Source organism: Mustela nigripes, chromosome 6 (genome assembly GCF_022355385.1).
Source record: "Mustela nigripes isolate SB6536 chromosome 6, MUSNIG.SB6536, whole genome shotgun sequence".
NCBI classification, from domain to species: domain Eukaryota; kingdom Metazoa; phylum Chordata; class Mammalia; order Carnivora; family Mustelidae; genus Mustela; species Mustela nigripes.
This window is the reverse complement of record NC_081562.1, coordinates 57,737,813-57,798,760: the sequence shown is the minus strand read 5'-3', so window position 1 is coordinate 57,798,760 and position 60,948 is coordinate 57,737,813. Positions and strand designations below refer to the sequence as shown.

The 60,948-nt window shown below is 38.6% G+C and overlaps 2 protein-coding genes and 2 non-coding genes across 4 annotated transcripts in view; 3 read left to right on the top strand and 1 right to left on the bottom strand.

Moving 5' to 3' along the window:
• Nucleotides 1-2,617: 2,617 nt before the first annotated feature.
• On the bottom strand, nucleotides 2,618-2,782 carry LOC132021054 (U1 spliceosomal RNA). Its single transcript, XR_009405232.1, has one exon. It is a non-coding gene; the product is annotated as a U1 spliceosomal RNA (small nuclear RNA).
• Nucleotides 2,783-10,503: 7,721 nt separating this feature from the next.
• MGP (matrix Gla protein) lies at nucleotides 10,504-13,857 on the top strand. The gene is made up of 4 exons (XM_059404767.1): nucleotides 10,504-10,652; nucleotides 12,080-12,112; nucleotides 12,956-13,031; nucleotides 13,481-13,857. The coding sequence occupies exons 1-4, from the start codon at nucleotides 10,592-10,594 to the stop codon at nucleotides 13,620-13,622; spliced, it is 312 nt and encodes a 103-aa protein (XP_059260750.1). The 5' UTR covers nucleotides 10,504-10,591; the 3' UTR covers nucleotides 13,623-13,857.
• A 34,291-nt stretch (nucleotides 13,858-48,148) lies between these two features.
• On the top strand, nucleotides 48,149-48,251 carry LOC132021017 (U6 spliceosomal RNA). The gene has a single exon (XR_009405201.1). It is a non-coding gene; the product is annotated as a U6 spliceosomal RNA (small nuclear RNA).
• Nucleotides 48,252-58,387: 10,136 nt separating this feature from the next.
• ART4 (ADP-ribosyltransferase 4 (inactive) (Dombrock blood group)) overlaps nucleotides 58,388-60,948 on the top strand; it is a gene marked incomplete at its 5' end in the record, with an annotated part of 12,662 nt that continues 10,101 nt past the window's right edge. The window contains one exon of the mRNA XM_059404483.1: nucleotides 58,388-58,627. Coding sequence (XP_059260466.1) covers nucleotides 58,388-58,627 — 240 coding nt within the window. The remainder of the gene's footprint in view (nucleotides 58,628-60,948) is intronic.

Sequence of the window (60,948 nt, the reverse complement as noted above, 5' to 3'; positions counted from 1 at the left end):
GGGCTCTCTCCTTGGCATGGAGCCTGCTTCCCCCGCCTCTCTGCCTACTTGTGATCTCTCTGTCAAATAAATAAAAATAAAATCTTTTTTTTTTGAAAAAAAAAAAAAGGAAGATGTGTAGTAATAAAGAGATAAAAGTTGCCTGTAGTAAAAAAGAAATAAAGAAGATACGTAGTAATAAAGAAATAAGGGAGTGTTTAAGGAAAGAAAAAGAGCCCGTGTGGAAGCTAATTTAAGTAATACATCTCATCAAGTCAGTGGTTTTTGAGATTAGCTTCAAAAGATGCCCAATTTTGTCAAAGACAGAGACAGAAAAGAAAATAAATAAATAAATAAATAAATAAAATAAGAGAGAGAGAGAAAGTAAACAATAAAATGAGCAAAGGTATGATGGCAAACATTGAGGGACCTCTCAGGAACAAGTTGCTTCATTTGGCTAGAGTATTGGTTACACGCAGGGAAATAGTGAAGGAAAACAATGGAAAAGACAACCAGGAGGAGAGGAAAGAGAACAAACATTTAATGACCAACTACTATATCACAGACACTGAGTATTTTACAAGCATTATCTCATTAAATCTTCACGACAGTTTATGGACAGCTATCATCCCTCACATGCTACAGCAAGGAAATGACTTACTCAGAGTCACATAGCTAGTTTGAAATAATAATAATAATGGTTACTTTCATGGTATATTTCATGCCAGCACTAAACCAGCTAGATGTTCACACGCATTATTTCATTTAATCCCCATTACAGCTGTATGAACTACTTTCCATGATCCCCTCCATTTTTTTTTTAAGATAAAGAAAATGAGAATTAGGGAAATGGCAGAGATCCTTACGTGCTGGAGCAGAATTCACATCCTGCCCCATCAACTCCAAAGCCCGTACTCTCGTCAACTGTTTTATATCACCAGACAGAACTGGGGACCCATGCGATAGGAGTATTGGCTTCCTTCGAGCAGTGGGCAGCCACTGCTCTGTATTTTAAGATGACTAAGATCCAGAGGCCAACCTCAAACACCTCGAAATCTGGAGGAAGTGCAAGGCAAGTAAGTAAGTGTTCACGCTGAACTCTCATCATCCCTAAGCCCACACCCCTGCTCCCACCCATTTCACCTGCCTTTCTACTGTTCTCCCAAAACAGAACAAAAAACTTCATTCCACCCTGTTGTTTTGTTTTGTGTTTTCAGTTAATCTCCTTTTCCTTGGGCTCCCATTCTTAACACCCCCTCATTTTCTCTCACCCAAAGTCAGAGGAAGAACACAGATGAAAAGTCCATTGTTCCCTCAACAAAATAAAAGTCTCTTTCCAAATTCCCTAGGGACAGGAAATAAATAATCTAGGCTTATGAGAAAGACAGGAAACACAGAGAATGATAAATTGGAAGAAACAGAGTCGGGGTGAGGCCACCAAGATTCAGATAAGCGCTGGTTATAGGACTGCTTAGGTGAACGCCCCCGACGGGCAGGGCTGAATTGGATTTCCACTGGTCGTCCCAACCCACATTTCACGCACTGTTTTCTATAACGGTGCTATCAGGGAGAAATCGTATGTGGAAACCATCTCTCATTTCACAGCCAGTTCACTTTGTAGCTTGATCAGCCAGGGCATGTTCTGCACTGTACTCTCCCTCATATTAACCTCGAAGTTTTTTCTTTGTGTCCTCTCTAAATATCCTTCTTCTGAATGTCATCCTATTTCCAGGGTTAGCAAGGACTGGGTGATGAAACAAAGGAGAGAAATTGCAGAATTACCCATCTTTTCCGTGAGATTTTTCTCTCACTGACCAACCCCTGGCCAGGGAAAAAAAGAAATCTTCTTTTTTGTTTCAAAGGTTTCAAAGCATATCCACATCTAATACAAAGGTAGGAAGATATTGGACTACACTGGGAAATAGCAGCTGACAGGGCCTCTGGCACGCGGTGATTTATGTGAATGGAACTTCTGCAAGACATCTAGCTAGCGGGTTTCAGACCAAGGGGTTGACATCCGAACACGAGTCAGCCTGGGAAGCATCAGCAGCGAAGTAGCATTAAGAACAGAATGTTCTGTTCAAACACCGAAATATAGAATCATTTCTATCCTGTTTATTTACTTCAAGGATGAAATAATCTGGAAGCACAAAATTACACCAGTCTATTCCAACTCGTGCTGGAAAAGAGATTTAAAGTATCCGTTCAAAAGCCACATAGGCATTACGTGGCTGTATCAGGATTAAACTGCTCCACCATCTCCCAATTCAGTTCCCATCAGCGCCCTTGCTGATTCAGCCGGGCCTGCTTTTGCATTCACGCCTCTGCTTTGACCATCCTTAGGGGTCTATTCCTTGGCTCCTGGGGAAGATCGTAACACTAAAGCAATAGTGTTCTACCAATTTTTTTGAAATCACATTTATTAAATGCGTGTACACCACAGCATTGTGCTCCAGCCATTACTCAAGGAGCTCTACATTTATTGTCTTCTTTTCTTTCTTTCTTTCTTTTTTTTTTTTTTTTTTTTCACTTACTGTCTTATTTAATCCATCCAACAGTCCTGTGAGTCAGGTTTTATAAACCTTCATTGTGTCGCTGAGAAATGTGAGGCTCAGGAATTTTTTTTTTTTTTTTTAAACAGGGGAAAGTGCGAACGCAGTCCCCCACTACCACAAATTATGCAGTCGAGTTTCCCACATTTGGGGAAATCGCAGGGGTCAGCACATCCGGAGTGCAATGGATAAGCCTCGCCCTGGGAAAACCACCTTCGTGATCATGGTATCTCCCCTGCCAGGCTCAGGAATTTTAACTTGTCAAATGTCACACAAGGAGGTAAGAAATAGAACCAGAATTCAAATCCAGGCCCCCCTTTTTTTTTCTTTTTAGTTTTACTGAGGTATAATTGACAAATAAAAATTTTATCTATTTGAGATGTGATGACTTGATATGCAAACACATTGGGAAATGATGACCATGATCAAGTTAACATATCCATCACCTCCTGTAGTTATCTCTTTTTTAGCATAGTAAGAACCCTAAAGCTGAATAGCATCTTGAACTTGAATTAGTGCAAGTATACAATACAGTATTGTTAACGATACTTACCATGCTACACAATAAGTAGATCCTCAAAACTTGTTTATCTCATAACTAAAGTTTGTACCCTTTGACCAACATCTCCCCATTTCCTACCCCTGGCCCTTGGCAATTACCATTCCATTCTTTGTTCCTGTGAGTTCAACTTTTTAGGTTCTACATATGAGATCATACAGTATATGTCTTTCCTGCTTCTGACCTATTTCATTTATTATAACATCCTCCAGCTTCATTCACATTGTCGCAAATGGTTGTTATGGCTGAATAATGTTCCGTTATGTATCTACCATATCATCTTTATCCTTTTATCTGTCAACAGACACTTCGACTGTTTCCCTGGGCTTCCTTATTCCAAAAAGCATATCCCTCAACCAGAAGAGCTATTCACTTCCTACAGAGCCTTTTTTTTTTCAGTGTTCCAAGATTCATTGTTTATGCACCACACCCAGTGCTCCATGCAATACATGCCCTCAATACCCACCACCAGGCTCACCCAAACTCCACCTCCCTCCCCTCCAAAACCCTCCGTTTGTTTTTAGAGTCCACAGTCTCTCATGGTTCATCTCCCCCTCCAATTTCCCCAAATTCACTTTCCTTTCCTTCTCCTAATGTCCTCCATGTTATTCCTTATGCTCCATAAATAAGTGAAACCATATGATAATTGACTCTCTTTCTATAGAGTCCTTTCTAGTTTATGTGATTGTTTTTCATCTGAGAGGGGTACCAAAAGTATAAAGGAAGTAAGAAAATGGAATAAGGGTATGAAATGCTCACACACACCCAATCTGTCATTTGTTGTTTGACAGACCAATGGAGGAGCAGGTGAAATGTGCCAAAGTACAAAGGAATTCAGCGGGTTTGATTCATGCAGCTCGCCACTAGATTCTCTTCCGGTCAATGTTACTTAAAGTTAAAATCACTTTAAAATGGTTTAAATCCTCATTTAGATGAAATACCTTCAGATTATACAGGATCCATCCAGGTATCTACCTATAACTGAAGGATGTCAAGGAGCCTATTTCATTTCTCATGTCAAATTTAAAAGTTGTCAACTATTTTTTAGTTTCTCTTAACTAATGTCATTGTTGTCACGCTTACTAAATCTCTATTACACCATTTGCTGTCCTTTACAGCTCTTGTCCTATCTTCCTCCAAAATGACTTCTTACAACTTCCAACTGCGTTCCCAAGTGCCTGTACACCAGGACGGATGAGCAAAGCTGTCATCCTGTCCCTTCCCTTCATGTCTTGACAAATGTTAACTATACACTGCTTCTCCTTCCACCTCACTCATGCAGACCTCAGCTCGTTCCTTCTACCTTCGAGTCTCCTGTTCTATGAGTCACCAATATCCTCTTCAACTCCTATAAATGATTCAAGTCCCTCGCTTGCTGTTATACACTCCCTGAACATAGGAAGGGATATTTTCTGTTGGTGAGTTGGAATAATGAGAGGCAAATACAAGGACGTGGTGAGTGTGGGATGACAGGAGAAGAGATCTGAAAGGGCTCCTCCCCCTCCTCAGAAAGGACACCTGCCATAGTGCTGTGAGAGAAACTCGCCAGACTGTACCTTCACACCTCACTCAGAAGCAGCAGCGAGAGTCTCATGAGTACATGGCCGACCTTTCCTAACTTCATGCCCAACCAAAGCTGGAGACACAGAACCTCTTCTCTGTTTTGCTTTGAGTTGAAGGAGCAGTCTAGATTCCAGTTTTGCTTGCGGTCTAACTAACTGTAGAAATGGACTTTTAGACACTGGAGAGACAGTATTCTTATACCAGACCAGAGTTGATGTCAGCTGACAGCACACATGGGGATTTCTAAAGTAAGCTGAAAGGCTTTAGAAAGCAACATATTCAAATGGGAGCTTCTTCGGACAGGTGATTTAGTGTGCAGAGTACTGGATAAACAAATAAGGGCGGGACTTGTGTTCGGATACCAAATTCTTCCCTTTCTCTGATTTTATGTCACTTAACTATCCGGGTGTAAGTGACAAAAGGAAAATCTTTAATTTCTATTCTATTTCAACATTAAAGAAATTGGCATTTAAAATATGTGTATCATTTTATAATTTTATCTTTATCTCTGAAATTTTAGATTCAGCAATCCCTGGGGACACAATCACAGAATTCTTTAAACAGGTGTCAGGACCTTGGGTACTAGTGCATGGTTATATCAAGTGATTCAAGTTGTGTAGCCCAGTGTTTCTATGAAATCAAACAGCCTTTAGCCATTTGGTTACTATGTGAACTTGGAAAAAATACACAACCTCTTTGAGCCTAATTTTCTCATATATACCATGTGGGTAATTATACTCAGTTTGTAGGATTATTATGAGAAGTAAATACATAATGAATAAAAAGTGTTTATCATAGTACCTATATGATACATGCTAATATTACTTGGATCGTTGTATAATTATTATTTCACATCCACTATGTTATTTAAAACTTGAAGCTTTTACTGGAAAGGAAAGGGGTAGAGGAGATGATCTATATGAGAAGGAAGGAAAAAATGAGGCAGCTATTCCCATCCAGAAAACTACTTTATTTACTATCCAGGCTTTTCTGCCTTTTCCCAGACATGTCTTCCCAGGATTTCCTAGATGTCCCTCCCATATCTGAGTTTCACAAGCATTTATTTTCATTTAGTTCATTTGAGACACATTAAGAAAGATCTCAAGGATTCAATGCTTGGGAAGCTATGTCAGTTAAGGAGTCTGAGATGTAGGGGCATCTGGGTGGCTCAGTTGGTTAAGCATCTGCCTTTAGCTCAGGTCATGATCCAGGGGTCCTGGGATTGAATCCCACCCACATCAGTCTCCTTGCTCAGCGGGGAGCCTGCCTCTCCCTCTGCCTGCCACTCCCCCTGCTTGTGCTCTTTCCGTCAAATAAATAAATAAAATTTTAAAAAGAAAAGAATCTCAGATGTAAAATCCACTCAAGGGGCTTCCCTTAAAAAAACAGAACTAATTGGTCAGCACTGTCCTAGGAAGCTGGCTAAGTTTCTGTCTCTTGTTTCGTTGCCCTTTGTTGTCCTAGAAAGAGATTTTTGTTTTTATTTTCTGGGCTGTTACTTCCTAATTCTTCTCCCCTTTGCCTTTTTCTTTAATGGCAAGACTGAGGGTTTTACTGCTGCCAGGAAAATAATACTGTGAACTCATAAAACCAACATTCTGTAAATAAAGCGGAATCTCATGGAACAGAAAAAAAAAAAGTCTGACTGGAGCCAGGAAAATTCCTCAAGGAGACAAAATACCTAGTGGTCTGAAAAAGAAAGAACAGATAGGCAAGGACAGACAGAGGAAGTAGGATTGTGGGAAATACGTTACAATGCCAAGGTCTGCCAACCTTCCTTCTCCTCCCTTCTTTCCTGGAACTGAGAATTTATCTGACCTTGTCATCAGTGTTTTCTGCAATGTTTTGCAAATAAAGATGCTCCTGAGTATCTATAAAAAGTCAGTCCAGGGGTGCCTGGGTGGCTCAGTGGGTTAAAGCCTCTGCCTTCAGCTCGGGTCATGATCTCAGGGTCCTGGGATCGAGCCCCGCATCGGGCTCTCTGCTCAGTGGGGAGCCTGCCTCCCCCTCTCTCTCGGCCTGCCTCTCTGCCTACTTGTGATTTCTGTCTGTCAAATAAATAAATTAAAAAAAAAAAAAAACCTTTTAAAAAAGTCCAATGAGAAAGCATATCATGTAGACCTCTCTAGGGCCAGTTGGTTGCCTAAAAAACACTTGTAAAGAAGAGGAACCACTAATTAAATCTGTGATCTAAGTTCACACTTGATCCATGAGAGTAGGGTCCCGCTCTGTGGTTTTCTCCATTCTGTTTCCAGGTTAGAGTTGGCACATAGAAGATGCTCGATACATTTGTAAAATGGATTGATGGTTGGATGGATGAAAGAATGACTAAAGCATAAGGCTACTTCTGGCCCTGGAGGGCATGCTCATGCTTCTCTTTCCTCCTGAGGGCAGGCAGAGAGGAGATCCTGTGTGGCTCCATGGCTCCTGTTGCCTGGGTTATAGCATCTCCCATGGGAGATCTTTGTGAAGTCTGAAAACACTGCCAGTCATGTCATTGTCTCTTCAGTCCCTTTGTTGTTACTCCTAGGAGTATCTGTACATAGTCTCTCCACTAAAGAACACTCCTCTTGAGTTAGGGGGAAATACATGTATATGTCTTTTTCAAAATTACCTAAAATCCAAATATAAGTTGGAGCTTCATGTGGTCTAATCTTTACAAGATATTTCAATTAAGAAAATATAAATTAGGGGCACCTGGGTGGCTCCATTCCTCGTTAAGCATCCACTTCTGATTTCTGCTCAGGTCATGATCTCAGGGTCATGACATCAAGCCTGGCCTCAAGCTCTGTGCTGGGTGTAGAGACTGTTTGAGATGCTCTCTCCCTCTCCCTCTATCCCTCCTCCTCCCCCGTTCACGCATGCTCTCACGCAAGGGCATGCAAGCTCTCTCAAAAAAAAAAAAAAAATTGGTGCCAGCATTAATTAAAAACAATTTTAATATTTCCTGGCACTTCTCAATCTTTTACAATCTCAAACAAGCATATTCATAACCATAGCATCTTATTTGTCTTTTCCCATGTCTCACTTTCAATGTCTCACATCTTACAGCAGCCTCAAAGCTTTTCTCTCTACAACTTCATCTCTACCCAAAACCTTCCCCATCCAGCAAACCAAATCTAAGGCTTTTCTCATTTCTCTCCTTCCACTTTTTTCTACCTCCATTTTTTTTATCTCTCTCTTTTTTCCAAGGAGTCAATATCGACCCTTTCTTATTAATACAAAGCCCCCATCGAGTTAGTCAGATCCTCTTCATAAACACCCATGATGGGAATTGCCACAAAAATATCTTTGAGACAGGGAGTGGTATGGGAAAAAAGAAAAAGAAGGGCTTGGAGTTTTCACACACATTACTAATTTTTATAAATTATATAAAAATGGTATTTATCATAGGAGAACCATAAATAAGTGGAAAACAGTGAAAGGGGACGATGAGAGGTGAAAAGAGGCAGTTTCCAACAGAAAGTGTTAGTCTTGCAAAAGGCAAGATGATAAGGAAACATGCTTAGAAGTTTAGGAAAGGGGCACCTTGGTGGCTCCGTCATTTAAGCATCTGCCTTCAGCTCAGGTCCTGATCTCCATGTCATCTGACTTCCTGCTCAGCAGGGAGTCTGCTTCTCCCTCTGCCTCTGCCTGCCACTCCCCTACCCTGCTCCTGCTGTCTCTGCCTCTCTCTATATATATCTCAAATAAATAAAGAAAATATTTTTAAATAAACAAATAAAACTTTAGGAAAGGCAGTGGAAGCAGTGATAAAAACAACTTGTGAAGAAAGGTGGAGCTTACGTTGGAGTTGGAAAGAGAAGTGTAAGATTTTCATGCTTGGATCCAGAGAGTGTAAGAATAAACAATGATAATGTCAGAAGGCAGACACAGCATAGCTGCCATTTGAACTTGGGAGTGGAGGAGGCAGGCAGAATCTGGCCAGAAAAGACCAAGCTAACATACCTCTCAAAGCGCATATTTGTAGCTGGAAAAGAGAGACTTCTCTAATTCCGGAGATGGGAGGGGCGGGGTGGGGGTGGGTGGAGTATCCTACTCATTTTAGGGATGAGACACTGAAACCAAACTTCCTTCATCTCATATAAATTGGGGGTTAGTAACTGAGTTGAGTGCATACAAAATGCTACATGAATAAGCCACAGCTAGCCTTTTTTTCCCAAAACAAGCGATGTAGTAAATGTTGTAAAAGCAGTGGAGTAAACTGTCTTTTGCAAATATAATGATTTGGATGATTTATCTTGGAAAAAGGGCACTGAAGCCAATCCTGAAACCAAGTTTGTGATTTAAAGAGGGAGACAACCACCAATCTTGTGACTAGAAATCACAATGGATAAATTTATCAGGGATGAGCATATGTTGTCTTCTCTTTGAGGTCCTCTTTAAGGTTTTATCACAAAGAATCTACCTCTTAATATGAAAAAGTCTGGGGGGAAAACCCTGAATTTTATTGGTCCTTCACAACTCATGATTCCTTCAGAGTACAAGGATTCCAACCTAGTTCCTTTAACAGGGAATCCTTTAGTATTTATAAAAGCTCTTTAGAAGGTGGAGGCTGGGAGGGAAAGTACATCCCCAAAAAACAAAAAGAATGAGGCATGTAGCTTCACCTGGTTGTCCAGTACTGCTCTTTGAAATAAATTATTGAAAACCATACCGACCACTCCCATGCCAACCCTTTTGCTGTTCCAGCCAAGTGACTGGTCCTGTAGCTCAGCTCACCTACAATCTGCTTCTCTGTGACTCAAATCTATGTCTTCCAACAGGACTCTTGGGTAACAGATAGCCGAGACACATCTTAATAGAAAAGGTTTTCTGATTGTCCAAGAAGAAAAAAAAAAAACAGAACTCTGTCTACAGCATAACCAGAGGCACCAAATTACAATCCTCCTGCTGCAAGAAAAGACATAGCACTTCTGCCACTGAAGGTATAATGGCATAATGGAAGCATATGTTTGTGAAAATCTATGTTGGAGGACACATGACAGCTAAAGCACAAAATGAATATAGTAAGTAGCTATTACTTACCTCCTTAGGGACGTGCCTTGTTTGTCTCTAGATCTGCCACAGCACCTAGCACAGTGCTTTGTCTCTCATGTGTCACTTGCTAAGAGCATATTGGATTAAATAATTATCAGGACAATGTCTGCAGAAAATGAGAGGTGGGCACCCTCTTGTCTTTGCTGCCCTTTAGAAGAGTGGTATCCAACCTAAGAGGGCCATGAGGCACAGAATTGGACTCAAGACACAAAACTGGATGGACAAGTTATGATGGAGCCAGTTGAGGAAACACAACTCATGGCATCACTGGGCATCTCTGCCCTGCTGAGCACCAGCAAAAATGCAAAAGTTGTCTACCACCAGGCACATGTGTGATTGGTCTAGGATTGATAGTTCAACCCTACTGGGAAAATAAGTTTACATCAGAACCAGTTTATGAAGGGAAGTCCTTTGCCCTCAGAAACTTTCATCCATCCATCAGGGGAGCCAGCAGAACACTACAGCTCTGTCTGCACCCGAGACCTGCAGTCAGGGCCAGGATAGTGGATCGGAGAAGGAATTAGAAAGGCAAACATGTGTTTGTGGCAACTCCCTTGTCCGTGGACCTTTGCCCAGGTCTGGCCCCAAAGTCAGGGCGGCCACAACGTCCGTAGCAGGGCAGCATCCTGCTGTAGCACAGTCTGGCCAAGGATTGAGGGAAACTGCCCACCCAGAGCAGATACTATCTGGAAGGAATGAAGATTTGGGAAAAGTCCCAGTGCTAGTTTAGGGCCAACCAGTCTCCACCTTCTCTGGCCCCCTCCCACTGGTTCCTCCCCTTTCAGCTGCTCTAGTTCTTATAAAAACTTCACAGCCTTTCACGAACAACCCACAGAAGCTCTCTTCTGTCTACTGCTGCACAAGCCAGTGAGACCAACCCACAGAACACGGAGAGACCATGAAGAGCCTGCTCCTTCTCTCCATCCTGGCTGCCTTGGCCGTGGCAGCTCTGTGCTACGGTGAGAAAACTTTCTTCTACCGCTTTTCTGGTTTTTCTTTTCTGCCTCTGATTTCAATTTATTTTTATTTTTCCCTTTCCCTGCTCCTCTTCTTCCCCCTCTCTCTAATAGAATCTTAAAGTACCATCAATCTACCATTTCCTAAGCCCTATGGACACTGATTTGTCCCATCAAATCTTCTTTACATCTGAAATATCCAGACTTAGCAAGCATGTCCTGTCTATAGTAAGTCACTATACACCTAGAAATTTTGCTGTTTCAGAAAGATATCAAATTCCCAGCCCCCAAGCTCTCATTTTTAGGGATGTTTATTTATATTTTGATAACAGTTGGTTAAAGGTATTAGTTAAATCACTCATTTTTAAGAAAAGCAGTTATCACATGAAATGTTAAGTTTAGCCTTATGCAGGGACAGATCAATCTCATCAACTTCCTACATTTGTTCAGTGAATTAATTTAAAAACAGAGTTCTACATTTAAAGAATCTCAGAGAAAAATGGGTGTATAATTCCAATTGTCAAAAGATAAATTCTACCTGGTTTCTCTATGCCGTTAACTACACCTGTGTCTGTTCAAAATTTATGAAAGAGAATCTGAAGGAAGATTATTTTCAATCCATCTTATGCTCCAATTATCTGGATATTTAGATGTCCTTGAACCTCAATTATATTAACAACCACTTGTACTTTTCTTCTGACTCTTGAAATTATTCATATGGTTTCTGTATCAGAGGATTTGATCTCTTCATCTCCTCTTTGGTTTTTCAAATAAAATCACTTGCTTACAAATATAAACCCCTTATTGCCAAATTTACCTATTGTGCACAGAGAAGTGGTAGAAAGAAGAAAACTTATGCTTTGGCATCAGCTCAGCTTTTCCTCTGAACTGGCTTCAGCCCAGTGGGAGATGTCACCTGGAACCAGTGGTTTCTGTGACTGCCAAGGTCACACAGGTTCTTACGAGGCTTTCAGAACCTCTTAGAAACCTATCTTGGTAGATCCTGGTTGACCATATCCCCACACTGCCGGGAGGACCTGGGCTATTTTCTGGACCCCTTTGTCCTTCTCAACCGTGCTCTTGGACAGGTCCCAAATGAATCAGAGAAGCAGCCTCTCTGGAAATCTGTGCGTAGCACTTAAATCAGCTTATTTCACTAGCCTGAAGACGTCAAAGCCCTTGGGAACTTATAGCCAAGTAACCACTGGCTCCTTCCTCATCAGAAAAAACTGAAGTGTAGAGATCTCTACACCAAGGACAGAGCTAGAGAAACAACTCCTCAATCCTAAATGCCTGAAATTTGTAATAATCACACTGCTCACTATATTCTTCACATCGTTTTGACTCTTTTCTCTCCGTCTGTCCTTCAATTTAGACCATTGTCATGTGTGATAAATAATAATCAACGGAAACTTTTTTTTTAATTCCAGAATCTCATGAAAGCATGGAATCCTATGAAATTAGTAAGTGAACATTTTACTTCCTTATTTAAATCTCATGTTTTAAAGAATCTCTCTTCCTATTCTTAAGCAGACAAAATGATAGTATGTGAAGATCATATAGGGAAGGGAACGAGGGCCTCTTTTGGAAAACAAAATTGAAGAATCTAACAACTATAAAAATCACCAGATGCACAATGGTTTAGGCTTGAAATAGTGTGATATGGTGTTGAAACTGCATTCAGCAGAGTTGGAGGCATTTGGAAATTTTAAGCTGGCACCACATCAGCCACACAGATGGAAAACAAGAAGTAAGGGACAAATGGTGAAGTATGGCAAAGTATGGAATTAGAGGCCAGTCAGCTAGGAAACCACAGTCGTCAGCATTATGTTGAATGCCATTGAGTATCTAGTTAACAAAGACTGAGTACAGGAAGAAGGAATATATCACCCTCATTCCCAGTTTGTTCATTATTTTCATGATATTTACACTGTCCATTTCTGGTGATCTAAAATTATGCTTCACAAGTCCTCAGGACAGACAGAGTTTCTCCTCACAGGAATTAAAAACACACTGACTAGGAATACCAAATTGAGAAAGGCAAAGCAATTGCCCAAAGGTGAAATAAACAAATAAAAATAACTGTGGCCTATGTAACAAACCTCTAAAAAGCATATGCTGATTTCTTTTGATTAGGCAGTTTATAAAATCTGCTTTACTTTTCCCTCTGAGTTTCATAAGATAGCTAGTTACATGAAATGTATGAGTTAATGAGTTTTCAAATGTATTTATGTCAGGGAATATTCATGGAAATATCTCCAACTATTGCTTCTCTGAAACTGCAATTATTTCTTTTTTCTTTGAAGATCCCTTCATTAACAGGAGAAATGCTAATACTTTTATGTCCCAGCAACAGAGATGGAGAGCTAAAGCCCAAGAGAGGTGAGTAACAAAACTTGATGAGGGGAGGTAATTTTACCCAATGTAGCATCCCTGATCTGAATGGAATGAGAAACATTCCATTTTTTTAATCATTTCTAATTGTAACCCTAAATCAAAGAATTAAAAACAGTGTATAGAAAATAACTGAATTTCAAGAAGACTAGTTTGTGAAAGACCCAGAAAGCTGAGAGAGGGAGAAGGGAAAAGGAGGACAGAAAGAAAATTTCTGTTTTCGCTTAAAAAAAAAAAAAAAAAGAAAAGAAAAGAAAAAAAATTCCCCAGTTCTACCTTTACCCCTATTAAGTGTCTTTAATATTGGGGGATGAATGGGATCTCTCTCCTATATTTTCTTATTCTTTCTTTCCCCTCTTTTCCCTTTCTTCCTCCCCTCCCCCCAACTCTATGCTTCTAATTTGGGGCCTCTTTCCCCCCAACCACCAACATTCTAGGATCAGAGAACGCACCAAGCCTGCCTATGAGATCAATCGGGAAGCCTGTGATGACTTCAAGCTTTGCGAACGCTTTGCCCTGGTTTATGGATACGACGCAGCCTACAATCACTATTTCCGGCGGCGCCGAGGAAGCAAATGAGATTAGAAAAAGTCTCTTTCCAGAGCCTGGTGTCTGGTTTTGTATTCCTTTGCAGTAGCATCATCGAACTACATAAACACATAAGAATTGCTTACTTCTTACATGTTCTTGTCTGGCTGCTGCTCTCCTTCCCGATCCCAGGCTGATACGCAGTGTAAGTGCAATGTTGTGAAAGGTCAAGAGGGAGTTAAGATGTGTGATTAGTATGTAATAAACTGTTGGTTGGATACTTTCATTTTGTGAGTCTGATTTCTTCTGGAAAAAAAGTACTAAGATATTTAAACCATGATCCATCTAACCCAGAACAGGAAATTCTGTTAATCATATTCTAGTGCTCATTAGAAACTATCTAGGGGCACCTGGGTGGCTCAGTGGGTTAAGTCGCTGCCTTCGGCTCAGGTCATGATCTCAGGGTTCAGGGATCGAGCCCCGCATCGGGCTCTCTGCTCAGTGGGGAGCCTGCTTCCTCCTCTCTCTCTGCCTGCCTCTCTGCCTACTTGTGATCTCTATCTGTCAAATAAATAAATAAAATCTTTAAAAATAAAAAAAAAAGAAACATATCTACATAGCAAGAATGAAACTTAGGAGACATTCAGCCATAATTTGTCTAGACTCTACCTTAGGATAGGTGAATGCCTCCTGTTATATGTTTTCTAGGGTTTTCAAACCTCATAGGTGATTAATCCTATGATTTTCCCGCTCCCAAACTTCAAATGGCCCTAATTCCCTTGTGTGGATTCTGAGCTTTATCCTGGCTCATCACTCTCATCATAATGTCTTGAGAGTTATCATGTCCTAAGATGTCAGTTTTAACTCACCTGGGCCAAGAAAATGTCACTTTCACAATCACCAGAGATTTTTTTAAACAATTCAATCCTGGAATTTCGGAACCAGACAAAATGTTATCATTCCCTCAAGCTTGGTTTGCCGATGAAGAAATGAGGCTCCAGAGTCTCCTGCTGGGTAGTTCAAGACAGAGCCCAGGACTTCTCAATCCCACTTTAGAGTTTGCTCTTCCTGCCATGAGAACCCATCCATGTCCAACTTTTACATCCATTCCTTTTGGTAGGCCCACTGCCTCCATCTCCTTAGTGGATAATCTTTCCAATCCTTCAAAATTCAGCTCAAAACTCAAGTACTTTATGAAATCAGTAATGATTAAATCCACCCATCTCCTATCACACTACTCAAACCAGTGTCTAACCCTTCAACAATATATGTAAAGTACAATAGTATTATTCAATTCATATTTTGATTAAAGTTTCTTTTTATGCATATTTCCTTGGCTAACATTAAGGGAAGAAACTGCAATTTCTTTTCTTCTCCACAGGCTTAGTAATATGCTCTGTTCACAAAGGGTTTTCAATGAAAGATGAATAAAAACAGATTGACTAGTCATGCAAGGGAGTGATAACCCAATTTTGAAACATTCATACAATAATGTGTGTTATATAATTTAAACCATCATCATAGTAATATGATGAACGCTTTATCATTTTCTAAGCTATTTTGCATGTGATAATTCATTGGGTCTTACAACAACCTAGAAGATGGGTAATATTTATTAGATGGTAAATTGAGATTCAGAGAAGCAACTTCCTAAAGACATTGTAGTGAATGCAGTGGTGTGTTACTCAGTCTGAGATATTATTCCCCTGATCACCAGATACATTGGCAGCTGATGGTTCCCAGCTAAGGACTTGAGCGCAATTCTCTACAGCTCTCTAGAGTTCTCCCTTGTGTGCACCTCTCTCCTCTCTGATACTCTTCTTTGTGATCACCAGCCACCTCTCTGACTCCCAGCTCTGTCTCCTCAGTTTAGGAAAGCCAAGAGGCTCTGCTGAGCTCTACTGTCTGTCCTATGGCTGAAAACTTTCCAAGAAGTTGGGGCAATTATCAAACTCATCCTCATTTACATCAGTGTTGAGAATTACAGAAGAAGGCAAAAATAGAGGGTAAGGGGAATAAAAATTGAAAACAAATGGCAAGATGATAGACTTAAACCTATCACAGAAATCTCATTATATGTAAATGGCTTAAATAGCCCAGTTATTTTCTGCTTTTACATACGTTAAGATCTTATAGGATGTTTTTGCTTTTGCTTTAAACAGTCAATTATTTTTTAAAATGTTTAGATAATACAAAAAAAGAAATCTCATGTATTTACTCATGTAGTTTCCATTTTCACAGCTCCTCCTTCTTTTGTATGCATCCAGATTTCCATCTGGTCTCATTTTTCTTCTGCCCAAAGGACTTCCTTTAACATTACTTGTAATTCTGGTCTGCTGGATTCTTTCAATTTTGAAATTTTGCCTTCATATTTGAACTATGTCTTCACTCCATAGCAAATCCTATGTTGCCAGGTTTTTAAAATTCTTTTAAGATGTTCCACTGTCTTATGGTTCTCATTGTTCCTGCTATAAATCCATTGTCATTCTTACCTTTATTCTTTTGTATCTTCTACTGTGTCTTCTATGTCTTGCAGCTTCTGAGGTTTTTCTCTTTACCATTGGTTTTAGCCAAAGTGATTATTATGTACCTTTGTGTGGTTTTCCTCATTTTTCTTGTCCATGAGGTTTATTGAGCTTCTTGGATTGCATTAAATTTAGAAATTATCATTATTTCTTATCATTATTCATTGTATCTTATTCATTATCATTATTTCTTCAAATACTTTCCTTCCTTCACTCCTCTCCTCCATGGAGACTGCACCTACATGCACTTGAAGTTGTTCCACAAAAGAAAACAGTTTATTTTAATGTGTCTACAAGTTTGTTAACTGATCCTCAATAACATCTAATTTACTGTTAATCCTATCCAGTCCATTTTTCATTTCAGACATTACAGTTTTCACCTATACAAGTTTTATTTGGGTGTTTTTATATTTTCTATGTCTCGACTTTTTTAACATCTTTGATAAAGTCAGGATAACTTTTTTTAATGTCATTGTTTGCTAATTCCAATATCTGTCTCACTTTCACTTTTGATTGGTTGATTATTCTACTTGTTATGGATCTTAATTTCCTAGTTCTTTGAATTCCTGCTAATCTTTTATTTGTCACCAGATATTGTGAATTTTACTGTTTTTGTATTCTTGAGCTTTGTTCTGGGACAGTTAAATCACCTGGGTAAAGTTTCATTGTCTTACATCTTGCTTTTAAAATGAGACCAACTCAGTAGTTAGTCTAGGACAAGTTGCTTCCCCTACACTGATGAAAGACCCTCTGAGTACTGCACCCAATGTCCCATGAATAGGTGGTAGGAAGAGACAATAATCCCAGCCCTGAGTTAGTGCCAGCTACTGTTCCCTTTATTCCTCTTGGATGATTATTTTTTTATATTTATGTGCCAATCAATCCTCTGTTACATATCCAGATATCCAGAGACCCCTCTCTCCTCTTTCTCTCTCCTCTCCAGTATTTTGCCATGTAAATTATAACCACCACACTCTCCTAGGACTTTCAACTCATCTCAACACAAAATGTCCACCATATTTCACTTTGGTTCCCTCCTCCCTGAGCCATGGCCTGGAAACTCTCTTAAGGCAATAAACTGAGGCAATCACAAGACTGACTTTGTTTGTTTCTAATCTCTTAGGGATCATCATCATCTTTCATTGATTGATGTCCAGTGTCTTGAAAATCATTGTTTCATATGTATTGTCATCTGCTTTCTTTAGTTATTTCTAAAGAAAGGGTAAATCCCATTTGAGACTCCATATCAGACAGGACTATTCTGAATGGCCATCTTAGCCTCAAAGTTTCCTCCTAGAATTGGCTAAGGCATTTATTGGAATTGTATGACAGCTCAAATTTTCACTCTGCCTAAGCCTATATTCCTCACCCCCACCCATGTTGTACTCAAGAGTACTTCCCTATAAACCATCTGTACACAAATATCCAACTCTTAGAGTCTGTTTCCCAGGAACCAGATCTGTGACCATCATTCAGTTGGTAAATAGGGGGACAGGGGTCTTCTTGCTCCAAACCTCTTGTTTTATCAATTGCACAGCACTGGAGTTATAGTTTTTGACCTGACAAGGAGTTCAGCAAAAACCTCATTCAATCCCCTCATTTCATGTTGAGTAGCTTAGACTAAATGTTCCAAGGACAGGTGATTTTATTTTCCTGAGAAATTTACTTGTACTGACCTCATAAAATCTAATTCCTTAAGCCAGTTCTTAGAAAGTATTATGTACAAATGGTCCATACATTGGTACCAACCTTTACTGTATGCAGCCACACTTTCCAATCATGTAGTTTCAGGTCAGTCAAAATTTTATCTATCCACCTTCTCTGTTCTGCTTCTTTCTTTGATATACATTGGTGTTTGAGAGATAAGACACATGAAGTGATGGGTTACAGGCCTTATTTTCTTCCCTTTTCATGATCTTGGTAAGGCCTTTCATGAAATAGTACATCCTGGGAACCAAAGAGTGCTTAAACACAGTGAGAATGCTCTTCTCCCACCCCATAAAATCCATCTTCTGTTTTAGCAAATGTTTGAGAATAAGGACTTTGGAACTCCTAGCTTCACCACTTAGAACTGTGAAATTCTTGGGCAAGTTAATCTCAGTTTCCCTATTTGTAAAATAAGATTATTCTAGTACCCACCTTCACCTTGCTGTAAATGCTAAATAAATGAAATATAGGTGATGTACACAAAACACTGGCATAGCATAAGTGCTTAATAAATGTTAGCTATTTCTACTGTTGCTTTCTATTGTATTATTACTATTACTGTAATGTACTCATTCTGGATATTAAGAAATGACAGCATGATTTTTCTTTGGGGGTACTTTGAAAGCAGCCAGCAGAACTTACGGCCAAATTGTACCTATTCCATTCTTTGTCAGTTCTCCCCTATGCCATATCTACCTGTGCTGATGAAACATGTAGTTTCAGAATCCTTGTCCGAGGAAGTTCATTTTCATTTAAGGAAAATTCATTATCTTAACTCTTGTGTCTACCTGGGTTTAGAATTCATGCAACTGTATTTTTATGCGGTCATAAAAGTATCCCTATTAGAATGGAGTTAAAGTTATATACTTAAATACTAGTGCTAGTAGTATATTTGAGCACTATTTAAATCCCTACGCTTACCTTTTCAATAAAGATAATCTGTAAGTAATCTGTTGTTCTATCTCTGAGTTCTTGAGTACCTTGATTAACCATCATTTGTAGCCTTTCCTTCACTTCCTCAATTCTAACACTCTAGCCCAGTTCCTTGCCATAATACAAAATTCTAATGAGAGAAATTTCTATACTGAACTTATTTAGATTTGGAACCCTGAAACTGTGTGTAGATTGCCTCTGTTTTTTTATTCATTTCTATTTCATCCTAGATGGCCCTTCTCTGGAGCCCGGACATTACTACCTCTCTGACTGTTGCTAGGTATATCTTCTGCCATGCCTCCTCCTTCAGTAAGAATCCCTAGCAACTGATGTTAATTCAGAACAGAATATATTAATCCATTTGATTTTCTTTGCAAGAATGGGGCATCTTTATCCATGAGGTGTTATCCACCATAAACTACCAAGCATCATACAGTGGCATGTCCCCAGTAGGAAGACTACATGGGTCTGAGAACCAAGATAAAGAAGCAGTATTTATTTATCATTTATCTATTTATCATATTGCATAACCCACAAGAAGGGTTTATACTTTCCCTCCTTACAATTCTAGTATCTGTGGGTTGGAAATTCTGATTCATATAGAGAGAACAATTTTACCACAGAACATTTTAAACGTCCCATTTAAGCTCTAGATGCTATCGCATCAGTCTCTTCATGCTAAGAGAACAATTAGCAAGTAACAGAGTCATCTTTTCTAAAGGGGATAATTGAACATGTTTATCTGGAGAAGGTAGGCTTTCTGAATCTAAGAAGAAAAATATATGAGATATCTAGGTAATCCATTGGAATAACTCGTGGCATTTCTCTTCCCAATTGTGAGAGTAAGTGGGCAAATAATATGTCAGCTACGGTCTGGGAAGGGCATGGTGACCACCTCACAACTCTCAGGAATGGGAATCTATTTCACTTAGTCAATTACACACTTAGACCACCTAATGTGTTAACTAAGAGTAAGGTAATCAGCAATGGATAGTTGAAGAGGGAAACAGTGTTAGTAGTGACTTTATTACCAGCTGCAGCAGCACAGGCTGCAGTTTGTCTAGCTAACCTTTGTAAGATTCTAACTTGCTCCAGGGCTGAATTGGATTCCAAACACGAGACTATACCAAAGGAGAAACGATAGAACTGAGAAAGAGGAGATCACTGTCACACTAAAACTGGGAAAAACAGTTCTATTAAACAGCCACAGCATCTGGGAAAAGGTAACTAGATTGTAATTTTTTTTTCCTGGAAAAGAGTCCGACCAGAATCCTGGAGAAGCTATTTCTGGACCATACTGTATGGAACAAGTGGAAGGAACAGTGCAAATGGGAATTGTAATTGATTTTATGGTGTTTTGCTCAGTTCCCTTCAGGACTGAGGCACTCATTCCCTCACATGCCAGCAATTGATGGCTTTGGGTGAGCTGAGTCCATCTCCCAAAACTGCCCTTAGATGAAGAGAGCAGCTTGCTCCAATTCATAAAACAGCTCCCATCTCAAAACTTGTCAATGCTAGGCCCTTTTCCCTGACACTGGCATCTTTCAACCTTGTGATTCCTTCTTTCTTATCTTTCCTTCCCCTTACAAGCTCAAAGCCAGAATATATTTGGCTTAATTGCTCAGTTTATGACATATGTATACACACACAAATACAGCAGAGGTAGGATATGGAAATCTCTTGGTGAATTCTAAATTCATCCTGAAATGGAAACTGGCCCCAGGTTTTTTTGGATTTAAAAATGTAAACCCCTCCCTCAAGTTATTCTTAAGTAAGTTGATGCCAGGGACTACATTATGAGACTCATCTTTTAATTTCTTTACAGAAATGAACTGGGTGACCCGTTGGGGGTTTTTTCCATCTCTCATTTCTCTGAACTCAGACTTTGAAGACTAACCTACAAAGAAGAAACCCAGAAACATAAGTCATCTGGGGTTGTTAAAACATGAGGTTAAGCTCTGAAAAATACTGTTCAAGAAATGTGCTCTTTTCTCAGTTAATACAGGACACTTTTATGGTGCTTGCCTAGAAACACTCTGACTCCTTTACTTTGGAGAAAACAATACACAGAATTTGTCTCTATCCATTTCATCTAAGGATAAGGACTACTCCTTTTGACCACAAACATAATAAAGTAGGAAAATAATCTGCATACATTTAGATACAGTTTTTAAACATTCTGAGAGAGAATTTTCCTCTTTACAAGAAGTTTTGGAAAGGTTCCTAAAGATAATGTTTTTTTATTATAAAAATTTTTCAAAGAAAATCATAAATGCTATGACTTACCCCTAGGAGTAAATTAGAACTCAAACATTAGAGTATACCAAGGAAGATGTCATAGAGCTGAAAAAGAGGAGATAAATTTTTCACTAAGCTGGTAAATACATTTCTATATACACCCATGCTATCTAGAAAAAGGTGGCTAGAACTACAAAGTTTAGTAGAAGTTTAAGGACAAATAACACCCATCTCTTTGAAAACATAAAAGGAATTAAGAATTAAAAGAGAAAGTGGATCAAATTAGACCAGCATTTCCAAAATAAGTATTCTAAAGAATGATGTTCCAGTCAGTGTCTCAGCAAATGTTGTTTTATGCCCAAATAAGTTCTATTGTTTTTGCATAATCTCCTCTTGGAGATAAGTATTTATGTGAAATTTGCTATATTAAATCCTCTCTGTGGTCCATCAGTAAAGGAATCTGTTTGAATCTATTTAACTCAGGGGTACACGGGATAATTTGACAATAGAACATTCTCTTTAAATGGTGTTGGTTACCATCTTGCACAACTTACTTCAGAATTATTGGTCAAGCCCAACCTCCCTCTCCTTTTATAGCATGCCTACCGTGTATTTAACACTTAACAAATATTTATCATATACCTGCTCTATACCACACAATATGACCACACAGTAGAAAATGATCAATTTGGGGGCACTTGGGTGGCTCAGTGGGTTAAGCCTCTGCCTTCAGCTCAGGTCATGATCCCAGGGTCCTGGGATCGAGCCCCGCATCAGGCTCTCTTCTCCGTGGGGAGCCTGCTTCCTCCTCTCTCTCTGTCTGCCTCTCTGCCTACTTGTGATCTCTGTCAAATAAATAAGTAAAATCTTAAAAAAAAAAAAAAAAAGAAAAGAAAATGATCAATTTGCACTTAAAGCATTGTTAGGAAATTCTCTAGGTTGCGTGATTCATCAGCTCATTTTTTGGATAACTGATTGCTAGGATAGAAAATTTTCTTATACCACAGCACCTGGGTGACTGAGTCGGTCAAGACTCTGACCCTAGATTCCAGCTCAGGTCATGTTCTCAGGGTTGTGGGATCAGCCCTGTGCTGGCCTTCATGCTCAGCACAAAATCTGCTTGTCCCTCTCCTTCTGCTTCTCCCCATGCTGGCACCTCTCTCTCTTTCTCTAAAATAAATAAATTTTAAAATTCTTCCTTCTTATTATGTTCAGTTAGCCATTATATAGTACATAATTAATTTTTGATCTAGTGTTCGATGATTCATTAGTTAAGTATAACATCGAGTGGTCATCACAGCACATGCCCTTCTTAATAACCATCACCCTGTTACCCCCCCATCCTCCTTCCTTATGAAACCCCCCGATTGTTTCTCGGGGTCCATAGCCTGTCATAGTTCATTTTCCTCTCTGATTTCTCCCCTTTTGCATTTCTCTTCCTTCATCTATGGTCCTCTGTGCTACTGTTTATGTTCCACATAAGAGTGAAACCGTATGATAATCGTCTTTTTCTGCCTGTGACTTACTTCACTTAACATAATCCCCTCCAGTTCCATCTGATGTAGCTGCAAATGGTGCGTATTCCATTGTATATGAACCACATCTTCTTATCCATTTATCTGTTGAAGGGCATCCGGCTCCTTCCACAGATTAGCTATTGTGGACATTGCTGCTCTGAAAATGCGGGAGGGGGTGGGCACATGCTCTTTCTTTTCACCACAGCTGTATTTTGGGAGTAAATACCTAGTAGTGCAATTGCTGGGCCATAGGGTAGCTCTATTCTTAATATCTTGGGGAACCTTCATACTCTTTTCCAGAGTGTCTGTATCAGCTTGCATTCCCACCAAGAGTGTAAGAGGGTTTCCCTTTCTCCACATCTTCTTCAACATTTGTTGTTTCTTGTTTTGTTAATTTTTGCCATACTAACTGGTATAAGGTGGTATCTCATTGTGGTTTTGATTTGTATTTCCCTGATGGCTAGTGATGTTAAGCATTTTTTCATGTGTCTATTAGCCATTTCTATGTTTTTTTTCAATTCTGTAAATTTTAAAAATCTTTAAAAAACTAAATTTTTTTATATTGGATCAATTTAAAAATGTTGGCATTAATTCTTCTTTCTAGAATAAAACAGAGTGCATATATTCAACGGCCTCACTTATCTTTTCCCTTTTTAAACATCTACATTTGATTTGCTACTCAGACATATGCATGCTCTCATGTATCTTTTTTCTCTCTCTATTTTTTAGCAAACATAAACACAAACTCCATTCATTTGAAAAATAAATTTATTTTCTTATCATGAGCATAGTAAACTGATATATCAGCCATGGTCTGAGAAATACATGGTGACCAGGAGCTCACAACTCTCAGGAACGGGGGTCTATTTCACTCACCAACTGAAATATTCTTTCTATATTTTTTAAAGATTTTATTTATTTATTTAACAGAGAGATCACAAGTAGGCAGGGGTAGAGGGAGCAGTCACCCCACTGAGCAGAGAGCCAGATGTTGGGTTCGATTCCAGGACCCTGAGATCATGACCTGAGCCAAGGCAGAGTCTTAACCCACTGAGCCACCCAGGCTCCCCTATTCTTTCTATATTAATGCAAAAAATAGCCCAATGCTTGTGTTCCATTTGCCATGATTCTAGGAGAGAAAAGCTATACAATTTTTTTTAATATTTTATTTTACTATGGTAAACACACTTAACCTAAGATCTACCCTCTTAAGTTTTTCAAGTGTATTATTGTTGTCTATAGGTACAATGTTGTACAGCAGATCTCTAGAACTTACTCACCTTGTTTAACTGAAACTTTATACCCTGAATTTATAACTTCTCAAACCACCTTCCCAACCCCTGGCAATCACTATCATTTTTCAATTATATGAATTTGACTATTTTCAGGTACCTTATGTAAGTGGAATAATGCAATATTTTCCTTTCTGTGACTGACTTATTTCACTTAGCATAATATCACAAGATTCATCCATGTTGTACATTGCAAAATTTCCTTCCTTTTTAAAGTTGAAAAGTGTTCTCTTGGATGTGTACACTACACTTCCTTCATCAATTCATCTGTCAATTCTTAAATTTGTTAGGACTTGTTTTATGACCTAATATGTTTTATGAACTAATACCTTGGTGAAAGATCCATAAGCGCTTGAGAAGCATGTGTATTCTAGTGGCTGGAATGGTCTGTATACATGTATTAGGTCCCATTGATCTATAGCATTATTCAAGTCCTCTGGGGTTTTTTTATTAATCTTTTGTCTAAATGCTTTATCCATTATTGAAGTAGAGTATTTAAGTCTCTTACTATTATTATATTGCTGTCTATTTCTTTTTTTTTTTAAGATTTTATTTATTTATTTGACAGATCCCAAGTAGGCAGAGAGGCAGGCAGAGAGAGAAGGAGAAGCAGGCTCCCCACTGAGCAGAGAGCCCGATGCGGGGCTCGATCCCAGGACCCTGAGATCATGACCTGAGCCGAAGTCAGGGGCTCAACCCACTGAGCCACCCAGGCACCCCATATATTGCTGTCTATTTCTTCTTTCTGTTCTGTCAATGTTTGCTTTATAAATTTAGGTGCTTTGATGTTCGGTTCATATATATTTATAATTGTTATATCTTCCTGTTGAACTGGCCCTTTTGTCATTATGTAATGCCCTTCTTTACCTCTTTTGACAGTTTTTCACCTAAAGTCTCTTTTATCTGGTATAAGTAGAGCCACTCCTGCTCTCTTTCGGTTACTATTTGCATGGATTATCATTTTCCAACCTTTCACTTGCAGCCTAAGTATGTCTTTAAATCTAAAGTGAGTTTCTTACAAACAGAATATAGTTGGGATTTTTTAATCCATTCAGTCACCCCAAATCTTCCGATTTGGGAGTATTATCATCTGAATGTATTCTCTCCCCCAAATTCATATGACAAAATCCTAATTCCCAAATGTGATGGTATTAGCAAGTAGACCTTGGAGAAGTGCATAAACCATAAGAATGAAGCCTTCATGAGGCTCCCAAGAGGTTCCAAAGAGATAAGATAAGAGGTCCCAAAGAGATCTTTAGCCCTTTGCTGTATGAAGACACAGCAAGAAAATGCTGGCTATGAGTCAGAGAGAAAACTTTGCAAGAATGTGTCCTGCTGGCATTTTGATCTCAGACTTCCCAGCCTCCAGAACTCTGAGAAATAAATTTCTGTTAAATTAAAATGGATATCCATTCTGAGATATTTTGTTATAGCGGCCCAAGCAGACTAAGACCGGGTGTTTAATCTATTCACATTTAAAGTAATTATTGATAGGGAAGGATTTACTATTGTTGTTTTTTTAAGGTATTTTATGTTGGTTTTATAGTTCTTTTGTCTGTCTTTTCCTCTCTTGCTGTCTTCTTTTGTGTTTGTTGATATATATATAGCATATATATGTGATAATATTTTTTTTCATTTATTTATTTTCAGCATAACAGTATCATTATTTTTTCACCACACCCAGCGCTCCATGCAATCTTTGCCCTCTATAATACTCACCACCTGGTACCCCGACCTCCCACCCCCCCGCCACTTCAAACCCCTCAGATTGTTTTTCAGAGTCCATAGTCTCTCATGATTCACCTCCCCTTTCAATTTATCCCAACCCCCTCTAACTCCCCATGTCCTCCATGCTTTTTGTTATGCTCCACAAATAAGTGAAACCATATGATAATTGACTCTCTCTGTGATAATATTTTATATGTATATGTTTATTTATGTTTTTGTCTTGGTATGCTTTGATTCCTTTCTTCTTTTTTAAAGATTTTATTTATTTATTTGACACAGAGAGGGAGAGTTCACAAGTAGGCAGAAAGGCAGGCAGAGAATGGGAGGGAAGCAGGCTCCCCGCCAAGCAGAGAGCCCGATGCAGGTCTTGAGCCCAGGACCCTGAGATCATGACCTGAGCGGAAGGCAGAGGCTTAACCCACTGAGTCACCCAGGTGCCCTGTTTTGATTTCTTTCTATTTTTCTTTTGTGTAACTTATATATATATATATATATATATATATATATTCATATGTATGTGTATATATACATATAAAGATATTATTTATATATATATATATATTTGGCTACCCTGGAGCTTATATATGTATATATATATTTGGCTACCCTGGAGCTTACATAAAATATCTTGTCTTTATAATAGTCTATTTTAAGCTGGTAACAACTTAAATTCAATCACATACGAAAACCCTACACTATAACTTCTCCCCCTCCACACATATTATGTTACTGTTATTACGATTTTCATCTGTTCATATTGTGTATCTTTTAACATGTTTTTATTTAGTTATTTTTAACACTTTTTCCTTTTAAACTTTTAAACTAGAATTTAAAGTGACATATCAACCAGAATACAGTAATACAGCATTCTGTATTTGTCTATATATTTACTTTTACCAATGAATTTCATACTTTCTTATACCAGCATGTTGCTATTAGCATCTTTTATTTCAACTTGAAAAATGCTCTAGTATTTCTTATGAGACAAATCTAGTGATGAACTCCCTTGTGTGTGTGTGTTTGTGTATGCATTAAGGGGGGTGTTGTATATGTTTTGGTCTGGAAAAATCTTTTTCTCTCCTTCATTTTCAGAGGATAATTTTGCCAGATATATTATTCTTAGCTGGCAGGTTTTTCCCTTTAGCGTTTTGAATATACCCTCCCACTCTCTTCCGACTTGCAAGGTTTCTGCTGAAATATCCTCTTATGGGGGTTCCCTTGTATGTGACAAGTTTCTTTACCCTTGCTGATTTCAGATTCCTTCCTTGTCTTTGGCTTTTTTGACAATTTGATTATAATGTGTCTCAAAATACAGGCATTCCTCAACTTATGATGGTTCAACTTATAATTTTTTGACTTTACAATGGTGCAAAGACAATACATTCAGCAGAAACTACACTTTGAACTTTGAATTTTAATCTTTTCTCAGGCTAGCAATATATAGTATGATACTCTCTCATGATGCAGGGAAGCAATGGCAAATCACAGTTCCCAGTCAGCCACACAATCACAAGAGTATATTTACAACCATTGTGTACCTATACAACCATTCTCTTTTCATTTTTAGTATACATTCAACAAATTACATAAATTTCAATAAAGTGAGATATTCAATACTTGTTACTCTTTGTGTTAGATGATTTTGCCCAACTGCAAGTCAATGTAAGTGTTCTGAACATTTTTAAGGTAGGCTATGCTAAACTATGATATTCAATAGGTTAAGTGTATTAAATATATGTTCAACTTATAATACTTTTATTAAAATGCCATCATAAGTTGAGGAAGATCTATAGATTTTTTTGAGGTTCATCTTACTTGGGTTTTTGTTGGGCTTCTTGAATCTAAATGTCCATGTCCTTTCCCAGATTTGGAAAGTTTTCAAACATTATTTCCTCAAATGAACTTTCAGGTCCTTTCTTTTTCTCTTCTTCATTTGGGATTCCAATAATGTGTATATTGGTCCTTTTGAAGTTCAGTTATTTCCCTAAAGCTTTCTTTGCTTTTTTCATTCTTTTTTCTTCTCTGGCTGAATTATTTCCAATGGCCTGTCTTCAAGTTTGCTGATCTTTTCTTCTACTTGATCTAGTTTATTATTGAACCCCTCTAGTGACTTTTTCAATTCAATTGTGTTCTTCACCTTCATGATTTCTATTTTGGTACTTTTTAATACTTTCTATCACTTTGTTGCAATTCTTTTTGTTCATGCATTATTCTCTTGACCTCAGTGAGTATCTTTATGACAATTATTCTGAACTTTCTCTCAGATAAATCATATAATTCCATTTCATTAGGGTTGGTTTCTGAAAATTTATCTAGTTTCTTTGTTCAGAACAACTTTGCCTGATTCATTTCCCTTGATACTCTGCTGGTGTCTGGACATTAGACAAAGCAAGCACCTGTCCCAGTCTTCATGGACAGGCCTCATACAGAAGAAAAGCTTCATCACTCAGCCCAGCTAGAGATTGTGGGGGCCTCTATTAACTCTTTCCCTACTCAAGAAGAAACAGGGAGCTGTGCTTTTTGTCCTTTTGCTCTGTGCTGGGTTAGGGAAGCAGAAGGAGGTGTAACAATAGTGACTAACCATTCAAATCATTATTTCCATTCCTCCTCATTGGCTAGACTCTGTTGGACCCATGAAAGCTCCAAGAGTGGCAAAATAGATGGCAGATCTTGGGGAAGCCCCAGAGAGGTTAGGATGCTAGATGCATTGATCAACTCTTTTGCTGTTCTGGAGGAAGCTGAGAATTGGGATTTTTTTTTTTTTAATCTGCTTCTCCTGTGCTAAGCTGAGAATCTATGGCATGCATTTACACACACATAACCTCCCATCCCCATCCTCTTCTAGTTCTAGCAGCTAGACTTTACCAGACACATTAGACCTCCAAGATTGGTAAGACTGACAGATGTTAATTCTTTGGTCATCCTTAGGAAATTTAGGGCACTGGACACATGAACTCCCCGCCACCCCATTATGTATAGCTGAGAGCTGGCATTTTTCCAGATCCTAATCATTTTGTGCTGAACAGGGAAGAAGCTGTCACATCTACCAGACCAAGCTGCCATCTCCATTTTCTCCCAGGTGACTAGGCTATGCCAAACCCATCAGATTACATAACTGGTAACACAGAAGCTAGTCTTCTGGGTAGCCGCCTCAGAAAAGTTGGGATGCTGTATGAACAAAACAGGACCTTCCTTCCCCTGGGAGAAAGTGGGAGCCAAAGACTTTCTTCCCAATCATACAGCTATGCTAGGGACAAGGACTCCAATGAGAGGGGAATCCCAAGTTTTTCTACCATTTTCAGTGAGTGTTTTGTTTGTTCTGGACACAGCCATCTTTCAATCAGTTTCTGGGTTACTCGCAAAGGGAATTTGTAAATTGTTATTGAATGGGTGTTTATGGGGAGAAGGCATGTCCAAGGCTTCCCCCTTCACTATCTTGCTTATGTCACATACCCCAAAAGCAACTTTTTCTGAATACATTCTAGTTGGTCAATATCTGTCCTATAGGACCTAATATGAAGCGCAAAATATTATCTGATGGTTTCAGAGTATAACTAATTGTGACTGCTCATTACCCAACTCTTGTTGCCCTTATTGGGAGTCAGAGCCTGCATTTATTTCTCTCATGGCTACTTCTCATGCCCTGTTAAAAGCCTTTAAGTATTTTTGACATAAATTGCTAGAAAATCATATCTTCCCCCATCTTGTCCTTCTGAGTAAATTTTATAATCTAAATGCAAAGTATATTTTATTGTTTTTTTACCTATTCTCTCTTTAAATTCAGTAGTTGAAATAATTTTGTCATTTATTTTATTAGTTCTTTTTGGAGATCTGATTCACCTGAAAATTTGATGAGGAAGTCACCTATGCTTTTGAATAAAATATCTTTACCAACAAAGATTAGCAACAGATTCCTCAGAGGGAAAGAACCAAAAAGGGTGAGATAATACAGCCATAGGAAAAAAGGTTGGCATTAAAATTCACTTCAAAGCTAATCATATCACCTGCTGTAGCCCTGCATCTTTGTTAATACAGCCCGCTTTATTGGAGATCCCAGTGCAGACTTAGGGAGCCAGTAAATTCATTGCATGTGCTATCTGAGATCATTCTCTTGACCCCATTTGCTTTATTTCCTTACCATTCAAAATGCCTAGGTGCTGCATAATGATTAGCTAACACATAATCCAAATAAACCCACCGATTGGGCCAAAAGGACAGAAGACAAAGAAAGGTCATACGAAGTCTCCAAATGAAGTGCTGTTTAGACAATTTCCCAGGCCAGGTCTTACTCACTCCTCTCCACCCCAGAGATTTGCGTACTTGTTGGGCAAGTACTAACATGTGCTTTGGTATAGGAAGACCTGAGCCCAGGTCAGTCCAAGCTAGAACTATGACAAAGAAAGAAAATATTGTCTTAAACATCCACACTTTTCCTTTCCAGTGTCTCTTTTTCTATCTACTCCCTTCCCACTACTGACCCAGACAAGTTTGCCTTTGTCTTTCCAAGGAGATGTCTGCGTTTTAAAAACAAAATTTGGAGAGGACTATCTTCACACACACACACACACACACAAAAGTGTTTCAAATAGTCACCTTAAAGGCAGGGAGACAAGGTCCTGTACACAGATGTTTTGCTGCATGGCTCCCAGAGTACATCTCAGGTTATATTACAAAGTAGCAACATAATCTACGGACCTTTAAGTAAAGAGGATTTTCTTTGTCAGCTGAACAGCTAGACAAGTTTCTCAAGCTGTCAATCAAGAGTAAGGTCAAAAGAGGCCCAGACTGATGTGGTTTCTGAGGAGTTCTTTAGGTGAGGGGGAACCTAAGTCTTATCTGGCCCCCTGGGAATTACTTGTTTCTGGAGCCCCTACATTTTCCTGGTATATACAAGAAGTCAGGACTGATTTGAAAGAGAAGCATACTAAGCTTAATATCTAGAATGTCAGCTGTGGGTGTAGACTTAACTAGAAATGGTATTTGCATTTGTATGCCTGCATGTATGCCCTGAGAAAAAGAGAAGCAATCTTAGGGTTGATAACCCTGCCTTCTTCCAGCTCAGTGCAAACACAATTCAAGATCTTCTCTATATAAGCTGTGCCCTTCCTTCCCCCAAGGAGCTGTGGATATATGGCATTAATTTTCCATTTTTATAAATGAATTTATTTTAAACACTTTTGTACATATACATCAATCCCACAAATATTAACAGCATCTATAGGTTGTAGGCAAAAAGATTATTATCCATAATCAAGAGATGTGAAAACTAAAACATTACTGGGTTAAAGTCATAAGTAAGTTAAAAACAAAACCAGCACTGAAACTCAATTTTTGATATCTTCTGCAGGTGAGAAGCTTAAGGAGTTTTTTTGCAAAAGCAAAACTAAAAATGGACAACATTTGCAAACTGACCAGACTTTCAACAGCATGAAAAGAGAAGATACAACCCTAAAGCAGGAAGAAATGTTGAGACTGAAAAACCTCTTTGCAGTCATCTTTTAGTTTCTGATAAGATTCCCTTGGGAATTACAAAGTCACATGTTTGTAATCAATCTAAACAGCACTTTTCAGTGATAAAGCACTTTTCAATCCCCTGCCTTGGAAAAAACTAGATCCCTTGGACAAAATCAAATAATTCAGTGTTGGTTTTGCAAGAGGGAAAAATAAACCTGTACTTCAAAAATATTTACAGCTTGAGGTTTTTTTTCCCTTTGCACTCAGTGACCTGAAGGATGAAAAGAGGGCACTGAGCCAAACCAAAATATGTCCATGGTTTTCCACAAGCTGAACTAGGTTTCTAAATGTTGCAGTTAAAAAGCTTCAAAGTCATATTTCAGCTCTGTGACTGCCTTGTGTACACATACCTTACAATGTTAAACAATGACATGATTTATTACCTTCATATTAAAAACAAATAGATATGACTTCAGGGCTAAATAAGATCTTGACAGGATCAGCTAAGTATTTAGATATTCAAGCTCTAGAATTAGCCCTATGTATACTTCAAAGTTTTTTCAGTATCCATATTTTTAAGCCTCCAGTTTTCCAAGATCTTTCATGAGAGACTATCCTACAGTATAGTTAGTTTATCTTATAGATAACTATGCTAATCCTGGTACACATAAATATTGGCTTTCAAAGAGAATTAGTGAAATGCCTTCTTTCTGTCTTCAACAACAAAATGAAATGCAAAATAATTCAAAAGATGGGTAGATGTACCAAAATGGAACCTTGTGGATGTTCCCCATTTGATGGTGATGCTTCTTCCATAATTCATCATTGGCTGATGTTTTAATGATCATGTGACTTTGGGGGAAGTGTGAATTGGAAAGCTTACCCCTTCATAAAAGTGCAAGAAATGTAGTCACCTTCACCCCAACCATACCTCCCTCTCTAAGCTTAACTGGAACTTAATTTCAGTATCCCTCTCTTCATCTTCTTGTGCCTTAGTCATTAGAGCCAAAGAGGATCAAAATTAGAAAGTCAGACCCCTCCCTTTGTTTGACCTCTCTTCATACCATAATTTCATGCAACCCACCTCTCCTCCTTAGAAAGCTCTGATGTACATGTCCCTTAAATCAGAATGGCTCTCTGTCCCAGCTCATTTTATGGCTCTATTTTATAGCCTAGAAACAGGCTCTGGATATCAAGGGCATTATGTCTAAAGGAGAATAAATATGAAAAGTAAAGCAGTTAAAACTAAGCTATATGATCAGTGACTGGCATAATGAGTGTTGTATTGTTTGATGCAGAGAAGGTTTATATGACCTCTAGGTAAAAATATGCAGAGGTACGGCATGTGGGAAAAGAAAAAAGACATGTTATCCTAAGGGTAGGACAATAAACAGAGGGTTAAAAAGACAGGGAGGAAAATTTTGTTTTGAAAACCACAAAATCGAAGAGACAAGTTCACATTTGAAAAGGGCTGCTACAATGAGCTTCTCATCACAGATTGTGTTTAAACATGGGAATAACACCACTTGACCAGGACAAGAAAGGGATTCCTGGAGTATATTGTTGGTTAGACCAAATGAAACTTCCCACCTTAGTATCCTGGTTGTTTTTGTTTTTTTTTTTTAATTTATGTATTTATTTTAGAGAGAGCACTTGGAGTAGGGAAGAGAAGCAGAAGGAGAGAGAGAATCTCAAGCAATATCCCCACTGAGTGTGGAGCCTGACTTAGGGATTGATCTCATGACCCTGAGATCATGACCTGAGCAAAAATCAAGAGTTGTACACTTAAATGACTGAGCCACCCCACCCTTAATACTCTGATTTTTATTGTTGGTGTCGATTCCACATTAAAACATGTTAACCCCCTAGGGCCTGCCTGGTCCTACTTAGCCATAGTAACTCCATGGTAGGTAGACATTTTGTTGTTTAATAAATGCCTCAACAGTTATTGATATCAGTTCCAGATAACTGTTGCTAAAACACACACCTAAAACAAGGCCATTTTGTTTGTATCGGTTCCAGGTAACTATTACTAAAACACATACCTAAAACAAGGCCATTTTGTTGTTTAATAAATGCCTCAACAGTTACTAGTATCAGTTCCAGGTAACCATTACTAAAACACACAGGTAGGAGACATCCAATCAGCCAAAGCCACATAGGTAGATGTCTGCAATTGTGCCCTATAAAAACTAACCTGTAAGACCAAGGGGCGTCACTCTTTTCGGAGGCGGCCCTGGCCAGTCAGTCTGACTTCTAATGCTTGGCATAGAATAAGGCTTTGCGTAACTTTGTCTCAGTCTCGTTTCTTTGATAATGGACCCAACATTATCATGTTCAAAGAGGAGAAATATACGAAGCCAATACGTATATCCATAAAATCAGCGGTTAGCACCCATTCTGTTCAGAATAGGGAGTGGATTATCCAGTATAATATGCCAAAAAAAAAAAAAAGTTGAAGAAAGTGAGGTACTCCAGGGCAGACAGAATGAATATACAAGAATGGGCAAAAAAGGAAATGATTACAATTGAGCTATTGGGCTGGCAAATGGTCACATAATGAAATAAAGTAACTATTTGGATTTTAAGCCCACATCTTGACTCTTCATTCACATGTGCACATAACATATATTTAAAGTGAACATATTTGGAGCTTGAACTTTATTTTTTGGATGACTAATTTAATTCTTTAGGTCTCATTGTAACCACCACTCTGTGTTGTGAAATAAATGTGGTCAAATGTGGGTAATATTCAGGAGTTTGACGAGGAAAGAAAATAAAAGTACTTCTATTACTCTCTAAACATCTCGTGCCTCATAATCTTTTTTTTTTAAGATTTTATTTATTTATTTGACAGACAGAGATCACAAGCAGGTGGAGAGGCAGGTAGAGAGAGGGGAGGAAACAGGCTCCCTGCTGAGCAGAAAGCCGTATGTGGGGCTCTGATCCCAGGACCCTGAGACCATGACTTGAGCATGGCAGAGGCTTTACCCCACTGAGCACCCAGGCGTCCCTGTGCCTCATAATCTTAAATGTAATTAAACTAATATAAACATATATTACACATTTTACTTTGCTATGGTCCAGGTGATATAGTAGAAACGTATCCGGGTTTAATCTAATCTTAAGAAGTAGATGGTTCAGAGAAAGACAAATACCATATAATTTCACTCATGTGGAATTTAGGAAACAAAAAGATGAACATAGAAGGGAAGGAAAAATAAAATAAGATAAAAACAGAGAGGGAGGAAAACCATAAGAGACTCTTAAGTGTAAGGAATAAACTGAGGGTTGATGGAGGGGAGGTGGGGGGTAGGATGGGGTAACCGGGTGACAGCCATTAACTGAGGGCACTTGGTATAATAAGTACTGAGTGTTATAAGCAACTGATGATAATAATCTAATATATATATTATGTATATAATATAATAAACTAATAATACACTATTTGTTAACTAACTTGAATATAAATGAAAAAAAAAGGCAATAGACAACAGATGAAGGTCTTATGCCTAATTCTAATACCTGCTAAATATATGTTACTTAACAGAAGCATTTCACCTATTTGACCCAGTTTTCTCACTGTGTAAAATAAGGCTAATAATGTTTGTATATTCTATCTACATTATCACTTAATACAACTAAATCAGATAATGAAAATTTCTAAGCTGCTAAGTGTATATTTGGTATATGAGGAGGGAAACATGCATAAAAAGAATTTTTGACTCAGATATTTTTATATACACTATTACATATTCCTAGATACAGAACTTATAAAAATATATATTAGTCAATATAAAAGTCATACTTTTTAGCAGACCATAACTCATTTTCTTTTTTAAAAAATTTCTAACACCAATCTTTAAAATAGAAGTTTCTTATATGTTATAAACAGAAAAAATGTGAAAAAATACTAATTTATTTATCTCTGCATTTTCTGGTAACTCAATACTTCTAACCTAAATCTGATAATGGAAGGTTTTTTTCATCTACAAAGGACCAACTCAAGGGACACCTGGGTGGCTCAGGTCATGATCTCCAGGCCCTGGGATCAAGACCCACATGGAGCCCCACATGGAACCCTGCATCAGGCTTCTGGCTCAGCAGGGAGTCTATTTCTCCCTCTCTCTCTCTCTTTCTCTCTCAAATGAATAAATAAAATCTATTTTTTTTTTTAAAGAGGGAGGAGTGGGATCCAGGATAGAGGAGCAAGATGTTGGAGAAGTAGGAGACCTAAATTTCATTGGATCCCAGGAATTCAGCTGAATAGTTGGCAAGCCATTCTGAGCACCTATAAACTCAACAGAAGATCAAAGAGATGAAGAGCAGCAATTCTAGGAGCAGAAAAGCAACCACTTTCTGGAAGGTAGGACTGGCGGGGAATGGATCTCAGGCAATATACAGGAAGATAGACCACGAGGGGAGGGGTCCACTCCCAGCAAGCAGTAGAACAGTGGAGCACAAAATCAGAACTTTTAGAAGTCTGCTCCACTGAGGGACATTGCTCCAGAGGTTAAGCAGGGGGTGGAGTCCTCGCAGGAACAGTGTGGTCTCAGGACCTGTGGGGGTCACAGAAAGACCAGGGGTACCTGAGTGCAGCAGAGCTCCCAGAAATCGGAGCAGGGAACCTGGTTACAGAGACGGAGCTGAACAGTGGGCTCTCAGCTCAGGGTCACCTTAAACCATAATCCGAGGCACATTCAGGACACTATTCTTTGAGCAACGACCCCATAAGTGGCAGATCCAGGGAGACTCACCTTCCTCCTCTGGGAGGAGGGTTTGGAGACTCCAAATGGGACCATGAGCCAGAGACAGAAACGTTCGGTCACAAGACGGGTGAGCTCGGAGCACGGTCAGAGACCTAAAGAGTTGGGAGGGATTGACTGCTTTTCTCTTAGGGTGCACTGAGGAGTGGGGATCTGAGCTCTCCACTCCTCCATGCTGGAGATTGGGAGGCCGCCATATTCATTCCCATCCTCCAAGCTCTATGGAAAGTGTTCAGGAAACAAAAGCTCCCGAGGGCGAACCCAAGCAGATTACTTAGCCTGGCCCCTGGCAAGGGCAGTGCAATTGCAATTCCACCTCAGGCAAAGACATTTGAGAATCACCACATCAGGTCCCTCCCCCAGATCAGCAAGAACATCCAACCAAGATGAACTTGTTCACCAATCAATGAGAACTGCAGAACTCCAGAGCTAGGGGATACAGCACATAGACTTCATGGCTTCTTTCCCATGATTCTTTAGTTAAGTTAAATGCTTTGAATCTTCATTATTTTTTCTTTTTCTATTTTTTGAATGTCTTCTCTTTCCTATTTTAAACTATTTTAACAATTTTATCTTATCAATACCTTTTTCTTAAAGATTTTTATTTATTTATTTGACAGACAGAGATCACAACTAGGCAGAGAAGCAGGCAGAGAGAGAGAGCGGGGAGGAAGCAGGCTCCCTGCTGAACAAAGAGCCTGATGCGGGGCTTGATCCCAGGACCCCAATATCATGACCTGAGCTGAAGGCAGAGGCTGTAACCCACTGAGCCACCCAGGGGCCCCTTATCAATACCTTTTTAAAAATCTTTGTTAATTTTCATTTTTATAATTATATTCTATCCCTTTGTTGTATTTAATGTTATTTTTTTATACATATAAGTTTTCCTTTCTTTAAAATTTGGGAAACAGTTTCTCCTTAAAGATCAAAATATACCCTAAATCTAACATATGGCTAGTCTCCAGACTGATCACATTCTCTCCTCTTTTTTTCCTTTCTTTCTTTCAATCAAGTTCTTATCTTATCAATTTCTTTTTTAGAGTCTTTTGTAATTTTTATTTTTACAGACATATTCCATCCCTTCACTCTCCTTACCTTTATTTTTGTATATTTTTGCATATATATAAGTTTTTCTTGCTTTAAAACTGGCTTGTGGGGGTGCCTGGGTGGCTCAGTGGATTAAAGCCTCTGCCTTCAGCACAGATCATGAGCCCAGAGTCCTGGGATCAAGCCCCACATCAGGCTCTCTGCTTAGCAGCAAGCCTGCTTCCTCCTCTCTCTCTGCCTGCCTCTCTGCATACTTGTGATCTCTGTCTGTCAAATAAGTAAATAAATAAAATCTTTAAGAAAAAAAACTGGCTTCTGGGGATGGTTTGAATGTATACATGTACTAAAACCCATTGAACTGTGCACTTAAAATGAGTAACTTTTATGGTATTCAAATTATATCTCAAGTAAGGTTTTTTTAAAAGAAAAAAAAAGGACCTACTCAAGGTAAAATCCTAAAATAGGTTTGCTTTTCTTCACCGTCTCTCATCTCTCTTTTGTTTGTCCTTCCTTCTACTACTACACCTTACTTCTAGGTAAAGGGTAACGTTGCACCAACCTCTTTAATCCATACTCCAAACCAAAATCTCCCCTTGGAAAATAACCTGCAGTCAGTCATATGTGCCTTGCTACATGAGAATCAATGCATCACCCTTTTCATAGATAATTACCTTTTCAGATTAATCCCTAGCTATAGTCTGCAACCTACCCCCTGATTAATTTAAGGAAGATCAGGCACAAGTGAGCGAGCAAGGAGAGCTCATGTGTTTAGTTGCTGGCCCTTTCTGCCCAGCTGGCTCTGGGACCTCCCAATTCAAATCACTGAGAGAATTATAGTAAGTCTTTCTTCTAGGCCAGTAAGTGAACAACACTAATCCTGAACTTTTGGTGTGAGTAGCTATTTTCCTGGTCATTAGTCACAAATGTCAATGTTTATGCACCTACAGTCAAAACCCAGAAGAACCAGCTTGACCAAAACTTTCCTTCTCGGTATTACAAGACAGTTCTGTTTTGTACACAACCTACATGAATGTAGAACTGTGTGGTTATATTAAGTTGGCCGGAAAATTGTGTTTTCCTTGACAGCAATTAAGGTTTTACCCAAAGGTCTCCAAGCCTGAAACAAAAATTGAAGGCATATTTTTTAAAGTAAGAGAAAAATAATACTATTAATTAAGCAATGAAATGGGACGCCAGGCCCAGAAAACCTATGTTATATCTCAGTTAAAATATTCTCACTAGTCTCTCCATTTGAATAACATGGTATCTATCAATTAACATTCTTATAATTAAATATACATTGAAATTACAAGGCATCTATTTGCACTATGTACACATATTTTACTTTTATAAGAAAATAATAGAGGCACCTGGGTGGCTCAGTGGGTTAAAGCCTCTGCCTTTGGCTCAGGTCATGATCTCAGGGTCCTGGGATCAAGCCCTGCATCGGACTCTCTGCTCAGCAGGGAGCCTGCTTCCTCCTCTCTGCCTGCTTCTCTGCCTACTTGTGATCTCTGCCTGTCAAATAAATAAATAAAATCTTTAAAAAAAAATAGAAAAGAATAATAATCTTCATAACATTCATAATTTCTTTTAAAAAGGAAGAGTGTTGGGGACCCTGGGTGGCTCTGTTGGTTGAGCATCCATCTCTTGATTTCAGCTCCAGTCGTGGTCTCAGGGTACTGGGATGGGCCCAGCATTGGGCTCTGGGCTCAGCACAGAGTCTAATTGTCCCTCTCCCTCCCCCTCTTAACCTCCCCCTGCATTCTCTCTCTCTCTCTCTCTCTCAAATAACAAATAAATAAATAAAGTTCTTTAAAAACAGAATAAAAAAGAAAAAAGTAAATAAGAAAGAGTGAGGGGGTTTCTGGCTGGCTCAGTCAGTAGAGCATTTGACCCTTGATATTAGGTCCTTGAGTTCAAGCCCCATATTAGACATGGAGCCTACAAAAAAAAAAAAAAAAAAAAAGAGTGAATGTAATAAAATGCTGAGCAACTTAAAGGAATTATATGATTTAAAGTTTATAAGAACCCAAATGGTCCCTTATCTGGTAATTAATCTATCTTCCCTCTACCCCCTCTCCCCAGGATTTTTGCTAAGCAGTCAACCAACTGAATACAAATGAAAACATGGATATATGTGAAAAGTGAGGTCCATTTGTCAGGAAACTATTGCACAGATAGAGGATTTTGACTGGTTTGACCTGGTGATTAACCTATAGTGCTAAGAAAAATAAAGATATCAATTTAGGTCTAGGCAAACTCCTTGTAAACCATAATAATCATAGTAATAAAAACAACAGTAGTAACTGTCATTCCTTGAGAATTCCCTGTATAACACTGTCCTAGATATTTCATAAACTTTGTCCATTCAGTCCTAATAATGACCATATGGGGTGGGTAGTATTATCACCATTTGCCAAAAGTGTAAACTGAGACACAGAGAGGGTAAGCAATTTGCTCAGTGTCATCAGACTAGGAAAAGCAGAATCAGGAGGGAAGCCTACATTTGCCTGTTTCTTAAGCACTGTGTCCTTTGATCCTATAGGAACTTGAAAGAGATAATGCCAGTGCAAATTTAGACATCAAGACTCTAAGTCTGGCCAAGAGGCATTAAAACTGTGGCTATAATTCATCAAGACTGGATTAGAGAATCACAACCATGTCCATCATGGTTTGTGAACTGACATACTCTGTCAAGTTCAGAGAAATATGCTGAGTCAGAAAGGAGATAGTAGGTACTACAGTTTCATATGGATGAGAATCAAACAGAGAAAAACAGGCTTGTACCACCACTCCAGGAGAGCAAGATTCAGAGTACAAGAGGTCAACAACTCAAGTCAAAAGAGTGAGGACAGTGAACCATGAGAGACTATGGACTCTGAAAAACAATCTGAGGGTTTTGAAGGGGTGGGGGGTGGGAGGTTGGGGGAACCAGGTGGTGGGTATTGGAGAGGGCGCAGATTGCATGGAGCACTGGGTGTGGTGCAAAAATAATGAATACTGTTACACTGAAAAAAAATTTAAATTTAAATTAAAAAAAAAAAAAAGAGTGAGGACAAAAGAACCAAACACGGCCCAAGTCCCCCTACCCCAAAAATGGCTCTAGAGAACAAGAGGTAAAAGAAACTATGGAAGAAGACTGAACATTACTCTAGTTACAGAGAGTATTGAATAAATGTTAGTGGTGATCTTGTTGGTTTAGATGCTTGCCTTCAATTTTTTAATACAGTGCAGTTTAGTGCAAACACTCATTAACTTGGAGTCGGGAGACCTGGTTGAAATCTTTTGTTTGCCCTACTCTAAGTTAGCGATGTTGGGCTAGCATCCCGATATGATGATCTCTGAAAAAGGGATTATAATACCTCCTCATAAAATTGTTGAGAGAATTAAGACAATGAAGCCCTTGTGGGGCAGGAGAGGGTTCCCTGTATTCCTGGTCCAGCCTCAAACTTAGGAAGGACTCTTAGCTTGGCTTCTGGGATGGGTCTATCTCAGCACCCTGTCAATGTCCTCCAACCTCCCTCTCTGTCCCCTGTCATGGCAGTCAAACTCTGCCTTGTATCTATGAAGTGTCTTGCATGGACACTGTCCTGCCCCTTCCCAATGGAGGTAGACCTCTGCTTTCTGTCACTGTAGGTGCCTGAGCCAGATGGTTTTCCCTGCCTGTCCCTCAAACGCAGAGAACACAGGATTGTTTTTGCTTTAAATGAGAGAAGTTGTGAACCTGTTTTCATTACCATGGAGGAGGAATATCTCCGATCCTGTCCTGGCCCCATTTTTTCTTGTGAATACCCAGTGGAGGTTTAGAAAAGACCTTGAGATTTTGCTCTTTGACACTGGGGCTCTAGCAGATTCTAAATTGTTTTGCTGGGGCACCTGGGTGGCTCAGTTGGTTAAGCAACTAATTGCTTTCAGCTTGGGTCATGATCCCAAGGTCCTGGGATTGAGCCCCACATCTGGCTCCCTGGTCAGTGGAGAGCCTGCTTCTCCTTCTCCCTCTGCTGCTCTGCCTACTTGTGCTCTCTCACTCTCTGTCAAATTAAAAAAAAAAAATTGTTTTGATATCCCACACTTGACATTTAAGGATTTGTTAAAGTTTGGCTGCCTGCTTTTTACCCACTTTTATGGCAACTGCCACTTTCTCCTCTATTCTGACAAAAATGAGGCAACTTATATGTCCCATCTTTCTTCAGAGGGTCTGTTACCCTTTGAAATTCAGTTGACCTGCTTGTCATGTGACCTTGGCTCTTCCACAGATTCCAGGAGATTTATGATTTTGTAGATTATCTGGCTTTTTTCTTCATTTTTAGGGTGGGAGTGATATTCTCTTAAGGTTTCTAAATCTTAATTGGAATGACTCAGATAGGGCTGGCCAATGCAAATGTCCGAAGAGTCCAGGTAGGTACATAATATATGTGGTTAAACTAGTCTAAGAGTAAAAGGTGGGAATTATGGCTAAATGGAGAATACAAACCCACTTAATGCCATTTTAAAAATGTTTAATATTATGCATGTTAATTATTATATATTAATATAAATATATTAATATTTAGTGTGCTAAATACTTAATCTGCTAAAATTAATATTATGCATGCAAAATATCTTTTTATTTCACCTGATAAGTTGTGGTCCCTGGCTAAGATGTTAGTAGAATTAGATGTGTTCAAACCTGGTTAAGCAACTGGTCGATGCCTAACTAAATAGAACTTTAGAACTTCAAAATGCATAATTTCAACCTAAAAGGAAACACCAATTAGCATACCCAGGAATCTTTACTTAGTTCTGTGCTGTTTTTAATAGTTTAATTAATGTTTTGATGAAGATATAAAAAGAGTAGTAACTTTTGCATGAAATTAAACAAAGAGTTCTTGTAATAACACTTCAATTCAGAATCAGGATTCACAAAGTCACTGAGAGGTTAAAATACAGTGGTTAAGTGTACATAAATGTAAGGTCCTAAAAGTGAGCTTGTTAAATCTACTTCAGACTTACAGGTGCATAGCATTAGTGATATCCGACTTAACAGTAGAAATTCATATGCAAATGGCTTATAATTTCTAATAGCTGTGAATTCAAAAAAATGATGTAATTGCCCCCCAAATCTGCTTTGCATTAGGTTGCAACAGTGAAGGAGCGTGTTCAGAACAAAAGAAGCCTTAGTGCCACTGATTAGACACATATGTGGTGTCCCATTGCCACGTTTCACTGGGGTCATTGAGTTACTGGAATTTAAACAAGATGGACAGGATGATAGAGAGTTTGAGGAACAGCTGAGTCAGAATGTTGAATCTGGAAAAAGAAAAGATTATGTTGAAAGAAAATGCTAAGATCTTCGAACTTAGGAAAGAATGGGGGAAGAGGAATTTGGCCATCACTATCATAGATCACTCAAAATGATGGATGAAACTGATGTAATAATATGTGTAATTTAATATGTTATTACATTTGGGGTAAAGTAGATTGAAATGTTTTCTCCTTTGGTCAGTGGGGGAAATAAAAGCTAATAATTAGAGAAATGTGGTTTATTTGTACCATTTATTATTAGTTCATATAAGATTTGCAACATGTCTCAGAGAAAGAAGAGAGCAAGAGTTCTGTTAGCATAAAACCAGAATAATGCATTTTATAGAATAAGACCAGTATTATATTATGACTCAAACATTAATTTGTCAGGTAGAAGATAGGTGTTTTTCAAAAAAAATTGATCTTTAAATTCTGAAAATGGGTTTGATTTCAGATATTCGTAGAACCTAGGGAAAAAATGGCTGCAGCATGGATAATTCACTATCCTCGCCACCATCCAGGAGAAGATAGCTCACTCTGCCCACCTCTCGAGGGACATCAATGAACAGTGAACCCAGAATTCACCTCTCTTCTCAGATAGATAATGCCTGGATGGAGGAGAAAGACCATCAATTTTTACTAGAAAACAGAAGCCACACATTTTTCAAGACAGAGTCAGGACTCAAGGTAGTAGAAGTTAATTCTGTTTCTAGGGAGTGGTTTGTGAACCCAGAGAAGCAGGAGACAGAACAAAAGCCCTATCCTTGGTGGAGCGATGGGTTAAAAGAATACTTCAGAGGCTGACTTCTGAACTATAAGCAGCATTCACTTACTGTGAGCATCAGGAGGAAAGTAAGATTCATCCTCCCCGAATGAGACTTTTCTGCTCTCAGCCATAGAGACACATCATGTAGGACATACAAGGAAGGGACTGACCACACAAGCTGCCGATGTAAACCTGGTAAAACAAACAAACAAACAAACAAAACCCAGTTCCTTGGACCTTAAATGAACAAAATGGAAATGTATGAAGAAAATATTTTTGGATGTAAAACTATTCAACCAAAACAGAAGTACCTTAATTTCCCGGGAGTCTGGGAAGTATATGTGGAACTGAATTTACAACGACTGATGCATGGAACATGGAGTCGCTGCTATTGGTGGGAAGCCTTGGTCAATACTTAGCAAGCTGCACATGCCTGGGAAACAACAAGGACTTCAATCAAACCATGTGCCCAAGTGGGGAAAGGGGAGAAAATGAAGGCATCTAGGTCAATAGAAAACTGCGTATCACGAAGAATACTTGCCTCTGAGGGGCCTGCGTGGCTCAGTTGGTTAAGCATTTTTGCTTGGCTCAGGTCACGATCCCAGGGTCCTGGGATAGAGCCCCACGTGCGCTCCCTGTTCAGTAGGGAGTCCGCCCTTCCCTCTCTCTGTTCCTTGTGTTTTCTCTCTTTCTCAAATAAATAAAATCTTAAAAAAAAAAAACAAAAAAACACTTGCCTCCAAAATATTATGTTATCATACACACACACACACACACACACACACTTTTTAAAACCCTCAAATAGAAATGCCAGTGATCTCACTAGAATGACACTACAGGGCTGCTCTTGTCATCATGCTTCTCTTTCCTTGCTTCCTTTCCCACTTCTGCCAGCCTGTTTCCCACAGATGATCCCGCTCATTCCACCTCCGAAAATCTCAGTCCTGCTCATTTCAGGACTGCCATTTAGCCAGCCTTACAAGAGGACCACAGGGGGACCTAGGGTCTGGGTCCTGGTGTCGGATACAGAGTCTCCCATCCAGAAACTTGCTTTAAGGATTTATCTGGGATTTACGAATCTCTCCCTAGAATTAGGGAGAATTAACTTCCAGTACCTTCAATCCTGATGATGTCTTCAAAATATTATAGCTCCCATTCCCTACTAAAAATTGATAGTTTGGGGAGTGTGCCTCAGTTCTAATACCCATGTTCTAGCTAAACAATCTGATGAGTATTATATATATATCCCTTTTGAAAGATGGAGCGTTTTGCCTGAAATTTCTCCTAAGTGTTAAGCTCCTGTTACCTATGAGCGACCTTCCAAACTACATAAATCTAAGTTTCTTGAGAGCTAGGACTGTATCTGGTTGGTTTTTGCTAAAACACCAGAGCCTTAGACAGAGCTCAATTAATATGTTATAAACAAGTGCATGAATGGTGATTACTTCCTTGCCTGGTATCCTCACTCTGTTCCACCCAGTGTTGGGATGGTCTCGGAGTTACGATGGATCTTCTACTGCCCATTGTGCACCCAGACAGACCTGACTATAGTCCTTGAACCTATGTCTGCCTCGGAGCTGTCTTCTGTCCCCAGGGAAGTGGGGTGCACCACCGTCTGGGCATGGGGATGTGTGCACCAACCTGGAAGCTCTCCAAAATTCATCCTCGTGGATTTTTACGGAGGCTGCAATACACAAGCATGATTCAGTAAATCACTGGCCTTGGGTGATTAATTTTCAGCCACCTTCTACTCCTGGAAATAGTGGGACTGAAAGTTCCAACCCTCTAACATTGGTTGTTTCCCCCTGGAAACCATCATCAGGAGCTTATTTTTAATGCAATACAAATAATTTTATTTAAAAATGACATATTTTGGAATTATTATCTTTAATTTGTGTGGTTATAAAAAGAACATGCAACATCATTTAACACAGTTGCTGTGAGTCGATGTTTAAGAATCCTTGACATATTAATTTCCCCAAATGTCAATTGCATAAAAGAGATACTTGGACCCAGAAGGCTTTTTCTTTTTTTTTTTTTTTTACTTTATTGTAGTTATTGATAGTATTGTATTTTTTATTTGAGAATAGTTAACACATAATGTTACATTAGTTTCAGATTTACAACTAAGTGATTTTATAATTTTATACATTATAGCACAAATGTAGCTACCATCTGTCCTATTATATCACTATTACAATATCATTAACTGTATTCCCAATGCTCTGCTTTTTATTCCTGTGACTTACTCATTCCATAACTGGAAGCCTATATCTCCTTCTCTTCTCTCACCCATTTCGCTCACTCCCCATGCATCCCTTTCTCTCTGGCAACAACGTTTGTTCTCTAAAGTTCTGTTTCTGCTTTTTATTTATTCTTCTTTTTAAAGATTCCATTTATGAGAGGAATCATGTGATATTTCACTTAGCATGAAACCCTCTAGGTCCATTCTTGTTGTCACAAATGGCTCAGTTTCATCCTTTTAATGGCTGTGTAATATTCCATTATATATTTTATATGTTTTATATATATGTATATATACATATATATGTATATATAGCATTTTCCTTGTCCATTGTCTACTAATGGACATTTAGGTCTCTTCCATGTCTTGGCTTTTGTAAACAATGCTGCGATAAACAGAGGGGTGCATATATCTTTTCCAGTTAGTGTTTTCATTTTCCCTGGGTAAATACCAAGTAATGGAATTATTGGGTCATATGGAATTTCTATTTTTAATTTTTGGAGGAACTTCCATACTGTTTTCTACAGTGGCTGTCACAATTACATTCCCACCAGCAGTGCCCCAGGGTCCTTTTTCTCCACATCCTTGCCAACACTTCTTTCTTGTCTTCTTTTTTTTTTTTTTTTAAAGATTTATTTTATTTATTTATTTGACAGACAGAGATCACAAGTTGCGAGAGGCAGGCAGAGAGAGAGGAGAAAGCAGGCTTCCTGCAGAGCAGAGAGCCTGATGCGGGACTTGATCCCAGGACCCTGGGATCATGACCTGAGCTGAAAGCAGCGGCTTAATCCACTGAACCACCCAGGCGCCCCTCTTCCTTGTCTTCTTGACTTTAGGCACTCTAACAGGTATAGGGTGATATGCCATTGTGGTTTTGATTTCTATTTCCCAGATGATTGGTGAGGTTGAGCATTTTTTCACATTGTCTGTTGGACATCTGGATATCTTCTTTAGAAAAATGTCTATTCAGGTCCTCTGGCCATTTTTTTCAGATTATGGGGGGGGGGCGGTGTTCAGCTGTGTAAATTCTTTAAATATTTTGGATATCAATCCCTTATCAGATATATCATTTTCAAATATCTTCTGTCATTCAATAGGTTATACTTCTGTTTTGTTGATGGTTTCCTTTGCTATGCAAAAGCTTGTTATTTTGATGTAGTTCCAATGGTTTATTTTTGTTTTTGTTTCCCTTGCCTTAGGAGATATATCTAGAAAAAGCTGCTATTGCTGATGCCAGAGAAATTGCTACCTGTGTTTTCTTCTAGGATTTCTATGGTTTCAGGCATCACATTTAGATCTTTAATCCATTTTGAGTTTATTTTTGTGTACGGTTTTAGAAAGTAGTTTAGTTTTATTCTTTCTCATGTACTTGTCTAGTTTTTCCAACAGCACCATTTATTGAAAAGACTGTCTTTTCCCCATTTTATGTTCTTGCCTCCTTTTTCATAGATTAATTGGCCATATAAATGTGGATTTATGTCTTCCCAGACATAAATGTCTATGTCTATTCTGTTCTTTTGATCTGTGTGTCTGTTTTTGTGCCTGGACCATATTGTTTTGATAACTACAGCTTTGTTGTATATCTTGAAATCTGTAATTGTGATATCTCCAACTTTGTTCTTTCTCAGGATTGCTTTGGCTATTTGTGTTCCTGTGATTCCAAACAAATTCAGTATTATTTGTTCTAGTTTTGTGAAAAAATGCTGTTGATATTTTGATAGGGATTGCATTGAATCTGCATGTTGTTCTAAGTAATATGGACATTTTGACATTAATTCTTCCAATTCATAAGCATAGAATATCTATTTATTTGTATCGTCTTCAGTTTCTTTCATCAATATTTTATGGTTTTCAAAGTACAGGTCTCTCACCTCCTTGGTTAAGTTTATTTCCAAGTATTTCATTCTTTCTGCTGTAATTGTAAATGGGATTGCTTTTTCAATTTCTCTTCTGGCAACTTTATTGTTAGTATATACAAACATTACCAATTTCTGGGTACTAATTTTTTGTCCTGCCGCTTAATAAATTTGTTTATTACATCTACTAGTTTTTTGGTGGAAACTTTAGAATTTTCTCTTTTCCATGTTATCTGCAAATAGTGACAGTTTAACGTCTATCAATACAGATGCCTCTTTTCCTTTTTCTTGTCTGATTGACTATGGCTAGGACTTCTAGTGCTATGTGAATAAAAGTGATGAGTGTGAACTTCCTTGTTTTGTTTCTGACCCTACAGAGAAAACTCTCAGTTTTCCACCATTGAGAACGATGTTGGCTATGGGTTTTTCGTATATGACCTTTATTATGTTAACATATGTTCCCACTAACCCTGTTTTGTTGAGAGTTTTTATCATGAATGGATGTTGAATCATGCCAAACACTTCTTCTGCATCTATTGAAATGATCATATTTTATCCTTCATTTTGTTCATGTGGTGTATGATGTTGATTGATTTGCAAATATTGAATCATCCTTGCATCCTAGGAATAAATCTCACCTGATCATGATAAATCATTTTTAATATATTGTTTTATGCATTTTACTAATATTTTGTTGAGGATTTTTGCTTCTATGTTCATCAGGGATATTGGCCTGTAGTTTTCTTTTTTTGTAGTGTCTTTGGTTTTGGTATCAGGATAATGCTGGCTTCATAGAATGAATTTGGAGACCTTCCTTTCTCTTCTATTTTTTGGAATAGTTTGAAAAGAATAGGTATTAACTCTTCTTTAAATGTCTGGTAGAATTCAGTTGTGAATCCCTCTGATCCTGGACATTTTTTTTATAGTTTTTATTTTTATTATTACTTATTCAATTTTGTTACTTGTAATCCATCTGTTCAGATTTTCTATTTCTTTTTTATTCAGTTTTGAAAGATTTTAGGGGCATCTGGGTGTCTCAGTGAGGTAAGCATTGCCTTCAGCTATGGTCATGATCCTGGGGTCTTGGGATTGAGCCCCACATCAGGCTCTCTGCTCAGCAGGAACATGTTTCTCCCTCTCCCTAACCCCAGCGTGCTTTCTTTCTCTCTCTCTCTCAAATACATAAATGAAATCTTAGGGGGGAAAAAAAGGATGTTTGCGTGTTTCATGCTCACTACTAAAATTAGAATGACCAAGAGAAGATTAGCGTGGTCCCTGCACAGAGATAACATACAAATCCACAAAAGACTGTATTTTTCTAAGAATTTACCCATTTCTTCTAGGTTGTCCAGTTTGTTGGCATATAAATTTTTTATTAATTATTTTAATTAACATATAATGTATTATTTGCCCCAGGGTTATAGGTCTGTGAATCGTGAGGCTTACACATTTTACATAAATAAATACCCTCCCCAATGTACAAAACCCAACCACTCTCTCCACACACCCCCTCCCCCCAGCAACCCTCTGTTTGTTTTGTGAGATTAAGAGTCTCTTATGGTTTGTTTCCCTCCCAATCACATCTTGTTTCATTTTTTCCTTCCCTATCCCCAAACCCCCCACTCTGCCTCTCAAATTCCTTATACCAGGGAGATCGTATGATAATTGTCTTTCTTTGATTGACTTTGCTTGGCATAATACCCTCTAGTTCCATCCACGTTGTTGCAAATGGCAAGCTTTCATTTCTTTTGATGGCTGCATAATATATATATATATATATATATATATATATATATATATCACATCTTCTTTATCTTCTTTATCCATTCATCTGTTGATGGACATCTAGGTTCTTTCCATATTTTGGCTATTGTGACATTGCTGCTATAAACATTGTTGTGCACATTGTTGGCATATAGTTTTTTAATGACATTCTCTTATAATCTCTTATATTTCTGGGATGTCTTTTGTTACTTCTTTTCATCCTGATTTTATTTTGGTCCTCTGTCCTTTTATTCTCAATAAATCTAATTAAAGGTTTGTCTATTCTGTTTATCTTTTCAAAGAACCAGTTCTGGCTTTTATTGATTTTTTTCTATTTTTTAACATCATTTCTTTATTGCCCTGGTCTTCATTATTTCCTTTCTTCTACTCATCCTGGGTTTTATTTTTTCATCTTTTTTTAGTACCTTTCAGTGTAATGTTAGGGTTTTTTTTTTAGTTTTTTCTTATTTCTTGAGGTAGGCCTGTGTTGCTATATACTTCCCTCTTAGAACTGCTTTTGCTGTGTCCCAGAGATTTTGGACTGTTATTTATTTATTTATTTATTTTGGTTGTGGGGAGTTCATTTTCATTTGTCTCCATGTATTTTTTTGCTTTCTTTTTTCATTGCTTCATTGACCCATGGTTGTTTAATATCATGTTGTTTAGTCTCCATGTGTTTGTGGTTTTTTCCAGTTTTTTCTTACAATTTATTTCTAGTTTCATACCGTTGTGGTTAAAGAAAGATGTACGGTTTAATTTCAGTCTTCTTAAATTTTTGAGACTTGTTTTATGGCCTAATATGTGATCTATTCTGGAGAATGTCCCATGTTTACTTGAAAAGAATGTGTATTCTGGTTTTTTTTTTTTATTAATGGAGTATTCTGTATATTTCTGTTATGCTGGCCTGCTCCTATGTGTCCTTCAAAGACATTGTTTCCTTATTAATTTTCTGTCTGGATGATCTACTATTGTTGTAAGTGGAGTGTTAAATTCCCCTACTATTGTTGTATTACCATCAATTTTTCTCTTTATGTCTATTAATATTTGCTTCATGTATTTGGGTACAAAGATGTTTGCAATCACTTTATCCTCTTAATTGACTGAACCTTTTATCAGTATGTCACAGCCTTCTTTGTCCCTTGTGACAGTCTTTATTTTCAAGTCTATTTTGTCTGATGAATGTATTGCCACCCCAGCTTTCTCCGGCTTCGATTCGCAAGGCAAATGTTTTTCTATCCCTTCACTTTCAGTCTGTATGCATCTTTGGGTCTGAAATTAGTGTCTTTTTACAACAGATAGATAAGTTGTGGTTTTCTCTTTTTTTCTTTTTTTTTTTTTTAATATCCATTCCACCACGCCATGTCTTTTGATTGGAGCATTTAGGCCATTTACATTTCAATTAATTACTGATAAGTATGTACTTATTGCCATTTTTAAAATGTATCTTCTTGTTTTTATAGTTCTTCTTTGTTCCCTTTTTTCTTCCCTTACTCTATTTCTTTGTGGTCATCAAGTATCTATAGTGTTCTGTTAGGCTCTTTCTCATTATTTTTTGTGTATTTGTCATAGGTTTTGGAGTTGTGGTAACCATGATGTTCAAATATAACATCTTAAGTAAATAACATATTATATTACTTTGATGATCATTTAAGTACAATCACATTCTAAAATAAGAAAACAAAAATTTAAAAAAATACAGAAAAAAGAAAAAAAATCTTTCTTTTTATTTCTCCTCCTCTCTTCCCTTCTCCACATTTTAAGTACATTGTCATATTTTACATCTTTTTATTCATATTTTTCTTATGTCTGAATATGGCCATTTCTTTTCCATTTAAAGAAGTCCCTTTAACATTTCTTGTACATCTAGCTTGGTGGTGATAGACTCCTTTATCTTTTGTCTGTCTGGCAAGTTCTTTAGCTCTCCTTCGTAGCTGAATGATAACCTTGCTGGATAGAGTATTCTTGGTTATAGGTTTTTTTTTCCTTTCAGCACTTTGAATATATTGTGCAACTCCCTTCTGGCTTACAAAATTTTGCTGAAAAATCAGCTGACAGCCTTATTGTCTTCCCCTTGTAGGCAACTTTTTGTTTTTCCCTTGCTGTTTTTATGATTTGTTCTTTATCTTGAACTATTGACATTTTAATTATTGCTTGCCAGGGTTTGGACCTCCTTGCGTTCATCTTGTTTGGAATTCTCTGTTATTCTTGGACTTGAATGTCTGTTTCCCTCCCTAGGTCAGGAGGGGACGCTTCAAATGAGCTTTCCACAACTTTCTCTCTCTCTTCTGGGACCCTTATAATGTGAAAGTTTGTTCACTTGATGTTGTCCAAATAATGTCTGGCCTAATTTTTAAAATTATTTTCTCTTTTTGCCATCTAACTTGTGTGTTATCCATTACCCTGTCTTCCAGATTGTTGACCCATTCTTCTGCATCCTGTAATCTACTGCTGATTCCCTCTAGTGTGTTTTTCATTTCAGCTATTATATTCTTCAACTCTGATCATTTTTGGATTTTTTTAAATATCTTCTCTTTATTGAAGGTCTCACTGAGTCCTTCCACTTTTTTCCCAGCCCAGTGAGTGAGTATCTTTATGATCATTACTTTAAATTATTTATTAGCCATATTACTTATCTCTGTTCCACTTAGTTCTTTTTCTGCAGTTTTTCCTTATTCTTTCTTTAGGAACATGTTCTTCTGTTTCCCATTTTACTTGACTCTCTTTGTTTCTACAGATTAGGTGAAAAGGCTACTTCTCCTAAATTTGAAGGAGTGACCTTGTGTATCGTGTTCCCTGTGCAGCCTGTGTATGCTTGATGACTTTTGCTGGCTGCCTGGACTTGTAGCTATATATGTTAATTATTCTTTTAAACCATGTTTTTTTACAGAAAGAATAAAGAAAAATAAGTAATGATGATGTTGATTAAAAAAAAAGAAGAAGAAAAATTTTTTAAAGAAAAGAAAGAAGAAAAAGAGAATAAGAACAAAAATAACAAAACAAAACAAAAAAGACAAATTTTTAAAGTAAAAAAGTTAGCAAGTTGAATGAAAAATAAAATTTAAAAAAATTTTAAAAAGCCACAAAACCACAGCCTGTTTTTTGTACACCACAAGGTGGCTGAGGTGAGCTTGTGGACCCTGGTATTGCTGAGGTTGCAAGTGCTCTGGAAGCTGGACCTCACTTTGGTCTGCACTTTTTAGGTGGATGAGGAAAGAGCATTCTCACAGTTCTTCAGCCCTTTTAAGCCTCAGCTTTCTTTCTGTGCCTCAGTACAACTGGTGCTGGTGTGGACTTAAGGACCCTAGGGTTGCTGAGGTTACAAGCTCTCTGTAATGAATGGACCCACCAGTTATGGTGTCCGGACCGGCCTGTTAGTTCCTCAGGACCCTCCAATTACAGAGTCTGAATCTGCCTTTTATGGCAACCAGACCTGCACCTTATGGTGTCCAGACCCTGCTCCAGTCTTTGCTTTTAAGATGGATGGGAGAGAATGTTCTTGCAGTTCCTGGGGGATTCTAAACCATGGCTCTTTTTTCTGGGTCCCAGCACAGCTAGAGCTGTTGTGGGCTTATGGACCCCGGGCTTGCCAAAGTCGCAAAATTTCTTTGCCAATCTGACCCACCAGTTATGGCATCAGGACCCACTAATTATGGCATCCCAGCCAATGCCTTATGATGTTCAGACCCTGCTCCATTCTAGGCTTATAAAGTGGCCTGGGAAGAGCTCCTTGGACACAGTTCCTTGGACCTTTTAAATCCCAGGTTCTTTTCTATGCCCCAGCGCAGTTAGTGCTGATGTGGGCTTGTGGACCCTGGGCTCACTGAAGTCCCAAGTTCCCTGATACAGGCAGACCTGCCCCTTCTGGTGTCCAGACCCTGTTCCTATCTACGTGGGGTGAGAATATAAACCATATCCCTCTGACCTAGAAAGCTTTCCCACAGCAGAGTTCTAGTGCTTTTATATGCTAGTTGCTTTTATATGCCAGTTGCTCTTTTAAACCAGGCCTTTTCGTCCTGTGCCCAAGGACAGAGGGGTCTATTCCCAAGTCCTCAGTACTGTTTCTCCCCCACTGCATTTGCAGCCCCAGGGGTGGGAGTTCCCTTTGTGGCTGGGTCTCCATCTCTCTTGCTGTTCCACTTGCCATTCTCTTACCTTTGGTTGCCCCAGATCTCTTGAGTCAGTCCTTACTTCTTCAGGAGTAACTGTCCTATTAATAGGTGTAGTTTGGTGTGTGCCCTGAGGGAGGTGAGTTCAGAGTCTTCCCACATAGACATCTGGAACCAGAACTTCCTAAGGGACTGGAAGGCACCACCTCATTAACTTAACCGAGGTATGGTTGAAAGGGGCTGATTTGGAATAACAAAAGACACACATTTCCTCTTTTTGGCTCTGGAGCTATTTCAGGAATTGGAAAAGATGTCCCTAAAGCTCTTAGCATTTAAGAAATTACAAAGATTTTAGGAGGTGTGTGGCACAAACCACAGACAAGAGCAAATATATATTTATTATACATGTCAACATCACAGGAACACACACAACAGAAGTTGTTTTGTCCAGAATATTGAGGAGGAAATTCACAGTGGGTAGAAGATGATGAAAATAAAGTCTCCCCCAACACTAAGGTCCTATACTTAAAAAAGAAGAAAGAGGAGGAGGAGGAGGAGAAATGTGAAAGTTTGGATAACATGTTTCAGCATGAAGCGATTGATCTAACAACTTTTGTTACAAATATATAGAAGTAAGGGTACATGTGCCCCCTGAGATAGCCCATCTCTTCTGTGATTTCCCTGCCAGCACTGTATGACCTGAATCGAATCAAGAAATAACAGATAAGCCCCCAACTGAGAGATATCTACAAAATAACTGGCCTATGATTTTCAGAAACGTCAAGGTCAAAAAGCAATATGGACACTAAGATGTTCCAATTTAAAGAGACTAAAAGAAACTTGATGACTAAATGCAAATGGTGATCCTGGAAAATAGCCAGAAAGGAAATTATAGGAAAGGCTGATGAAATTTGTTAATGGACTATGCGTAAGATAATAGTATTCTATAAATGTTAGATTTCTTGATATCAGTAATTGTATTGTGGTTCTATAAAAGAACGTCCTTGTCTTTAAGACATAAATTCTTAAGTATTTAACAGTAAAGTGTGTTAATTAAACAAGGAGGCCATTTGACTGAGATGGTTCTAGTACCTTACCAGCCTACATAAGCAAGCCAAAACCTAAGCATTTAAAGACCTCAATGTTAAGAAATCAAAACCTAAAGACAACCAATCACAAGCAGCCAATTAGCCTTCCCTAAATGAGACAAATGTTTGAGCCACAGCCAATTAAATAATGTCTTGCTTTGCTTCCACTTTTTCCTCTACAAAAATCTTCCCCTTGGTTCCTGTCAGTGGCACAAGCTCCTCCAATCACTTCCAGGCTGCTGCTGCCTGATTTGAATTTATTTTTGCTCAAATAAGCTCTTAGAAATTTTAATGTGCCTCAGTTTATCTTTTCATCAGGAGAAAATGTTTGCAATTAGTTCTCGAGTGGTTTAGAGAAATATGAGAGAATAATCGATCAAACAGGGCAAAATCTCGAAATCTAAACATATGTGCTATTTAATGTGGATACAGGATATGAGAGTTCCTTGGACATATGCATGTTCCTTGTACAAACTTGCAACATTTCTGTAAGTTTAAAATTTTATCTAAATAAAAGTTGTCAAAAATATGAAACAATTGAGTTTTGTTCACTTTTGTAAGGGTATTGAGGGTAAAAGAAAACTGACAAGTTAACATGTTAAAACCATTCTGAATTGCCAAATTTGGGGGTCTCTATCAAACAATACTCCTTTGGATAACAAGAACTTCTGAAGTCAAATACCCCCATTAAGTTGACACAGGTCCCAAGGAGTTAAATGAGAGCCAAACAGGAAATACTAAGTGCCATTTCAAAACCTTTAGGCTGGTGGCAAAATATACGATTTCCCCCTGGACAATAATCTCTAGCAATGACTTCAACCTATGCTCCAAAAGTAGCTGTAGAAAATTAGTCCAGAATGTTTAGAATTTATGCCAGAAAATGGAAAAAAATGTTTCCTTAAAAAGCTGCTTATTTAAAACATTAATAAAAATTATCTTTCACTTTGTTGGATACCCTATGAATTAGTCTTTGCAAATGTCAGTAGAGCATAAGAGCCAACATGCCTTGAGAAGTTGCCATCAGAGGCACTTGGAAACAGAAAACCGAGGAATAGAGAGGTAAAATACCTTGCCCAAGGTCAAACATTAACGACCGAGTAGTACTAGGTGTCTTTCTCAAGAGCGTGTGCTCTAGTCACTAATCAATCTGCTTCCAAAGCAGTATGGTTCATGAATCCATTCCATATTTTAGGGAGTATCTCAGTTTCACTGTTGTCCAAGCCCTGTAAGAGTGATGTCATCTCCATTTTTACCTATGAAGGAGATGAGACTGAGAACTAACATAATTTGTTCAAATTCACAAAAACTAGGAACAGATGAAGGCAAAACTCCAACACAGTTACGTGCAATTTAAAAACCCTTATCCCTTTTACCCATCAAGATAGCAGAAATAGATGGCATTTTGAAGAATTGGGTATCATCAAGAAAATGATACCTGAGGGAACTCCAAGCTTTAAAATAACTAATATTAAATTATCACATGGGAACTTTCCTAAAACAGCTCCCAAGGTAAAAGATGATTTTTTTTTTTAACTGACTTTAAACATTGTCGGGAAAGAGTGTTTTCATTTTAATCCAAAAATGTACACACACTCACATGTCGGACCTCTTGTCTTTCACTCTTCCATTTTATTTTCAGTCTTTTCTCTTCCTGTCCTCCATCCCTCCCTCCCCTCCCTCTCACTGGTTCTGTCCCCATCTCTCTGTCCCTCCCTTCTTTCCCTTTCTCTCTTGAAATTCTGGACAGTCGTATAAAAAGGTTACAAAGGTTCCTGCTTCCCCCTAGTGTTAAGTGTCTAGAAGTGGCAGTCGCATAAGGAAAATTAGCAAAACTCTGCAAACAGTAGGAGTAAAATGACACTTTAAAACCTTTAGAGTTTTTAAAACCTTTAGAGTTTTTGGAGGCAGGGGGCCAACAGGGTGAGAGGAAAGAATCTATGATCACGGACAGTCTAGTTAACCTCACACGGCCTCAGGAAATGCTCTTGTGACAGGGAAGTTAGATTATCCCCTTCTCACAGTTGTCTTGTGGGTTGAGATAAGACCTATACTAAAGGGTCTTGAAGCACAGTACACTCCCAATAAGAGGGAACTATTATTTACTTTTGACAGATCTGTAAGGTAGAAAATGGAGACTCAGCACTGTTTACTTATTTTCTTTAATTAACTCAGCCAGCGAGCTGTAGGACTAAGCCCATAATTCAAGTTTTCAGACGCTAGTGCTCTTCCTCACACCTCGATCTCCCAAATGGATAGCTGATAATGAGGAATCTTGAGAATTTTAAAAGTATTAAAAGGATATTTCATACACCACCTGTGTTTTCCATTAAATTTAAAAATATGCATTTCAATGATCTCTGGTCCTATATCCAGAATTGGGTCTTAAAGTTGCAGGAAGAGAAGTGCACAAAGATACTAAGTTCAGGGGCGCCTGGGTGGCTCAGGCAGTTAGGCATCTGCCTTCGGCTCAGGTCATGATCCCAGGGTCCTGGGATCAAGTACCGAGTCCGGCATCCGCCTCCCTGCTCATCAGGGAGCCTGCTTCTTCCTCTCCCTCTGCCCTTCCCCCTGCTTGTACTCTCTCTCTCTCTCAAATAAATAAATAAAATCTTTTTTTTTTAAGATTTTTGTCCACGAATCATTACAACAGTACAAAGTTGAAATCAAGCTAAGTATATTTATTCAACACACCTTTGTACAAATAATGATAATTGTTCTTATTTATTTATTTCATTTACTTCTTGGTACAAGATGCTGTTTTAAGAATGAGGAACAGATCAAAGCATCCAATGAGGTAGATGCTATTATGTTCTATTCACTGATCATCTGCTTCTGAGAGAGCTCCATGGAACCACTCCACATTTCACTGCACGGTAGCCCCTCAGGTGGACCATTATTCAACAGTGAAAAAAAAAAATCATGTTTTCGGTAATTATTAAATTATATGGAGATGTGTTTACATTAAAAACGTTAAGAGAAAAAACAGTATGAAAAATTGCATACTATTTCAGTCCTAAATGTGTGTGTGTATGCAGGTGTGTGCATGTAGGTGCATGTGTGTGTGTGTGTAGCACCAAAATCTAAATCTAAATAGTATCTTTTTCCAGGGGATAGGTTATGGATAATTTTGTGTCCTCTTTAATACTTGTCTGAATATACTGAACTTTTTTTTTAAGATTTTTATTTATTTATTTGACAGAGATCTCAAGTAGGCAGAGAGCCAGGCGGAGAGAGAGAGGAGGAAACAGGCTCCCCGCGGAGCAGAGCCGATGCGGGGCTCCATCCCAGGACCCCTGGGATCATGACCTGAGCCGAAGGCAGAGGCTTAACCCACTGAGCCACCCAGGTACCCCTGAATATTCTGAACTTTTGTAATGAGACAGAACTGCCACAATTGTTAGATGAAAAACTATCTTTAGAGTGCTAAAAATGCCAGAATTTCTAAGAACGGGATTTTGTTTCTCTTCACAGTTAAATACTGAATCGGGAAGTATAGCTGGGAAAGATTTGCAAGAAAAACAATTACTCCAGCGACTGGAAATAGAGGTAGGATGTTCAAATGAAAGGGAATTGCCTGAGAGAGGGTGTTTAAATTTTTTATTATTTTTTTATTTGACAGATGGAGATCACAAGCAGACAGAGAGGCAGGCAGAGAGAGAGAGGGAAGCAGGCTCCCGGCTGAGCAGAGAGCCTGATGTGGGGCTCGATCCCAGGACCCTGGAATCATGACCTGAGCCGAAGGCAGAGGCTTTAACCCACTGAGCCACCCAGGTGCCCCGAGAGAGGGTGTTTAAAGAGCACATGTGAGGCATTAACTTGGCATGCAGGACCCTACTTTTGATCGGTGTCAGCTGTTCCAAGGCTGTCTTCTGACAGTAGTCATTAGGATTCACTATAGACTGAACTAGTGTGGACAGGGCTCTGATGCCTTCCAAAGAGAAAATAGGGAAGAGCTGTGACCCCAACAGTTATAATTTCTGGGATGGAGACTTTCAAAGTAACAGTGGAAAGCAGCAACAAGAGCCTTCTTTCTGACAGTAATCCTCAAAGGTGTGCTGCTTCCTATCAGCCCCTTCTGGGCAGGGCCTATCAGCAGCACCAAATGAGCATGACATAGGCCCACCTTGAGGTGGCATCTCCCCAGCAACCTGCGTGAGCCAATCAAATCACTCGCAATGGAAACCTGCAGCTGCAGATAATGTCACTTGGCCCCAAACACTGTACAGCATGTGCCTTTCCTGTCTTCCTGAGAAAGTTAGGGTTGAACTGCTGAGCCTGACCCTTAACAGGCCTTTGGAATTCCCCCCTACACAGACCAGATAAGGGATTTTTTTTTTTTAATAGGAAACTAACAAGTTCGCTCTTACAATCCCTTATTTGGTGCAGCGATCTGGCTATTTCACAGAGATTTCAGCTCTGCAAATAAACTGGAGACCATAGCTTCCCTCGGAGAAGCTGCTGGTTAGAGGTAGTCAACAGAAATCTCCACAAGACATGAACAAGGAAAGGTCTTGCTGAGACTCACCCAAAGGAAATCCCGGAGGAGAATGCTGAGCCCTTATTTCACAATGAAGCAGCAAGAGCGGGAAGGATTTGTAACACAAATGAATATCGACCATTGACCAACAGAGGCAGAAGGATTCTCCCAACTACTACCGCAGACCCCACAATGAGACTCTGGCTCCTTCATCTCCTACTGCTGTTCTCTGGCCTGCAGACCCCCACCTGGAGTTCTGAGGTAGGGCGCAATTGAGGAGGTGATTTCTTTATGGTCCGAGCTTCACTGGGGCGCGTTCCTGGTGACAATCTTTAAGTGACCTTTGGTCACTTGGGATCTAATTTCATTCAGACATTTTTAAAAAGATTTTTTATTTTATTTATGGGACAGAGTTGGGGGGGACATAAGCAGGGGGAGTGGGAGAGGGAGAAGCAGGCTCTCCACTGAGCAGGGAGCCCAATGCAGGACTGGATCCCAGGACCCTGGGATCATGACCTGAGCAGGAAGTAGACACTTAACCAGCTGAACAACGGAGGCACCCCTCATTCAGACTTTTTAACCAATAATGCTACTGAAGGTGTTGAAAGCAATTCTTAAAGATTGTGGAATGCTTTAGAGTTTATAAATTTCGCATTAATGGAAGCTAGAGGCATAATGTGATTTTCTTGATTCTCCATAAAATTTAAGTAAAACATTGCTTCTGTAGGACAAATGATATAAAATAAAGTCTATTTGGCTTTCGACTGTTTCATAGGGATCAACTCAAAAGAAGTATTATAATTTAAAGTTCTATATAATAAAAAATAACCTAATGTTAAGAGATAACAGAGTACATATTTGAGATGTAGTGATATATTAAAATGTTTAGAGCTCACAGGATGTAACAGAACATGATATGGTTGACTTTGTTTTGTTTTGGCTTAAATAGATTCTGTAGGCCTATTTGTAAACCTTCTGTAAAGAGTTATTGGTAAAAATCATGTAAGCGGTCTTAAAAATCTGCTCCATTTTACACACACCTAGATGTCTTCTCATCATAAGTAATAGTAAAACACCAAATGGTGTGGTTTTGAGCTTCAGCTGCAACATCTTTGATGTTGACTAGATGGGATCTTATTTCTTAATATAAGGAGTGCTATTTATTACAATGCATTGTTTCTTTGCTAAGAAGAAAACATCTTGGAATTTGGATAGTTGAAAATATGGCTCTTAAAAAATAGACTGATGATACTTAATGAACTTGTATTTAAATCTCTAACCTCAGTTTAATATGGACTAGATATTCGTCCATTGAAGGGCATCTTGGTTCCTTCCATAGTTTGGCAACTGTAGCCATTGCTACTATGAACATTGGGGCACAGAAGGCCCTTCTTTTCACTATGTCTGTATCTTTAGGGTAAATACCCAGTAGTGCAATTGCAGGGTCATAGGGAAGCTCTATTTTTAATTTCTTAAGGAATCTCCACACTGTTTTTCAAAGTGGCTGTGTTCCAACATTGTAACCATTACCACTAACAGTATAAGAGGATCCCCTTTCTCCACATCCTCTCCAACACATGTTGTTTACTGTCTTGTTAATTTTGGCCATTCTAACTGGTGTAAGGTGATATCTCAATGTGGTTTTGATTTGAATCTCCCTGATGGCTAGTGATGATGAACATTTTTTTATGTGTCTATTAGCCATTTCTATGCCTTCTTTGAGAAGTGTCTGTTCATGTCTTCTGCCCACTTTTTGACATGATTATCTGTTTTGTGTATGTTGAGTTTGAGGAGTTATTTATAGATCTTGAATATCAGCTCTTTGTCTGTATTGTCATTTGTGAATATCTTCTCCCATTCCGTGGTCCATATATACTATGCAGTATTATGCCCCCATCAGAAAGGATGAATATCCAACTTTTGTATCAGCATGGACGGAAGTGGAAGAGATTATGCTGAGTGAAATAAGTCAAGCAGAGAGAGTCAATTATCATATGGTTTCACTTATTTGTGAAGCATAACAAATAGCATGGAGTACAAGGGGAGTTAGAGAAGAGAAGGGAGTTGGGGGAAATTGGAAGGGGGGACGAACCATGAGAGACTGTGGAATCTGAGGAACTAACTGAGGGTTTTGGGAGGGAGGAGGGTGGGAGGATGGATGAGCCTGGTGGTGGGTATTGTGGAGGGCACGTATTGCGTGAGCACTGGGTGTGGTGCATAAACAATGAATTCTGGAAAACTGAAAGAAATTTTAAAAATAAATTAAAATTTTAAAAATATGGACTAGATATTAATAAATAACATTCAATTGACTACCCATGGGAAATTGTCTCTTTCTCATTCCTGGTTTCTAGGAGGAGGGACTGTCCTAGGCACAGTCCTGAGCACTGTACCACTCCCCTGGTGGTGGGCAATTTTAGTTGATTGGTAACATCAGGAATAATAACTAGGCATTCTGAGTTTGACTCTGCTCTTCCTCCCCCTGGGAGTTAGCCTTACAGAAAAGGGCATGAGCTCTGTGTTTCTCTATGACAAGAGTCTTATCTTTGTGCTGGCCACAATCCAACACTGTCTGCAGCTCA

Coding starts and splice junctions, on each gene's coding strand:
- MGP (XM_059404767.1), top strand. CDS start 10,592: ATGAAGAGCCTGCTCCTTCTCTCCATCCTGGCTGCCTTGGCCGTGGCA. Junction 12,113..12,955: donor CATGGAATCCTATGAAATTA/GTAAGTGAACAT, acceptor TTTTCTTTGAAG/ATCCCTTCATTAACAGGAGA. Junction 13,032..13,480: donor AGAGCTAAAGCCCAAGAGAG/GTGAGTAACAAA, acceptor CCAACATTCTAG/GATCAGAGAACGCACCAAGC.